The sequence below is a fragment of the Sciurus carolinensis genome, chromosome 1 (assembly GCF_902686445.1).
Source record: "Sciurus carolinensis chromosome 1, mSciCar1.2, whole genome shotgun sequence".
NCBI lineage: Eukaryota > Metazoa > Chordata > Mammalia > Rodentia > Sciuridae > Sciurus > Sciurus carolinensis.
Genome location: NC_062213.1, coordinates 173,008,499 through 173,063,873, shown reverse-complemented (window position 1 = coordinate 173,063,873; position 55,375 = coordinate 173,008,499). Strand labels below are relative to the sequence as shown.

Genomic DNA, 55,375 nt, shown 5'->3' with positions numbered 1-55,375 from the left:
CACTCAAAGGTATTTATTTCATTTTTTCTCTTTCCTTAGCCATCTTACTCTTTCTCCTTACTCTAGGCTGATACTGCACTTTCTTTACTGAGAAAACAAACATTAGGTAGAGCCCCTCTATCATCTTCATACTCTCATCAATCTTCAAACTTTACCACAATTGTACCATTTTTGCAACTATCAGAAGTGAACTTTTTCCCTCTTTAAGAACTTTTATGTCATATGAGAACTTCTTCATGTGCTTTGAAAATCATTTGAATTCACTTTTCAAGATGTTGGTTCTCCAGAGCAAATAGGAGAAATAAAGGGATAGGAATAGGAAAAGAAGAAGTCAAACTATTACTATTTGCCAATGACATGATTCTATATTTATAAGATCCAAAAAATTCCACCAGAAAACTTCTAGAACTAATAAATGAATTCAGCAAAGTAGCAGAATAGAAAATAAACACACATAAATCAAACACATTCCTATACATCAGTGATGAATCTACTGAAAGAGAAATTAGGAAAACTATCCCATTCCCAATAGCCTCAAGAAACAAAACAAAAGAAAACTTGGGAATCAATGTAACAAAAGAGGTGAAATACCCCTACAATGAAAACTACAGAACACTAAAGAAAAATTGAAGAAGACTTAAAAGATGGAAAGACCTCTCATGCTCCCAGATAGGCAGAATTAATATTGTCAAAATGGTCGTACTACCAAAAGCATACTACCAAAAGTTATACAGATTTAATGCAATTCTATAAAAATCCCAATGACACTCGTCATAGAACTAGAAAAAGCAATTGTGAAATTCATTTGGAAAAATGAGACCCAGAATAACTAAAGCCATCCTTAGCAAGAAGAGTGAAGCAGCAAGCATCACAATACCAGACCTTAAACTATATTACAGAGCCATAGTAACAAAAACGGCATGGTATTGGCACCGAAAACAGACATGTAGACCAATGATACAGAACAGAAGACACGGGGACAAACCCACATAAATGTTAACTCATACTAGACAAAGATGCCAAAACATTCACTGGAGAAAAGATAGCCTATTCAACGAATGGTGCTGGGGATATTGGAAGGCCACGTGTAACAAAATGAAGTTAAACCTTTATCTCTCACACTGCACGAAATGCAAAGTGGATCAAAGACTTAGGCACTAGAACAGAGACCCTGTGCCCAATAGAAGAAAAAGTAGGCCCAAATCTTCACCATATCAGCCTAGGATCTGACTTCCTTCACAAGACTCCTAAAGTGCAAGAAGTAAAATCAAGAATAAATGGAATGGAATCAAACTAAAAAGTTTTCTTCTCAGCAAACAATAACATGGAGAGCCTATGGAATGGAAGAAAATCTTCACCACCTGCACCTTAGATACAGCATTAATCTCCAGGATATATAAAGAACTCAAAAAAAACTTAACATCAAAAAAACCAAATAACCCAATCAATAAATGGGCTATGGAACTGAATAGACACTTCACAGAATATAACTGATCAACAAATATATGAATAAATGTTCAACATCTCTAGCAACTAAAGAAATGCAAATTAAAACTAAGATTTCATCTCACTCCAGTCAGAATGGCAATTATCAAGAAAATAAACAATAATAAATATTGGTGAGGATGTGGGAGAAGTGTTGCTGGTGCGAATGGAAATTGGTGCAACCATTATGGAAGATTGCATGGAGATTGTATGTATGGAGATTCCTCAGAAAACTTAGAATGGAACCACATTTGACCCAGCTATCCCACACCTAGGTTTATACCCAAAGGACTTAAAATCTGCATACTACAGTGATGCAGCCATGTCAATGTTTATAGCAACTCAATTCACAATAGCTATGGAACCAACCTAGATGCCTTTCAACAGAAGAATGGATAAAGAAAATGTGGTATGTATACACAATGGAATATTACTCAGTCTTAGAGAAGAATGACATTATGGCATTTGCAGGTAAATGGATGGAGCTGGAGAGTATCATGCTAACCAAAATAAGCCAATCCCAAAGAACCAAAGGTCAAATGTTTTCTCTGATATGTGGATGCACAATAAGGGGGGTGCTAGAGAAGAATAGAGGTACTTTGGATTAGGTAGAGGGGAGTGAAAGGAGGGGAGGGGGTATGGAGACAGGAAGGATAGTAGAATGAATCATACATAATTATACTATGTACATATATGACTACATGACCTGTTTGATTCTACATCATATACAACCATTATAATGAGAAATTATACTCCATTTATGTATAATGTGTAAAAGTGCATTCTGTCATGTATAACTTATTAGAACAAATTAAAAAAAAAAGATGTTGGCTCTGGGGTTAGGGTCAGAGCTCAGTGGTGGAGCACTTGCCCAGCACATGTAAGGCACTGGGTTTGATCCTCAGCACTGCAAAAAAAATAACTAAATAAAGGTATTGTGTCCATCTACAACTAGTAGCTTAAATACAAGCTCTATCGTAGCACTTTTTGTGATGTTTGTAAATTTCTGTATGTGCACTGTCCAATAGGTATCACTAGCCACATGAGATTACTGAGCCCTTGAAATGTGATCAGTGTGCCCAAAGAACTCGATTTTGTTTTATTTAATGTAATTCATTTAAGTAACCACATAATAGTAGTGTCTATCATATTATTACAACATGACTCCTATCTCCTATCCTAAATAAATTTTGCCTTAACTCCTTTTATTTTCATTCCTCATCTCCTATCCATTACTCTTTCAATGTACCTTCACGTTAAATACATTGTGTGACCTTCTTTGGGCAACATCATCAGTGCCTCCTTGTTGCCCAATCCAATTTATCTGTATATCTGCTTTTAATACTTTGTTGGCCACCACACCATCCCAATCTCATTCCAAGTAGTCTCCTGTCTTTGGAGGTACATTCTCCCCGTTTCTCTTCTACCTCTCTGGCTCTTTTCAACGTCCTCCTTCTCTCTCCAACTCTTGAAAGGTTTGTGTTCACCAACCTCAGTTTTGGGGCTCTTACTCTTCTCCGTTAAGATTTCCCCCTACTACAAGGGGCAGTGAAATGGAATTATAGTTAAGGACCTTTCATTTCAATTAATAATATAATCCAAGCTCCTTTCCATAACTAAAAAGCTTGAATGACCTTATCTCTTCTTCCATTCTCCTATCAGTCCACAGGGCCCTGATCTCAGGGCTCCAAATACTTTCCTCCCTTTGTGGGACACGCTATCCCAGGAGTTGTCTGCTCTTGAGTTTTCCTAACCTTTTGTCTTGGGTTAAAGGTCACCTCTTCAGAAGCCCTTTCTCTACCCAAACCAAATCATATCCTTGTTTTTCTTTCGTTTCATTCAAAACCGTACGGTTGTTTGTACTTATTTTTTCCTGCGTTTATTCAACTCGACATCGCCCTATTGGAATTGAAACTCCTTGCGAGCAGAGAGTGGCATTCACGCTGCAGAGTATCACGCGCCAGCCCCGGAACAGATCCAGACACTCGAAGCCTTGCAGGAAATGCCCACAGCCCGAGGGCTCTAACCGCCAGCTCCCGCCCTGGGTAAAGAGAAAAGGGGGCGCGGCCCGGCCGGATGCCACGCAGCGGCACCGCCCCCGCGCCACGCAGGCTCCGCCCCTTCCGGCCGCGAAGGACGCCCGGGCAGCTACCGCGGCCGGGTCGCGGCGCCCACTGGGCCCGCCCCTTTTCCCACCGTCTCCGCCCCGCCCCGCCCCGCCTGGCTTCGCCCCGCCCGCGCCGCGCCGGGCGCTGTCAGAGACGAGGTGTATGCTGAGGTGCTGCTGCCGCCGGTTGCTACACGTATTGGGCCCAAGCTTCCCGCTGCTGACCCGCCGGCCACTTTTCTGCCCTCCCAGTCTCATGAAGCCGCTGGTCGTGTTCGTACTCGGCGGCCCCGGCGCGGGCAAGGGGACCCAGTGCGCCCGCATCGTCGAGGTGAGGCCCGGGCAGCTGCGGGCTCCCGGGAATTTCGGCGGGGCGGTCCGCGCCCCCCGGCCGCGGCCGCGGACTACGCGTCCCGGCGGCCACCGCGCCGCCCGCGTGGCAGCGGCTAGGGGCGCCGGCGCGTGGTCGCCCGCTACGGGGGCTGCCCGGGGCGCTTAGTTTTGCGCCGCCTTTTCCCTGCGTTTTGGGGACCCGATGCGTGTCACGAGTGGGCTGGGAGAAGGCCCGGCGCGGAGGTCAGTGTGCCGCCGGTTGTGTGGAGGGTGAGGATGGAGGAGGGCGGATATGGGCTCGAGGCCGTGCGCCGCTGCTTTTGCTCTCCGCGCTTTGCTGCAGGCCCTCCAAACTTCCAACCCTCACCCTAGAGAGAAACCCCGAGGGGCAGGGGTTACTTCGGGCGCCCTGTCAACTGCAGAGTGCTCTGTGAGCCCCGTCCACACCATGCTTCGGGGCAGTGCCAAGCTGGAGACTGTGTCCAGTGCTGTGGTTGAAAGAGCCGTGGAGCGCTGTAGGGAGCTCAAGATTCAGCCTTTGGCCTTGCTGCCTACCTCACGCTTTGTCCTTGGGCGAGTCACTTCCTTTCCCCGAGCCTCAGTTGTCCCGCCTAATAAATAAGAGGCTGTGCACCCAGATTGACTGAATTTCAAACACTTCCCATCGCAAGCATCCTGTTACAGTTTTCTTTTGCTTTAAGGTGCAATAACTGCCAGTTAAATTTTTCGGTCTTCAGTGACAGATACGTGGTTATCTGCAGTGATATAGTTGGGAAGGATTAATGGACAGTATGGGGAATGTTTGGGAGATACGAAAACAAAATAACTACAAACGGAAGAGGTGACCTGTGTTGGCGTAGAACGCCCAAAAAAATCACTGTGAAACTCATTGGCCAACAAGTTTTTGACCCAGAACTTGTAAAATGATTTCCTCCTTTTCCAGGATATGACCTATATTTGCTTTGTGCTTTTACTTCTCTCCTTTGTTCATAAATCAACTCTCGACCTATATTTTATTCTCTAGAGAACATCCATAAAAAGTAAGATGTGTTCTGAAAGTCATTGTGTTTTACAGCTGTATTTATAATTATCTATAATTATCAACAAAAAATATTATTTTTCTCACTTTAATTTTGTTGGGTTTTCACTTTTTAAAAGACAAGTGAGAAGTGCATTATTTCAAGTTTTGTTTTACATACAAAATGACTCTTACATATAAATAGCATAATAGGGGGAGGGACTAAGACTTGAGTCAAATATGTGTTCAAACCGTGACTGTAGTTACTGTTTCTCTCGCACCAGACAGGTTACTTTTAGCTTGAGTTCCATTGTAAAAACGGAGAAAATAGAAATACCTATCCTGTACGGTATTTGTGAATATTAAATGAGGCAAGATATCTGGCATACAGATGCAAATGATTTTTTTCTGTACTTTAAACTTCGTGATTTCTTATAGTTTTTTTTTTTAAGTTTTGAAGTAGTATTGCCTTTTAAAAATTGGTTGAGTTATATTTATTGTTACATTTGAATACATTTAAGTATTTTCTTTCTGAAACATGAGGTGTCTTTAAATGCCCACACCCAACTAATACTACCCATATTACTGGAATCCAATAATTGGTAATTAAGAGGTTTAAAATATTAGCAGCTATTACTGAACAGAGTAAAGAAGTTAACAGGCTTAAAATATAATCAACTATTACTGAACAAAGAATATTCTTACCAATTATTGGATTCCATGTGAGATATACCTATAATGTATTATATTATTAAAACTTCCTTTTGTGAGTCTTGTATTTTGACTCAGTATTTTTTTGTTGTTGTTTTTTTTTTTTTTTTTTTTTTGGTAGTAGGAATTTAACCTAGGAGTGCTTTATCAGTGGGCCACATCCCTTGTGCTTTTTATTTTTATTTTGAGACAGGGTCTGGTGAAGTTGCCTTGCTAAGTTCCTGAGGCTGGCTTTGAACTTGCGGTCCTCCTACTTCAGCCTCTGGAGTTGCTGCGATTACAGGCATGTGCCATGGCACCCAACACGAAGAAAATTCTAGAAGACTGCATAAAACTACTCAAACTATATGGAGTACCTCTTAAAGTCTACCACTGGACTAGACATTGCATTCTGAGCTTTTTTTTGTGCTCCTCCTACTTCAGCCTCCTGAGTCATTGGGGTTATAGGCATACATCATTGTGTCCAGCTTGGCTCAGTATTTTTTAAATACAGTATTCATAAACTGAATTCCAAAAGATAATACCGTTTGGAACTCAATTATTTTTTCTATAGGGAAAAAGATATCTGCATCAATGTTAAATTCCCAAACTATCATGTCAAAACTAATTTAGTTAATAGGGTACCTGAAATGTGACTGAAATAGAATACTTTCTTGGAGAAAATTATATTGATTTCCAACCCTGGCTACTGTAAGTACTTCTGAGTCCTGGCCACAGAACCTGAGGATCTTTCTGTCTAAGACCCTGGAGCTCTGCAGCTAGGGAAAAGGAGTGTAGTTGGAGGAAAGCTGGTACATTTTTTCCCTCCCTCTGGAGGCTGCATTCTATTCTACTAATTGCTCCATGAGGAGGAAAAGGCAAATTTGATAGGATATTCTGAAAGTGTTCCCAACTGGGAAGAAAAGATTTGAGGAAGTTTGGGGGTTGACCTTGCCTATTTATTCATACTGGGCTTTTTCCAGTTTTTGTTGTTTTCTAACTATTTCTAAATCTGTGTCCTCCTGTACTAAGTTTGTTTTTGAAAATTAGCCATTTTAAAACTCAGTGCAAACCAGGAGTGATGGCACACACTTGTAATTCCAGCAATTTTGGAGGCTAAGGCAGGAGGATCACAAATTTGAGGCCAACCTCAACAACTTAGTGAGGCCCTGTCTCAAAAAATAAAAAGGGCTGGGATGTGGCTCAGTGGTAAAGCACCCTGAGTTCAATCCCTGGTACCAATAAATAAATAAGCAAATAATAAATTGGTGCAAAACTTTACTAGTTAAGTGCCCAGAATGGAATTGTTATTTTGTAATGACTTGTTTATAAAAAAAAATTATGGAATTGCTGTGTTATTTTTGAATTTTTATAATTAAACTTTATTTATACTTGTTGTTATGACCTCAGAGAAACTGGGAATATAACCTAAACTTACTTTTGAAAATAACAACCACAGTTTTATATGTGTTAGTTGAAAGAAATATTTAAACCTGCTCTCTTACAGATTGTGAACATTTTACTTACATAAACAATTTATGACTAAGGTTTATATCCATGCCAAATTGCTTTCTGGCACACCCAAAAAGTATATTTGTCATCTGTGTCGTAACTTCCTCATGACTTCTATGCATAACTCATCCTTTGCATTGCCATCCTACTTACTATACCTAGAAAAAGTTTGGGATGCTATTGATTTTAAGCATATAGAAATCAAAAACTTGGTTTTATTCATTTTTTTGTCTCCATTGCTGAACATTTTGCCTGGCACACAGTATGTACTTAATAAATAATTGTTGGATGAATATTTATAGAAGTTATGAATTTCTCCCAAAAATGTGTGAATTTTAAAAATTTGGTCCCCAGGGGGCGCTCAAGTAGTAGTTAGTGCTTTGAATTTCTGAACCAGAAGTGTGAATGAGACCAAGCTTTGTATTCCTCAGATTTCTCATGTAACACTTCTGTTTATGCTCAGTGAATTAATGGTATGCTGAGCAGATTTTCAAGTTCCTAATTATAAATCCCCCAAACAGATTAGCACTCAAAAAAAAAAAACTAGTTAGAAAAAATATCCATCGGATGTTAATGTTCAGTGTTTAAAAGTAGGACTCTTTCCTCTTATTGGAGTAATAGTTTTTTGTTTTTTACAAAATTTTAAATTATCAGAAAAAGAAATGGTCCATAGAATCCTTGACTCTTTGAAGCAGTTTCTCATGCCTTGGAATCAAATTGGACATTTCCACCTTCTTTTCCTTTTCCACATCAATTTTCATGTAGTACTTGTTCTCATAGCAACTGCCCACTAAAACAAAACAAAAACAGAAACATCACAAAGATATGGTGTCATTGAAAGGAATGTACCATGCTCTAATGTTGAAACTGAGCTACTTGAACTGGTAGTTCACTTGTTATCTTACATATATCAAGTTTTACTATGTTTTCTTTGAAAATTTAAATGCAGGACACTCTTGCAAATTTGCTGTGGTACTCCAGGGCATCTTGGCATACAGTTTGGGAACCATGGACTTAAATGATAGTTCCTCAGTGAAACTTCCCTGACATTTTTAGATTAGGTCAGGTTTCTCATATATCCTCAGGATACCTCGTAATGTTTATTAGTTTGTAATTCATTTTCATTTTTTCTTTTGATTATTTGAGTCCTCCATTATAAGCTCTAAAAACCCTGGATTTTTAAAAAAATATTATTTTTAGTTGTATATGGACACAATATCTTTAATTAATTAATTATTCTTATATAATGCTGAGGATTGAACACAGTGCCTCACACATGCTAGGCAAGTGCTCTACCACTGAGCTACAACCCCAGCCCCAAACCCTGGATTTTAAAACTTACAATTGTATCTTTCATGTCTAGCATGAAGTCTTGGCATAAATTGATGCTCCATAAATATGTGAGTAGGTTTGGAAGTCAGTCAGACCTGGGGCTCATGTTCCTTTGTGAATTTTTAAAATTTTTGGCTTTTTAGTTTCCAACACTGAAAACTGGGAATATTAATCTACTTAAACAGAGATCATAAGGATTACCCAAGAGAACCTACATAACAAAATGACTTCATATATGTTAACATATCTTTCCTTCTTATCTATAAATAGTAAATGAAGGAAAACGTTTTGATCTGTACTTATTCTTTGTTAGGCATTCTAGTCTAACAAAACATTGACAAAACATTAATTGAAGGGATGCAAATTTTCCAAGTGCCATACCTGTGTGTTGTCTATTAAGCAGTTTATGGAGTTCTGATTCCAGAGTCAGATTGCCTGTGTTGAAAGTTCACCCCACCATCTACTATGTGTGTTATCTTAACAAAATAATCTAACTTTTCTGCTTCAATTTTCTCATCTGTAAAATGGTAACAATACATAGCATTTATGTCATTGGGTCTTTGTGGGCATTAAATGAACTAATATATAAAGGGCTTAGAACAAAGTCTGGTATATGCCAAGTCCTATATAAATGTTAGCTGTTATTGGTATTATCATCATTTTGGCTGTTCTGTTTCTTTTACCTGTCATTACAATCTCCCTGTCTTTTGATTTGGCCTTCAGATTTATTCCTTCCTACTTTGGAAGCTGTGAGCATATTCCTTTTATTTTATTGATTACCCTAGAAATTTTGCGCACACATTTAAAGTCTAACAATTAATATCTTTACTTTTCTTCAAACAATGCAAACACCTTAGGACACTTAGGTCTATTTTCTATTCTGTTTTTCAGAATTTTAATTTTATGTTATCTATTTGTTCCTTACACACGATATGATAATGTTTTGTAGCAAAGATGTAAAAGTTTGTTTAAAATGGCTCCCATGCATACATACTATTTTTCTTTTTTCATTCACCATTTCTTTTTGTGCCTCACATCCCTCTTCTGAGATTGTTTTTCTTCTTAAAATATATCCTTTGGAGTTTCTTTAGTATAAATTTGTGGCTGGGAATTTTAGCTATTTTCTCTGTGGTGAATTCTTTTTTCCTAATTCAACCGCTAAGAATATCATTCTTCAGGGGTCCTGACATTATGTGGAACGCTGATTTGACCTCCATCCTCTACCCTATTTAGGCCTCAAGTCTTTGTTGTGGTGGTGGTATATATCCTCCCTCCCTCATTAAATCTGAGACTCTAAGCCATCAGTGTTTTAGGGATGGGGAGATCTCAGGGCAGCCACAAATCTAGCACTCACTCCACATTTGTGCTTTCTTGTCTTATCTATATCTGAGTTATTTCTTTACTTTTCTGCCAGCTCAGTCATGCATTAAAAGAAAAATTGTCTCCAACTATATGAGCGTGTTGTGATGGGCCCAGGAGGGGTTTCTCTGGAAAAAAAAATACATGTGTAATTTTTTAACCCCAATCATAATTAGATATCATCACCCCATTTCAATATTACTTTTTTTTCCATTATCTATATTGCTTTTGAAGAATACCTGATTTACACCCTTTAGATTAAAGTTTCATTGACAATAATTGGTTAATCTAAACACCAAGTTCTAGTTAAGATGCTCGTGAAAGAGATTTCTAGTCACTGAAGATCCTCAAAAGACACACAGGAGTATAGTCATTTAACAGTTGGCCTTCTGTTTTTTAAATTTTTTTAAAATTATTTTTTCATACATGTATATAAGGTAATAATGTCCATCTCATTCTACTGCCCTTCCCATCACTACCACCCCACCCTTCCCTTACTCTCCTCTGAATAATCCAAAGTTCCTTCATTCTTCCCTACCCACCCCACAACAGTTGGCCTTCTGAATTCAAATTCAAAGCATTTCAGAGAAGTTTCTCTAGTAGGAAAGACTTTTTGACCAGATATGAGAATAAGGATGGGAACAGAGTACTGTCTTACTCTTTGGGTCATGTTGTCCTGGTCATACTTACTCTGGTTACCTTAAAGCTAGTACTTTTAACCCAATTGCCATATGAAAGTGTATTTGCTTTGACATTTCGGTTGCTTTAACTGGCAAATCAAGAACATTTTTTGCAGACTAAACATGTGATAAGAACATTTTGAACTTAATAGAGAACAGGTGTGATTGACATTGTGCTTGCTGACAGTTTTATCCTGCCTGGTGAGTAAAGTTAACAAAACATCACTTGAGTAAAGAAAAAAATACCTTTTTTTTTTTTTTTTAAACTTATTACTCAGAAATTTTTACTTTGAGGAAACTGGGTCCCCTGAAACAAATTTCATGCTTGGTTTTCATCAGTCTTTTCAAAAAGACCTGAAAGTTGGTTCCATTTACCACTGGGATATAGCCCATACCAACAAGTACTTAAATATGCCTAATTTAGGACTACACAAAAGATTGCTTCCCTTCCCATTCTGTATAGAGTTCCCAGAATGTATTAGTCATTGATATTTGCTATTGAAGAGTATTATGTGTTTAATTTAAGTCATGGGATTTACCTTTTAATTATGTATTATTTATATAGATAACATGAATTTTCATTTTCTTGGTGTCTACTGAGAATATAGAGAAAGCCTAGTAGATGTTTTGATTATGTAATTGAAACTGACTTGATGACTAATTTAAGTTTTCAAATAGTGGAAAATTTTCTTGGTCTGTTAGAATGAAGCAAATGAAGCAAGGATAGTCAAAATTGGACTGAATCAAGGTGGGTCAAATATACTTGGATTTTTATGTGTGGATGAAGTAAGTTCCTGATCACTTCTTCATGCCAGGATTCAGTAGAAGCCCAGCAACTTTGAGTTTCTCTTTTTTTTAACATTCACCAGTGGACTTGACTCTGGTATTCAACTACTATGGTAGCTTAAAGGCAGAAGACTATCATTTCTACATGGGTCACGGAGGGGTTACCTCACAGGCCTACTGAAGAATAATAGTCACTAAGAGTCAGGAGACCTGGGTTCAAGTGCCAGCTTTCCACTACTGACGAGCCAGCATATCTGTTTCCTCTCTTGTAAAATGGAGCCTTTTACAAAATGGGGTAGGTGGTGTTGCCAGTCCTAAAACAGATTTGTATCTCAAGACTTCAGTGTTAGCATGTAACCCAGTCTAGCCAAAAGACAAATTACCCAGTTACCATGAGTATAAGTGCCTTTGCTGTTCTATACTATACGAATGGGAGTACCAGTAAATTTGATATTCCCTTCTGTATTTTGTGTTTTTATATAACTTCAGAGTGGTACCAAGGATCCTCTAACATTGAAAAAAGAAATAGTTTTTGAAATGTAACAATTTTTTGTGTGTAGCTTTACAATAAAAATATTTAAGAAATAGTATATTAGGGCCAACTTTCTTATAGTATAGCAAAGTTTTGGAAAGAATGTAGACTTTGAAGTCAGATATTTGAATCTTTGTGAAGCATCTATGACTATATTGCTTTTTTTGGCAGGGAGGGTATTGGGAATTGAACTCGAGGCACTCCACCACTGAGCCACATCCCCAGCTCTATTTTTTATTTTATTTAGAGACAGGGTCTCACGAGCCACTGGGATTACAGGTGTGTGCCACTGTGCCTGGCTGTATGGCTTTTTTTGATTCTGTATCTTCATTTGGAAATGATGCCAACTAGGTTGTTATAAAGGTTAAATGAGGTAATGCTTATTATAGTGTTTAGTACAATACATAGCACTCAGTGTGTAAATGGTGAACTTTATTTTAGAAAAGACATATATGAAAGAGAGATCAAAAAGTAACTTGTACAAAAGTTGTTATGGGGGATCATGATATTCTCACTGTTTACTACAGCATAAGGCAATGATATGCTAATCAGTTAGCAGATTTAAAAAATCTGTGTGGTATTTTAGAATCTATTGAATAAGAAAAAAGTCTTTCTACTTAGTGTTTCAAATTAGATTTTTGCATTTTAGAAAGGACAAATGGATTTAAGGAAAAACTTAAGGTGTAAATGCTATTTATATTCATAGTGGGTAACGAATGGAACTAATGACCTCATAGTCATATAAGTATCACAAGTTAATACTGTGTATCTTAATTATCCTGTTAGTTTTTTAAATTGTAAAATATAACATGAAATTTTGCTATTTTAACCATTTTAAGTGTACAGTTCAGCCTTTGCAATATGAATGTATTAACTGTTGCCACTGTTATATTTCTAATAAAATTTTATCACCCAAACAAAAGCTAACCTTTAGCAGAGACTTTGTATTCCTTTTTCCCAGCCCCTGTTAATTTATAATCTATTTTTTTTCTCTGTAAACTTGCTTATTCTAAATACCTCATATAAGTGTAATCATACTTGTCATTTTGTGTCTGCCTTATTTCACTCAATATTATCAATGTTCATCTGGATTGGCATGAGTCAGAACTTGATTTCTTTTAGTGACTGAGTACTGTTCCATTGTATGTATGTACCATATTTTGCTTATTCATTCAACTGTTGATAGACACTTGAGTTGTTTCCTTTTTCGGCTGTTGTGAATAATGCTGCAGTACACATTGATGTACAAACATCTATTTCTCTGAAATATATACCTAGGAGTGGAATTTTTTGAGTTGATATGGTAATTTTGTGTTTAGCTTATTGAGGAACCATGAAATTGTTTTCCATGGCAGTTATACTATTTTACATTCTAAGGAGCAATGTACAAGGATTCTCCTCTCCTTCACTAGCACTTACTTTTTGTTTTCTTGTGATTGTTTTTTAAATTATGACCATCTAGGAGGTGTAAAGTAGTATTGTTTTTAGAATACTGTATCTTAAAAATTATCTTTGTTCATTTTTTAATCATGTTACATATCTTTTTATTATTGAATTGTGGAAGTTTATGTATTTTAGATACAGTTCCTTATCCAGATACATGATTTGCAGAAATTTTCTCCCAACCTGTTGATTATTTTATTTTCTTGCAAGTGTCCATGAAATAAAAAAGTTAATAATAATAAGGTCTTACATCTTGCATGTTAGAATTTACAGTTCTCTTTTGTGTATGTATGTACCATATTATGTACCATATGTATGTACCAGAGATGAAAAGACTAATAAATTAGTCCAAAACTGCAAAAGAAGTATAACTGATAAATGTGTATATTGTGCTTGGGACATGGGAGTGGAAAAGAGAGGGGAGAGTGATGGATAGAAAGTTAGAAGGTGGGATAGAAACAGTCTCTCATTTCTTTGGTTGCAGTGTATAGTGGGTATAGTAGTTAATTAAATCAGACTAGTAGCATAGGAGGTGTTCATTTGCAAATGGTTTTCAGATCTCTTTCTATTGTGTTGTCATGGCAGGAAAGAAAATGTTATAGAAAATTTTTCTATGAAGCTTCCCACTTTGGAGTGCATTTTACTTGATAAAGTTAAGTTCTAATCAAGAACCAGGAGCCCCTTATATTCTACTCTACCATACAAAAATAACACAGTTTTATATGATCAACATTACATTCTAGGCTGGACCAAGATTTGATTGCTGTGTCATCCAAAAATAAATTCCTACACTGACTTTAATTTTAGATTGAACAAAATGCATGCTTAAAGGTAAATTTTATACTAAATTTTTTAAAATATGTACTATTTTTCAAAGCCAAATGATTTTGTTTTTCTCACGCTTTCTTCTATTAACACAGGTTGTTAAACTAAAAATGAAAGTGATTCTTTATTGTCTAAGCAGTGACACATTTTCTCTAAAGTGAATGAGAAAATTGTTTGGCATAGTAAACTTATGAAAGTGCACCAACAGGTTATTCTGGAGTCCAATAGCGTGGGTATATTGTCTGTGCCATGGAAATGGCATTTCCAGAACATCCTGTTTATAATTTTGAACTCTAGTGTCTAGAGTAGGGCTTCATCAAATACATTTTCTTTTCCTAACCTTTTCTGCTGTACCTTTTGGATCCTGTCAACTGAGTATGTCTCCAAATTTCCATCTGTTTCTAGTCTATGAAACTGGACTGTTTTTTGTCTCCTCCTACAACTCTTGACTTCATGCCCGTGCAGTGTTTCTATGTTGCTATATTATACTTTTGTTTTTCCTTTGTTTGAGGGGTGGATCACTTTCCAGAGAAATTTTTATCTAAACATTTGAATTGATTTTTGGTTTTAGAGCAATTCACCAAAAGCTTATCTCTAAAGCTGCTATTATCTTTGTATGTGAGGGGGGAGGTTACTGGGGGTGGAACCCAGAGGTGCTCTACCATGAGCTACATCCTTGGCCCTTTTCTAGTTTTGAGATAGGACCTCACTAAATTCCCGAAACTGCAAAAACTTGAAATTCTCATGTCTTGGTTTCCTAAGTAGCAGGGATTACAGGCATATATAAAGGCTATTTTCTAAAATGACTTAGTTTTAGAGTTTAAATAAATTTTTAATTGTGCAAGTTTTTCTTTTTTTATTTCCTTGAGATTAGATGGTGGTTTTTTTAATGTTGGAGATTCTTTGTAACAGGGATGGGGACACCTAGGCATGAACTGTACCACTGAGCTACCTGCTCAGCCCCCTTATATTGAGATTCTTATCTTCACTTGAAGTGAGGCTATGTTTAATTTAATTTTGCTGTGCTGTTGGGATTCAATATTAATAAAACATTTAAATCTTGCTTTGTTGTATTTTTTAAAGATGTGTAGAACAAATAAAAAGTTAATTAAAAGAGATGTGCATGGGTTTTAAAAGTTAAAACTTAAAAAGTTTGTATGTATATAAATCTATCTTATAAAACTACAGAGTTTGAAAGTGCATAAATTAAAAAGTGGACACATTACTTATTGTTTTATGTCTTGCATTTTTAAAACAATGTATCTTGGTGAGCTTTCCATGGGAGAACACATTGTCCAATTCATAACATGTGCAATAGTTTTACCATTCATATGTTGGTGGGCATTTAGATTTTCTGTCTTTTACCAATAATGTTACCATGAACATGCACATTCACCTACAAGTGTCTCTGAACATGTGCTACCAAAGTGGAATTACTTAGTCAAGGGGAAACTTAAATTTTGATAGACTTTGACAGATTCTCCCTAAAAATGCTGAGCACTTGCCTAAAGTATGAGCGTACTGGTCTCCCTGTATCCATGCCATTGTCATTTTAATAGCCTTTTTTACTTTAACCAATCTGATTGGTGGAAAATGGAATCACATTTTTTAAATTTGCATTTTCATTATTACCAATGAGGTTGAACCTCTCTCCCCAAACTGCCATGAGTTGTTTGTTCTTGTCTTTTGTCCTCCGCTACTTTCTATTTTTTTTTTTTTTTTTTTTTTTTTTGGTACTGGGTATTGAACCCAGGGGTGCTACTCCCTTATCTTTGATAGAGTCTTGCTCTGTTGCCCAGACTAGTCTCCCAACACCTACACTCCAGTGATCTTCCAACCTTAGCCTCCAGAGTAGCTGGGACTATAAGTGGTGCCACTGTCCTGCTTTCCCCTTTTTATATTGAGTTTTTATGAATTGATTAGTAGGATCTCTTTATATACAATATATATCATGCATGTGTTGTGAAAATATTGTAGTGAAAATGTATTCTTCCAGGTTCTTGCTTGTTGTTTGATTCTATTTATGATGCCTGTCTTTGTTCAAAAAGGATTTTTTTTCTTTTTTTTGGTACCAGGGATTGAACCCCGGGCATTTAACCACTGAGCCACATCCCTAGCCCTTTTTTTAAAAGATATTTTTTAGTTTTCAATGGACATTTATTTATTTATTATTTATTTGTTTATTTTTATGTGGTGGTGAGGATTCAACCAGTGCCTCACACGTGCTAGGCAAGCGCTCTCCCACTGAGCCACAATCCTGACCCTCCCTAACCCCTTTTGTATTTTACTTAGAGACAGTGTCTCCGTGATTTGCTTAGGGCCTTGCTAAATTGCTGAGATTGTCCTGGAACTCTTGATCTTCCTGCCTCAGCCTCCCAAACTGCTGGGATTACGGGCGTGCACCACTGCGCCTGGCCAAAAAAGTTTTTATTTATGTGGTCCAACATAGACCTTAGCTGTTTTATATTTTGTTTAGTAACACCTTTCTCTATCTCAAGATTATTTTTCTTTTGTACTATCAAAGGGTTTTTGCTTGTTTGTGTTTTAAAGCTTTAATTTATCTGGAATTTAAAATTTAGTTTTGTATATATAGTATGCTGCAGGGATCTAATTTTACTTTTTTGCAGATGGATAGCCAGTTGCATGAGTATCCTTTATTAATTAGTTCATCTTTTCCCCATTGACTTATTTTTTTGTTTTTGCAGGGCAGGGGATCAAACCCAGACATATGTTACTAGGCAAGCACTCTACCACTGAGCCATGCTTTTCCCTGAGTCCCCACTGATTTTAGATGTTGGCTGTAACTTACTGAATTCCTAGTTTTATTTGGGACTGTTTCTGGATTCTGTGTCAGAGTTGCATTGTTCTGTTTGTCTGTTTTTGTATCAAAACCAAACTGGTTTCTATTAAATTAAATTAAATTAATTAATTTATTTATTGCAGGACTGGGGATTGAACTCGGGACTGCTCTACTGAACTATACGCCTAGCCCTTTTTATTTTTTATTTTGAGATAGGGTTTCATTAAGTTGCTGAGGCTGGCCTTGAACTTGGGATCCTCCCATTTCAGCCTCCCAAGTAGGTGGAATTTCAGGTGTGTGCTGCCATGCCAGTAATATAGTTTTGTTGTTATAGTATTTTATGCCAGGTTGTAGTAGAAGTCCTCATTTGTTGTTGTTAATATTATTTTCAATTTTGGCCATTTACTCACATTTATTCTTTCTAAGAAACTTGAGAATCAGTTCATCAAGTTTCATTTAAAAACAGATTTGGAGGTATAGCTCAGTGGCAGAGTGTTCGCCTAGCATTCAAGAGGCCCTGTTCCGTCTCAAGCACTGAAACACAAATGAACAAAAACAAATTGCAATCGAATTTTTATTGAGGTAGTAATAATTTATAGATTAATTTGTGGAAATTTAAGTATTTTCAGCAGGAATATTTCTATCCAAGAATGCAGAGTGCCTTCCTTTTATGATGTTGGTTTTATTTAGTTCCTATAGTAAAGTGTTTTTAGTTTCTTAATATTATTCTTACACATTTAATTTTAGGTTTATTCCTAAATTTAAGTTTTTATTGACATTTTGAATAGAATCTTTTAAATGTGTTTTTTCTAGTCACTGCTAGTTGGTTGAAAAGCTGTTGATGTGTTTGCTTAAAAAAAGATAGTAAGCAGAGCTGGGTGTGGTGGCTTACACCTGTAATCCAAGCAACTAGGGAAGCTGAGGTAGGAGGATAGCAGTTTGAGGCTAGCCTCAGCAATTTAGCAAGACCCTGCCTCAAAATTAAAAAAAAAAAAAAAAAAAAAAAGGAGTAGGAGTATAGTTCAGTGGTAGAGCACCTGTAGGTTCAATACCCAGTACTAGGATTGGGTGGGGGATGATGTAAGCAGAAAATACAAACAAAAAAGAAGTAAACAAGGTAAATTTTTGTTGGTTCTCAGAAGCTTTTTAATATCCTCAAATATATCCCTGATGCTGATTTTTAGAGCCTCTGTGTTTAAGGCTATTTGCATAATGAATTGGATTTTCATAGTTTGCAATATTTATTGTATCATTATTCTTCTAAGTTTGCTCCTTTTTTAAAAAATATTTTTTAGTTGTAGATGGACATAATACCTTTATTTTATTTATTTATTTTTATGTGGTGCTGAGGATTGAACCAGTGCCTCACACATACTAGGAAAGCGCTTTTACCACTGACCTACAACCCCAGTCCAGGTTTGCTCCTTCTTTGAACACATTTCATTTGATGTTAAGCTGGTTTGATAGTTCTGTTCCTTTATTGGTGTGTAACTTGTGGTTTATTTACCAGTTATTGTAGACTTTGCTCCAAAATAAACTGATTATGAGTAAAAGGTATGTTTGTCTAACTCCTCTCTGATCTGAGTGCTCTTATAGTAGGTCTTGAATCTAATAGTGTATAGTTCGTGATTTTAGGACTATGTGTTTCAGGAGATTCTTCTAGTTGTTAGAGCTAGTAATAGTATTTTGTTGTGGCTGGTAGGGTAGTGTTCATGTTATTTCTGGTAGTATAGATAGTATTTCTGTTTAAAAAATACTGAGAAGCTAGGCTTATTGATATATACTCATAATCCCAGCTACTTGGGGAGGCTGAAGTGGGAGGATCATAACCTAGAGACCAACCTGAGCAATGTAAGTAACATGCTGCCTGCGCATGCGCCCTACCCCACCAAAAAAAAAAAAAAAAAGGACCAAGAAAGGTTAAATTAATTTCCCAGTGTTACACTGCGATGTGGCAGAGTTAGTTATAAAGCCTTTAGTTTTAGTTATAAAACCATGAGCCACACTATTTTTACTTTATTTGCCATTCTTGTGTTCTTTGATGAATTCTGTTTCTTTTAATTGCATTTCCCCATTAGTTTGCTAATTTTGCCAGTGCTCAGATGTTTTGTTTGCCTGCTATTATTGTCACTCAGAGTTTTGCCTTTGTACATTTTTATCAAGTGTTGATTCTTAAATCTAATTTTTTTTCTTAAAGAGTACTTGAGCTATTAAAATGCAGTCATTTTGTGATGAGGCTCTTTATAATCTGCATTCTCAAGGAATTGCATCTCTTAAGATGACTTTTTTGCTTTTGATTTTCCCAGGGTAAAATCCATTCTCATTTTAATTTTATTAGCCCTTTTAAAATAAGAAACAAGTACAATTTGACCTGCTTAATGGTTGTTAAGAAACCTCTAAATTTCAGTATTACCATTGCTGTTAGCCCTTCTTGAAGTGTTTTCACAGGAGTGGAATTAACTGAATTCTAACCTATGCCACCTGCGTATTTGGGTCATAGTGATATAGTAGGAACTTCCTAAGATACTGTTTTTGCCCGGAAATAAGATGAGTATGTAGATTTTAGGCTCTTCAGTGACAATAAAAATTGATTATTTAATTAACAAAACTGTCGGTGTTTTCTAAGAGTGATAAGACCTCTGTGCCTATTCATTCATTGATGCTGAAAGTTTTCACATGATCGTCTATGAGCACTTGATTTCCCTGGTGATTTCTGGGCCGGGTCATCTTTTTTTTTTTTTTATTTTTTGGTGCTAGGGATTGAACTCAGGGGTGCTTTATAAATGAGCTATATCCCCAGCTCTTTTGATTTTTTATTTTAAAATAAAGTCTTGCTAAATTGCTGGAACTGGCCTTAAATTTGGGATTCTCCTCCCTTAGCCTCCTTAGTCCCTGGGTTTCCAGGTTATGTGCCGCCACTCCCTGCTTGGTCTTCCTCTTTGATCCATTTTCCATCTGCTTCCAATGTAGGAAATGCAGATTAATCAGAATGATGGAGATGAGTTAAAAGAAATATAAGTACTGGGGAATTGACCAACTGTGAATGAAAAGGAGTGTGAAAATTTCAATTCACAGTTGCTATGGGGGTCATTTAGTATGTAATCCATACCATAATCCTCAATTATCTGAGAAGCTTTCTGCAAAATATTGGAGGGATAGCCAGGTCTTACAAATCTAGTAGCTTCTAACTCACTTTTTCTCCAAGTTTACTTATTGTTCTGCCTTCTTGTCACTGCTTCTGAAGAATCAACTTCTTCCCCAAGCAGACACAGTTGATATAGGCTGGTAAAGTTGTGGAAAAAATTTTCTTTGTTATTAGTAGTAGAATTCAAGTCACTTTAGAAATACAAGTCTCTATTATATCTTTTGTAAATATAAACTGTTTACGTCCTCTGAATCAGCACACTGCTCAGCACTTTGTAGACATTTAATGAATATTTGTAGATTTAAAATAAGTTCAAAACATTGTTTGAATTAAGATTTTCTTACATGAAGGGCAAAACATTGTCTGCATTTGAATAGACTATATCCTTCCTCTTTTCTCCTTTATATCCTCCTTCTTTTCTCCTTTACAGGATTATAAGCTGTAAATATCATTCTCTAATCATATGAAAGTATACTACATGTTAATTTGAAATCTGTCTGCTAATGCTTCTTGCTTAAAAGATTTAACTTCATTTATAAATTCTATACCTTATAGTTAATGTGGATTCACAATTAAATAGGTATTGTTAAATGCAATGCACATATTTAGAAATACAGTGAACACCAACTGAAAATGAGATTGGAAATCAACTAGCAATTTAAGTCAGATATTACACTTATCTTTTCTTTACTGGATCTAGGCTTTTTCTATTTTTAATTTTTCCCCCCATGGTGCTGAGGCTTAAACTTTGAGCCTTGCACATGCTAGGCAAGCAGTCTGTCACTGAGCTACATCCCCAGCCCCTAAACTTTTTCTTAAGGATGCTTTTTATTAATGGTAATTATGGTAGGAAAAACTGTTTTCAATCCTCTATAAATGGGACTGGAAGGAACCCCAAAATATTAGCAATAAGTACCTGGGCACTGTTATGATTATTATTAATATTTTTGACACTATCAGCCACCTTTACTTTGTTGACATTTATAGAATGCTACATACCATAATACAATGATATACATTATTTTTAAAAATTGGTGCATTATAATTGTACATAATAGTGGGATTTATTTTGCTGTATTTGTACATGTACATAATATAAATTGATCAGTCTCATTTTCCAGTTCTTTTCCTCCCCTTCACCCTCCCCCTGGTCCCCTTGCTCTACTCTTATTGGTCTTCATTTATTATTATTATTATTATTATTATTTTTATTATTATTTGTAATGTGTTACAACTATATGTAAAAGCAGGATTCATTGTGTATATTCTTTCATACTTGGACATAGCATAATTTGGTAGATTTCATTCCTCATTACTTTTCCAGGTACTGTGATCTTATAGTCAAAGAAAAGTAAATTTCCCAGGACTGGCAGATATTATTCATGGAATGTCTTTATGACATTGTTTAGATTGATTGGGAAAATTCTATTAGCATTGCCTTTGAAACAAATGATACCCTCATAAAAGTGTTTCTGGCATGTTGTAGGCTGTAAAACTATTGTTTGCAACAGGTACCAGACTGGTAGGTGTAGATTACTCCACATAGCACCCACAGTATTTCTGAGTGTTCTTTGGAACATGAATTGTTGACAGTATATAACTAGCATGTCAATTTTTTTTTAATACTGATGTTTTATTTTGGAGGTACAAACCCAAGGCATTAGTGACAGAATGGACGTGAGGCAGGGATGAATGGGATATGCAGTGATTATTTCCAAGCTGGGCGCTGCTTCATGACAAGCCTTGAAGAGACCCAGCATGCTTGTGCACTGGCTACTCAGGAATCTCCCCAAAGGCTACACTGTTTGGGAGAAACAATGTCTTATAGTAACTTATGGAAGAGAGAGAAGGCAGAATTCATCTGCATGGCTTTCTCCTGTCTGCCATTTCCCATTAGTCAAAATTTCCCCTTGTGAGCATTAATTGCCCTATACTTCAAGGTTGCTGTAGCTACATGTCCCATGTCCTGTGGTGGTACATTCCATGAGTCTGGAAGAGACAAATGCTGAACAAGTAGATAGTAGATGACAAACAGATTCTGATGCAGCAGGGTGTGGTGGCACATGCCTATAAATCTTGGTGGTTTGGGAGGCTGAGGCAGGAGGATCACAAGCTCAAGGCTAGCCTCAGCAACTTAGTGAGGCCCTACGCAACTTAGTGAGATCTGTCTCAAAATTTAAAAAATAAAATAAATAGGGCTAGGGATGTGGCTGAGTGGTTAAGCATCCATGGGGTCAAACCCTGGTTAAAAAAACAAAACAAAAGAGGCCAGGGAGATAGCTCAGTCAGTAGAGTGCTTGCCTCGCAAGCACTAGGCCCTGGGTTCAATACCTGGCTCCGCAAAAAACAAAACAAAACACCACCAAAAAAAAGCAAAGAATCTGATGCAACACATATGTCATGTCCAATTCGGGCCAGTACTATCTTTCCTATTTTGCAGAAGGGGAAATAAGGTGATCACAGATCCTTCCTGAGGTCATATGGCTAGTAAGTGGAAAGTTCAAGACTTAAAGATAGTCTGGCCCTGGAAACTGGAAGACCATACCTTAGATTTTATGTAGCAGCAAAGGAGAGTCACTAAAAGGTTTCCAGCCTGGGAGTGACATGATAAAGAACTTTTAAATAAATCTCTCAGTCTCCACTGTGCTCATCTTTCTGTCTGGCAAAACTTCAAAGTAGGTGTCCCCAGAGAGGTGAGGGTATTGCAGACAACCTTTGAGCATTTTGAGGAAACTCTGATGGCGTCCAGAACTTCATCTGGGCTTTGACATTGCCTCTTAAACTTTGTCTTCATCTGGGCCTGCTCCTACCAAGAGATGAGCTGGTTGGAGGCAGGCAGCATCTGGGTAGAAAAGCAAAAATGAGAGGAAGAGATGAACCTAAGGGCCAGATCAAGAGGACCATCTGTCCACTGCTGGCCTGTGGGTCTGGGGATTCTGGCAGCCCCAGCATGTAGATTTTAAGGTTCACTAATCTTATAGAGAGTGCAAAGTAAACTTAGTCTCAAATACTTCATAGATGTGCATTTAAAAGACACATAGATGTGTTTTGATTTGCTGTGTCCACAATATCTCAAACCCATGGAGCTCCACTGAGTGCTAATGGAAAAACCCCTGCTGAGTGAGCATAACCTGGCTTGGTATGACTTGACATTGAACTACATGAACCTGCTAGCATGATCATTGGCATGTGAGACCTCATGCTTAAGCTGAAGTGATACACTTGGGTCACTGTCTGCTGTTCATTCATTTGACTTTTCTAGTTCCCTAAGGGAATGCCCTGGATCTGACTCTATCCCACTTGCCATTGGAGGAATGTGGTTCATATTTTTAGGTGTATTCACTTGTTTTCTTGTTGAAACTAGTTAATAAAGTCTTTAAATCTGGTTGTAAAACAAAATAGTTCACTCAGTTGCTTTAAAAATATATTTGTATCTAGTATTTCTGCTTGCTTCTTTCTGTGTAATGCAAGAGGTTCAGTGGCACTGTCCAGCAGTCCTTTGTAATTGCTACATTAATGGGAGGTGCCTGGCATCTGGATCTTTTTCTACCTTTAGGGACTTGCTATTTGTGCATCGTTTATATGTTGAATATTTTTGTTTTTGTTGTACACGTAGAACTACATTATCTAATTTTATATATGTGATGCTGAGGATCAAACCCTGGGCCCTGTGCATGCTCAGGAAATGCTCTACTACTGAGCTATATATTCTTGGTCTCTAAATTAATCAAGTGGTTTGAGCTGGGCATGGTGGTATATATGCCTGCAATCCCAGTGACTTGGGAGGCTGAGGCAGAAGGAATGCACGTTCAAAGACAGCCTCTGCAATTTAGGGAGGCCCTAAGCAACTTAGTGAGACTCTGTCTCAAAATTAATAAATATAAAAGGGACTATGAATGTGGCTCAGTGGGTTCAGTGCCCCTGAGTCCAATCCCTAGTACCAAAAAAAAAAAAAGATCATTTGATATTGGATGCTATAAAATTGTAAGCCTTTGCTTAGTTGCTGTAGAGTGACATTTTGTAGTTGTTAAGAATATGGTACCTTTTGCTCACTCCAAATTTTAATGTGAAATTCATGAAAGTTGTTGAGTTTTTCAGTTTTTTAAAGGAGAAAATGAAAATAAAAAATATAGACACTCTAAATAAATTGTTTATGCATTTGTCACTAGAAAACTACTGTTTTTAGTTGAATTGTAGCTGGTAGTTGTAGTTATTGTCCTTTGTAGTATTTATAAGTTGCTGTGGCTGTGAATGTTACCCTTCAGAGCTAGTGACCCACTAGGTTTTAATTGCTCGGAATTCTCAGGATGTGAAAAAGTTTTGGTAAAGGCTGGAAAATGTCGATTCTTGCTTTCCTCAAAATTGGTATCAATGACTACTTAATGACAACAGAATGTTTTGAAAATATGCCTGTTGTTATTAAAATGTCATAATAACTGGTATGTAAAGGGATCATTACTTTTTTGTTGTTGTTGCAACTCTGTGGTAAGAGGATAGCTTCAGTAAGATCCTTAAGAAAAATATAGTATGAAAAGGTATCAAAGAGAATTTTTAAAAAATGGAATGTGGATGAGAAGTTGAAAGACATGTGTATGAGTTTGATATATTTATTTAAATTGCTCATTTCCCTGCACTTTGCAGGTAAGTTTGTTTTCTCTTTGATAAACTATAAAATTATCTTTTAAAATATCTTTATATATATCTATAATTTACTAATTTCTCTTTTTTAAAAAATAGTGTTATAATGCCAAACCTCATTTTAATGCAATATAAAGCTTGCACATTTGAGCTCTCCTATGTCAGGAAACAAACAGTGAGTGTAGTAATTTCTAAATTACTAGCTAGCCTTCTAAATGTATATGTTGTTCATACAGCAGAGCATTGCAGAGCAATCTGTATCATTGGTGTTTTCACTGAGTGTTTGCCATTGTTTAGTACTATTTGTCTCTGCATTTATTCAATATTACCAAATGCTATAATCACTAGACCAGAGTAGAGTATCAGCAAGTAGAGATTGCCAAGTAGTAACCCAAAATAAACAGTGGGAAATGAAGCTGCTACAAAATTTTGTGGACAGTAGTTACACAATGCTCTTTGAAAATTGTATATAGTAGTGGGAAAGTAGGTCATGCCTCATTTTTTTATAAAGTCCTCTTTTTAAATTTTTTTTTAGATGTTGATGGACCTTCATTTTATTCATTTATTTTTATGTGGTGCTGAGAATTGAACCCAGTGCCCCACACATGCTTGGCAAGCACTCTACCACTGAGCCACAACCCAGCCCTATAAAGTCATATTCTTTACCCAACTTTCAGAAGTTTGCCTATACTCAGTGATCAAAGTAGGTATTTATAAATGATGTGGAAATAATTTTAGAATAAGTTCAAATAAATAAACTATTTTTATATTACTATTTTATGTAAATGGGGTTTTTCAATAAAAAACTAATTGCTGTAATTAAATAACACTTTTTTTTTCGGTCATTTCTTCTAGTGGAAAGACCTATATCACTAAGAGACATGGATCATACTATGGTTTTTGTTTGTTCTCATTTAGTTCTGTACCCAAGTTAAGTCAGCAAATAATCTATTCAGAGTTTGTTTTCCTTTGCTGACCCCCTTACTGCTATTTAGTAAGCAAGAACAGGCTTAACCAAGAATTTTGGGAAATAGGAGAGAGATAAACAACATGGCCTCTGTCATCCAAAATATAAATAAATAAAATAAAATAACCCTTGGTCTGGGGATGTAGCTCAGTGGTAAAGCAACTGCTTAGTGTTCACAAGTCCCTGTGTTTGATCTCCAGAACTGTTAAAAAAAAAATTTAAAAATATCTCAATCTAAACAAAACTTACCAGACCCTGGGTAATTGAAAGAGCTGTTTTTTATAAAATGAGAAATTAAACACTTTACTTTAAAAGACAGGTGGTAGCGTGGGCTATCTCAAATCATAACATGGAAATTTAATATAACATTTAAGTTATCAATATTTATCATATACTTAGATTAGATAAAAACCTATAGAGGAAATCTTAAGAATTTGGGATGTTGGTTGCTGTAACTGACATTGAATGTAGTTCTGAATGTCTACTAATATTTGAGAGAAAAAACATTTTTAAAGTGGATTGTATAGTTCTTTTGATTTATTGAAATTGAACATGTAAGTTCATGTTGAGGAAGAAGTTTTTTGTATTACTCGGAATTATCTCTCAGACTGTATTGCTTTCTCCTTTTACCCAAGGGGAATTGGCAGTACAATACCATAGCATCTTAAGTGACTTAGCTTAACTGTCATCCTCTACCCTGACCTAATATATTATTTCTGAGTCCTTAATAATAATTATCAATGCCATAATAATAATACTGTACTGTTGACCTTTTATAAGATATTCATATCTGTTTTGTCACTTAAGCTCCTTTGGTTTTTTCTGTCAAAACCATTAAAGTCTTTCTCTCTCTCTGTGTCTCTCTCTTTGTCTCTCTCTCTGTCTCTCTCTCTGTCTCTCTCTCTCTGTCTCTCTCTCTCTCTCTCTCTCTCCTCTCTCTCTCTCTCTCTCTCTCTCTCTCTGTGTGTATAACATTTGTGGATTACATAAAAACACTTCAGTCAACCACAGGCTACATGTATGACTTGGTGCCATAAGATATATCACCAAACTAAGATATTATAACTGTCTTAGTTTGTGTAAGTATTTTGTGTGATATTCACACAAAATCACCTGATGACACAAAAGTATCTTTGTCATTGAGTCATACATTCCTTAGTGATAAGAATAAAGTCTGAGAAATTCACCATTAGGCAGTTTTGTTGTTGGAGCACCACTGAGTGCACTTTCACATACCCACATGGTTTGGGTTGGTTACTCAATGTGGCCTCTTGATGCAATCAATAGACAGAGTAAGCATGAGATGTTTGAGGCGATGTTGGGAACATAGCATTAACAGTTTTACAGTGAAATTTGTCCTACAAATAGAAGGAGTACACCCTAATAATAAAAGTATAGTAAATACATAAACCAGTAATATTGTTTATTATTACCAATATACTTTTATATGACTGGCAACACTATGGGTTATATTTACACCAGCATTGCCACAAATATGTGAGTAATACATTGTGCTAAAACATGTCAGCTATGATGTCACTAAGCAGTAAAAGTTTTTGACTCCATTATAACCCTGTGCACTGTCATATATGGTGGTTGGTCATTGACAGAAACATTGTTTTGCAGTGCATGACTGTATAATAGAAAAAGATTCAAGATTAAGGGAAGTATCTTCATGATAACAAGAAGATAATTGAATGGTCCTTATGTCCTAATACTATTAGGCAATTTATATGCATTATCTCATTTAGTCATAACCACAAACTTACAAAGTAGGTATCCGTATTCCCACTTTACAAATGAGACTTCTTATCACAAGTAGAAAGGTGGAAAATGGACTTTGGGGCATGGTAAGGGTGGTCTAGGTGGAGAGACATTGATACTTTAAGGCATATTTGATTATGTGAGCACTCTCCAGAGTGGTCATGAAAGGTGATTTCATGGGAAGGTAGATCTTATGCTGTTTACTGTTAAAGGAAAGAAAAACAGAATGAGGTTTATAAATGGTGATAAGTTCAATTTAAGACATTTTTGTTGTGTACTAGGGATGGAACCCAAGGACTTTATATATGCCACTCAGTGGCAAGTGCTCTACCACTGAGCTACATTTACCCCCTCAATTTAGACATTTCAAGTTTAAGAAAGCAGAAATTTTTATAGAAGGTAGGTACAGCCAACTGTGTTTTGTCTTGAGTCATATAAACTTTGTTAGACTTTTCTTTGAACAGTAGTTATAGATTTAAACTAAGGTCATGTTTATGCAGGAGTATAATAAGGTGCTAATGCCTTGAATATTTAAGATAAATTTGGGAATGATTTTATGTTTACAAACATTATGTTTATTAAGGGTAAGGATACTTATTAGTAATCAAACTGGAGTATATGAAATTTCAAATTTTTTATTAATATTCAAGCAAAACTTGTTTATTGTAGGAAGTTTGAATATAGAAATTAACATAAAGGTAAAATTGTATTGTCCTACCACTGGGTTTGAGTTAATTTTGATTTTTTTCTTTGTGTTATTCCTTTTAGAAATATGGCTACACACACCTCTCTGCGGGAGAACTTCTCCGTGATGAAAGGAAGAACCCAGATTCACAGTATGGTGAACTCATTGAAAAGTACATTAAAGATGGAAAGATTGTACCAGTTGAAATAACCATCAGTTTATTAAAGAGGGTAAGGAGCACGAATGCCAACTAGTTCAAAGCAGCAGTGAAGCAAATTAAATCCACCTTTTGTGTTGAAATCCTTGCATGTGGAAGGTGGTCATGATGTTTGAGAATGGCAGAACTGGAAACTGCTTTCACCTGGGAAGAAATTCACAGTAGCAAGAATTCTCTGCCTTGGTCTAGAATCAGCTGTATACCTCAAGTTAACAATCCATATGTACATACTTGAACCCTTCCTTCCCAACATTTAAACATTTTTCTCTTTTCCATTTCTTTTTCTTCATTTCCCTCTCCTCTTTTCTTATCCCCTGCCACTTATTTTAAACCTTTATTGCACTTTTTCCCTTTTTATTCACTCAGTGCCCCTCTTATTGTTGATATTCTCTCAGTCTTTATATATGCTTTTCTTTTGCATGCATTGCAATCTTCAACATGAGATGCCAAGACTTAATAGCTATCAAAGTTGTCCCATCTAAAAAATAGACACCTTGCATTTACTTGATAATTTCATTGTAGACCCCTAAGACCTTAGCCATTAACAGGTGTGACATATTTGAACAGTGAAGGAGAAAAGTAATTTTGGGAAAACAAGAAATAGCTGAAGCCTGATGGAAAAAAGATATATAAGCATCTGGATGGAACCAGAATAAGGACACTTTAAGGATAAGTCCATATATACTCTCTTGTTTCAGAAATTAAAATAACCTACTTCCATTTCAGAATAAATAAATCCTGTTTCCTTATTCTTTGAATTGAATGCCCTTCCTCTGTTTTATAGCTAAGCATTATGAAAAAGTAGTCTACTCTTTACTTTTTCACTCTCTGCTTTTCAACCCCTTGCAGCCAGATTCTTTTCTGTCTCCACTGAAACTATATTTTGCATGTTACTGCTCATCTTCTCTACCAAGTCCAGGGAGTATTTTAGTCATTGTTTTTCTTGTAGCACTTTAACTTTAATTAAATTTGAAACTCATACCTCTTTTGTACTTTGTGATACCATTTTTTTGTAAATTTATTCTTTTTAATATACATGACAGTAGGGTGTACTGTGACATATTATACATACATGTAGTATAACTTATTCTAATCAGGAGCCCATTTTTGTGTTGTACATGATGTGGAGTTTCACTGGTGGTATATTTATATATGAACATAGGAAAGTTATGTCTGATTCCTTCTACTGTCTTTCCTATTCCCATCCCCTGTCCCATCCCTTCATTCCTTTTTGTCTAACCTAGTGAACTTCTTTTGGTTTTTTGGGGGGATTGGCTTATTTCACTTAGTTTGATAGTCTCCAGCTCCATCTGTTTACCAGGAAATTATCAGAAAGTCATTCTTCATCAGAAAGTCATTCTTTTTTATGCCTGAGTAATATCCATTGTGTATATGTACCACATTTTCTTTATCCATTCATCTGTTGAAGGGCATCTAGGTTGGTTCCATAGCTTAGCTATTGTGAATTGAGTTGCTATAAACATTGATGTGGCTATGTCATTGTAGTATGCCGATTTTGTCTTTTGGGTATATACTGAGGAGTGGGATAACTAGGTCAAATGGGGTTCCATTCTAAGTTTTCTGAGGAATTTTCATACTGCTTTCTAGAGTGATTGCATCTACTTTTAGTCCCACCAGCAACATATGACTGTACCTTTTTCCCCATATTCTCGCCAACATTTATTATTACTTACATTCTTGATAATTGCCATTCTGACTGGAATGAGATGGAATCTCAGTGTAGTTTTAATTTGCATTTGTCTAATTGCTTTATTTGTTGACCATCGATATTTCTTCTTCTGTTCCTTTGCTTATTTATTGATTAGATTATTTGTGTTTTTTGGTGTTAGGTTTTTTGAGTTCTTTATGTATCCTGGAGATTAATGCTCTACCTGAGGTACAGATGGTAAGATTTTCTCCCATTCTATAGGATCTGTTCATATTCTTGATTGTTTCCTTTGCTGTGAAGAAGCTTTTTAGTTTTGATACCATCCCATTTATTGATGCTTGATTTTACTTCTCCAGATTTAGGAGTCTTCTTGAGGAAGTCAGTTGCTAAGCTGACATGATATGGATAGTTGGGCCTGCTTTTTCTTCTAATAGGCACAGGGTATCTGATCTAATGCATAGGTCTTTGATCCACTTTGAGTTGAGTTTCGTCTAGGGTGAGAGATAGGGGTTCAGTTTCATTCTACTACATATAGATTTCCAGTTTTCCCAGCACCATTTGTTGAAGATGTTATCTTTTTTCCAATGTATGTTCATGGCACCTTTGTCTAGTATGAGATAACTGTATTTCTGTGGGTATGTCTCTGTGTCTTTTATTCTGTTCCACTGGTCTTCATGTCTATTTTTCTGCCAACACTCTGTTGTATAATTTAAGGTCTGGTATTGTGATGCTTCCTGAATCATTTTTCTTGCTAAGGATTGCTTTGCCTATTCTGGGCCACTTATTTTTCCAAATGAATTTTATGAGTGCTTTTTCTATTTCTATGAAGAATATCAATGGACTTTTAATAGGAATTGCATTAAATCTGCATAGCACTTTTGGTACTATGGCTATTTCGACAATGTTCTGCCGATCCACAAACATGGGAGATCATTCCATCTTTTAACATCTTCTTCAATTTCTTTCATTTGTGTTCTGTAGTTTTCATTGTATAAGTCTTTCACCTCTTTTGTTAGATTGATTCCCAAGTATTTTTTTTTTGAGGCTATTATGAATGGGATGGTTTTCCTAATTTCTCTTGCAACTGATTCATCATCCGTGTATAGTAACATAATTGACTTGTGGGTGTTAATTTTATATCCCGTTACTTTGTTGAATTTGTTTATGTGTTCTAGAAGTTTTCTGGTGAAGTTTTTGGGTCTTCTAAATGTAGAACCATGTTGTTGGCAAATAGGGAAAGCTCTTCTTTTCCTATTTATATCCCTTTAATTTCTTTCTTTTGCCTAATTGCTCTGACTAGGGTTTCAAGAACTATGTTGAATAGAAGTGGTAACAGAGGGCTTCTCTATCTTGTTCCAGTTTTTAGAGGGCATGCTTTCAATTTTTCTCTGTTTAGAATGTTGGCCTTGGGTTTAACACATATAGGTCTTACAATTTTGAGGTATATTCCCTAGCTTTTCTAATGTTTTGAACATCAGTGGATGCTGTATTTTGTCAAATGCTTTTTCTGCATCTATTGAGATAATCTTGGATTCTTATCTTTGAGTCTATTGATGTGTTAAATTATGTTTATTGATTTCTGTATGTTGAACTAACCTTGTATCCCTGGGATGAACCCCACTTGATCATGGTGCACTATCTTTTTAACATGTTTTTGTATGCAGTTTGCCTATATTTTATTAAGTTTTTTTGCATCTATGTTCTTCAGGAGAATTGGTCAGAAGTTTTCTTTCCTTGATGTATCTTTGCCTGATTTGGGAATCAGAGTCAAACTAGTTTCATAGAATGAGTTTGGAAGGGTTCCCTCCTTTTCTATTTCATGGAATAATTTAAGGAGTATTGGTATTAATCCTTCTTTGAAGGTCTTATAGAACTCCCTCTGGTGATGGACATTTCTTTGTTGGTAGGCTTTTGATTTTGTCTTCAATTTCTGAAATTGATCTGTTTAAATTTTCTATGTCCTCCTAATTCAGTTTGGATAGGTCATAGTTCTCTAGAAATTTGTCAATGTCTTCAAGATTTTCTATTTTATTGGAGTATAAATTTTTCAGAATAGTTTCTCATTATCATTTGTATTTCAATAGCGTCTGTGGTAATATTTCCTTTTTCATCATGAATTTCAGTAATTTGAATTTTTCCCTCTTGATTAGCTTTTGTTTTGTTTTTGTTCTTTTGCTTTTTTTTTTTTTTTTGAATTTTTTGTTGTTTCATTGATTTCAACTCTGATTTTTTTTTTAATTACTTTCTCTTTTCTACTGCTTTTGGTGTTGATTTGTTCTTTATCTAGGGTTTTGAGATGCAATGTTAGGTTATTTATTTGGTGACTTTCTATTCTTTCAGTGAATGAGCTAATGCAGTGCACTTTCCTCTGAGAATCACTTTCATAGTGTCCCAGAGATTTTGATATGTTATGTTGCTATTCTCATTTACCTCTAAGTATTTTTTCATTTCATCCCTGATTTCTTCTGCTATCCATTTGTCATTAAATAATGTATTGTTTAATTTCCAGGTGTTAGAGTAGCTCCTATTTTTTATTTTATCATTGATTTCTAATTTCATTCCATTATTGTTGGGACTAATGACACGTTAACTAACTCAGGCTGACTCCTTACTCCCTGGCGAGTGAGCAAGATCAAGGCTCAAAGGCAGTTTCAAAGGTTCATAACGATAAACCGGACCATCGTCAGGGATTGGTTAACAACAGTTCCGCGAACGTGATCAGCTCGTGCTTGCCATATAGTCCAATGGGACTCTCGCCTGCGTGAACCCCCCTGCCTTGCTGACCTTTAAGCTGATTGGTTCCCGCCTAGCCCCCACCCTACATAAAAGCTGTGTGACTTCCTCAATAAACGAGTTCCTGCTGTGACGGGTGTCACTGACGCGTCTGATTGTCCTACGCCTGGAGGGCTGGGAGCAGGCGGTCAGTCGGCCTTACCTATCCTAATCTGACCTTGTTGGGGAGTGTCCCCTTCCCTTGCCGCTGGTCGAGAAGGGCAAGGGGGCTTAAGACCCCGACACATTATGATCTGATAGAATGCAAAGTATTATCTCTCTTTGTATTTACTAAGAGTTGCTTTGTGACCTTTGATATAGTCTAGTTTAGAGAAAGATTCATGTGCTGCTGAGATGAATGTGTATTCAGTCATTGATGGATGAAGTAGTATATATATATATATATATATATATCTGTTAAGTCAAAATTATTTGTATTTTTTAGTTGTATAGCTTCTTTAGTTTTCGTTTAGAGGATCTATCTAGTGGTGAGAGAGGCATGTTAAAGTCACCCAGTATTATTGTATTGTGGTCTATTTGCTTCTTGAGATTGAGAACTGTTTGTTTGATGTACATCGATGCTCCATTGTTTGGGGCATAAATATTTACAACTGTTACATCTTGTTGATGTATAATTTCCTTAAGTAGTATGAAGTGATTTTCTTGGTTTCTTCTGATTAGCTTTGGTTTGAAGTCCACTTTCTCTGATATGAGGCTAGAAACCACTGCTTTTTTACAAGATTCATGTGAATGATATGTTTGTTCCCATCCTTTTGCCTTCAGTCTGTGGATAACTTTGCCTATGAAATGAGTCTCTTGGAGACAGCATATTGTTGAGTTTTGTGTTTTAATCCAATCTCCCAGTCTATGTTCTTTGGTTGATGAGTTTAAACTATTTACATTCAATGTTATTATTGAAATAATTTTTATTCCCTGTCATTTTGATTTATTTCTGTTTTTTTTTTTTAATTTGAATTAGTTTCTCTTTTGATTGACTATTCTTCTATGGTAGTTCCTCCCTTTGCTGGTTTTCACTTTTATTTTTCATTTTTTTCTTTGAAATATTTTTTGAATATGTTTTGTACAATAGGTTTTCTAGTTGTGAATTTTTTAACTTTTGTTTATCATGGAAGGTTTTTATTTCATTGTCAAATCTGAAGCTTAATTTTGCTGGGTATAGTATTCTCGGCCGCCATCCACTTTCTCTCAGAGCTTGGTATAGATTATTCCAAGTTATCCTATCTTTGAGGGTCTGGGTTGAGAAATCAGCTGAGATCCAGATTGGTTTCTCTCTAAATGTGACCTGTCATTTTTCTCTGGCAGCCTTTGCAATGCTATCCTTATTCTCTATGTTAGGTATTTTCATAGTAATGTGCCTTGATATAGATCTGTTCTAAGCCTCCTTTGGTTTTCCATTTTATTCTTACAGTGTGTGAATTTTTCTGATTTATTTCACTGAAAAGATTGTTTTCCTTTGGTTTGTATTTCTGAGCCTTCATCTATCCTAATAAATCTCATATTTTGTCTTTTCATATTATTCCATAGTTCTTACACGTTTTGTTCATGGTCTCTTAATATCTTTTCTGCATGATCAACTTTAATTTCAAGATTTTATCTTTTGTCTGCATTGTCTGAAACTGTCTTCCAAGTGGTCCAGTATGCTGGTGATGCTTTCTGTTGAAGTTTTAGTTTGGTTTATTGATTCTTTCATTTTGAGGATTTCTTCTTGATTTTTTTCAAAAATCTCTTTATTGAAATGATCTTTCACTTCTTGTATTTTCTCACTGATTGTACTCCTTACTTTATCCTTTACCTCACAGATCAGTTTAACTATGAACATTCTAAACTTCTTCTCTGGCATTCTTCCACTGTGGTGTGGATAGATTCTGTTATTGAATTGAGTATTTTGAGTATTTTGGTTTGTTTGGGGCAGTTTTGTCCCTTGCTTTTTCATGCTGTTTGTGTGTCCGCCCATATAATTGTATGGATTGCAGTAGAGTTTCCTCCCTGTGGACTTATAGTGTCCCTAAAGGTTTCTAGTATCTTACCATTTAGAGCGAGACAAATAATAATGACAACCAATGCAAACAATATACAGCATTCATCAAATATTCCTGCTATGACATCTACAATGTTGTCACAATAAACAGAGATTATGTGATCAGTCATTGCCCACAGTAAAAACAGTAAGTTTGCAAAAGGGTTTACATTTTTAAATGGTGAGCAGGGAGAGAACAGAAATGATATAGGATGTGACAATTATGAGGCAGGAGGAGAAAAGATAGAAGTAAAAACTTAAAGGAAGAGTGAAGGAACAATAGAGATTGTGTATTAGAAGAAAAAAGGAAGAGAATCAAGGAAAATAAATAAGTGAGAGAAAAAATATATAAAGAAAAATTTTGAAAATATAAAAATAAATGAACTCATCTGTTTTTACACATAAAGAATCCACCTTAAAAAATGAATATAAAACACAACTGAAATATACTAAGCAAAGATCTTAGTCCTCAAAATACTGATCATTGAGGAACAACTGAATTCAAAAATGCTTCAGATGAGGAAATATGAATATGTATAAGCGTTTATGAACCATTCAGGTCACAATAGAACAGAAGAAAAAAATTAAAAAGATCTTGATGAAAAGTTAAAGAATTCTTTTCGTTGGAGTTCAGAAGATTCTCAGCTTCTGCAGGGCATGACTGTACCCACCTGTAATCCCAGCAGTTTGGGAGGTTGAGGCAGGAGGATACCAAGTTCAAGACCAGCCTCAGCAACTTAGTAAGGCCCTAAGAAACTCAGTGAGATCCTCTCTCTAAATAAAATATTTTAAAAGGTAGGGAGCTGGGGAAGGGGCTCAGCGGTTAAACAACCTTGGCTTCAATTCCCAGTACCAAAAAAAAAATTCTCATCTTTCCTTCTTAGCAGTGTTATGGGAGTTGGGCTACAGCGTGATGCCTGCTGCTCCTCCCTCAAGGTAGTGTAGCTGGAATGTGAGAAGAAATCCCATAGGTAGGGCTCCTGAAGGTGGGGTTTAGGCTTAGGTAGGCTTTAGGTTCTTCACTGAATGGCTGTTGGTCTAAAGATTTCAAATTAGCACACCTCTAGGACCCAGAAGTTGCCAGTTCATCCTGGAAGACTGCATCCCAGGGAGCCAATTCTTAGTTCCTACTGTCACCTGTGGCCCCTGCATTCCCTAGTCTCTCAGATTCAGTTTCCAAATTCAATCACTCCAGCCTTGCCCTTTTGAGCCCTGGCCAGGCTCATCTCTCCCAGCCGGTCCTGCAAGCAGCCAGAATGGAGTGTTTTGCGGGGGGAGCCAAGTGGGTTTCTAGGACCTGTATTCCCTTCTGTAAACCCCTCTCTCTTGGTACTTAGGCACACTATATGTCATGCAGTGTGGGTTTGCCAGTCCTGTATTTAGGGCCAAACTCAGGTTTGTCAGAAATTGGGTCCCCCAGCTGTGGGCCCCCATGCTATAACTGCAAAATGGTTCCTTCCTCTCTCCTCCATGGGCAGCTGGGAGAAATGTGGCTTCTTTCCTGCCCAAGGATATTGTGCAGCTTGCCTTTCAGTTTAGTTGGGCAGTGTCTTTGATCTCTGATCTCTTTGTACCTAGACATGCCCCAGGTCTCCTAAAAATGTGTGTTTCTTTAATTCAGTTATTCCCCCACTTTGTTTGTGGAGGGTCTGGTAGTGACAGCAGCAGTGGCACTGGGGATTTCTTCATATTTTATTATATCCAACCTCCTGAGTCCCTGATCTGCTTTGAATGTCCAGCATTAATTTCCAATAAAGTCCCCCCTGCCCCGCTTTATCCCACCCACTCTTCTGAGAAGCTGCCTATCTGCTTTCTCAGTTTCATGCCACAGAGCAGCCAGTGGAGCAACCTTTCCTATTCTGCCACCCTGAAAAACCTCCAGACATATTTCTAACCAACTACCAGGAATCTATCTGAATGTCTTAGAAATGTCTCAAAATTAACATGTCAGAGGTTCATCTAAAATATGATCTTTTATTTCCTGTCTTGATTATTGATTCCATCTACTAACTGAAATCTGGAATTAGAAATCTGGGAGCCATCCTACATTCTCTGCCTCCCTCACTTTTCCAAATCTATTCATTGAGCAATCTTTCTTTTGATCCTCTTCTGTTCATCTCTTTATTACCATTGTCACTTTAACCTGCTTTTAACCCACCTTCTTTCCAGTCATATCTCCTGCCACGGTCTATATATTTCCTATGATTGACTTGAACAGCTTACCTCAGATTCATCCAAGCTGTTATGCTTTCTCATTTTTGAACCTTTATAATCCACTATCCACCATCAAGAGTACACTAAACCCTGTCTGTTTGCCATTTCCATATTTAGCATGCAGTTCCCCTGCCAACTCTTTGTAAAGCTTTCTCAGGCAGTTTGTGCTTACTTCTTTTTCATAGCATCTTTTGCATACCTTATAGAATTTATCCCATTTTGGATACATATTTGTCACCCACTAGACTGTGAGCCCTCCAAGGGCAAGAGCATTAACCTTGTTCTTCATGTTCTTTGATAGTAGTCTCCCAATAAATGTATGTTGAGTGAATATAACTGGTGTGCATTCTTAAGATGTCTTTACTACCATAATTGGAGTAGAAATGCTATAGCAGAAGACCAAAATTGTAATGTAGAAGCTTTACAAATATTGGTAAAGAAGGTAGATGCTAAGATAAAGCCAACCCTTAGATGAAGTAATCAGGGGTCCTGGCAGCCATTGTTTTTCTTGAGCAACTCAGGAAGTTTGAGCATGAGTAATGGCAGTTTGTTTTGGACTAGAGGCTCCCCTGAGATTTGTCAAAGTCAGGCATCTCTTCTTTTCCTATAGTGATTGGAAGTGGCAAGTAGTTCTACTTCATCTCCCATTCACACATTCCCACATCCTACCTAAATTAAAGCTTTGGGGAAGGATAAGGAAATATCGTCTTGCCATTTTTCTGAATGTATCATTTCATTTGCTATCTGTGTTTTGCAGCAATCAGAGGCATTTTAAGATTTAATTAGCTTCAGGTTTTTTTTTAAGTGGTGGGTGAGTCACTTATAATTAATGTTAATCATCTTTATATTTGGCCAAAGTTTATTGCTATTGGACTTGAATTATTGCAGAGTTGAATGCCTGTAGTAGTAGTATACTCACTACCACAACAGAAAGACTTGGGAAGAACTCTGCTGGAGCAGAGTTTGATAAATGCTTATTTTCCTCTTATTACTGCTCTTATTATTTATTTATAACTTTGTGAATTTATATGTGAACATGATGTATGCTGTATTTGCTTTCTGTCCCTATCACAAAATATCTGAGACAATTCACTTATAAACAGAAAATGTTTATTTAGGCTCACAGTGTTACAGTTACAGTCTAAGATTGGGCAGATCTGTTGTTTGCGCCCTGGTGGGTATGCTAGATGGCAATGATAGATGGAGAAACTACTTACGACTAGGAGGCAGAAGAGAAAAAACAAAGGGGCCAGGGTCCCATAGTCTCCTTCAGGAATATGAACCAGTGACCTAGGGACCTACCACAAGGGCCCCTCACCTAAGGTCCATAGGACTCCCTGGTAATGCCACCCTGAGGACCAAGCCTGTGGAAGACATTCAACATTCAAACTATGGCATATGCTTACTCTATAAATTCAGAAATGACAGGAAAAAATGTGTGTGTGTGTGTGTGTGTGTGTGTATGAGAGAGAGAAAGAGAGAGAGGGAGGAGAAAGGGAGCACATATACATAACCCCACCAGCTTGAGGCAACCATGTTAATACATTTGCTCATTTCTGACTACTGTATTTCTTCTATGCCCCCTCTGCATAGAAATAACAAAACACTAACCATAAGGTGAGAAGCTTTCCTTCATTCTGCCCTCCTGCCATGATGCTCTGCCTCCCCTTAAGCCCAGAGAGATGAAGTCAATTGACCATGGACCTCTGAAGTCATGAACCTCTGAAGTCATGAAAATAAACTTGAGATCTGGAGAACTTTGAGTCTTTAGTCCCCAATACATCCTTGTTTCCTGGTATATTCCATCTTCCTTAAAATTCTGCCAGTTCCTTTGACGTGTCAATTTCTGATTCATTTCATCCCACTCTTAATTTTCTAGTTGAGACTGAAAACAGGATTCTTCTTTCCCCAGTATGCACTTCACTTGGATCAAGCATTTACAGCTGGTGTCTGCATCAGTGCACAGAAGAAAATTAAATAGAGAAGAGGAGAGTAGAGAAACAAAGAAGAATTGAAAAGACAATACTGAAGATAAAGATTTAGCTGCCACTCTTGCTCAATCCTGATAAAGAAGCAGGGCTTCTGGCACTCACAGAGTTCCTGCTATAGGAAGGCAGGATAGCCTTAACTAACCCATTTTGTCCCATTGTCCCAGATGTGGAACACCTATAAAAACTTAAATATAGTATATAACATGAAATATGTAATGTAATTATGTACCATATAATAAATAATTAGGTAATAGATTATTATAATATGACTATAATATTAATAAACATAATAATATATAAGCTCTAGTGATTATTTCCAACCGATTTTAATGCATTCATGTCAGTTTCATTGGAATATCTGCAAAATTGAAAACCTGGGACTTGAGCAGCAACACCTACTTAGAGTTTTCTCTCCTGTATAAAAGTTCTGAGGATCTAAAACTGGAAAATTAAAACACACACACACACACACACACACACACACACACACACAAAGCACAAAGCTTAAGAAATTTGTTAATGTAGTACTGAATCTAAATCTTTTTTCTTTAGGAAATGGATCAAACAATGGCTGCCAATGCTGAGAAGAATAAGTTCTTGATTGATGGGTTTCCAAGAAATCAAGACAATCTTCAAGGTTGGAACAAGACCATGGATGGGAAGGCAGATGTATCTTTTGTTCTGTTTTTTGACTGTAATAATGAGGTAATGAAAATCTTCATCTGCCCACATGGGCTTTAAGCAGCTGACTGTCAGCTGTTAAGAGAAAAACTAAGTGATTACATCTATTTGCATTTTCTATTATCAGCAGTATTTTTTAAATTAGTAGATGGGGTGGACAGAACAGTATCATCTTGCTTTTGGGGTACTAACAGCTGCTTGGCATCAGCTTGGTGAACCTAAAATTTGCTTTAATTTCACAATTAACAAGCATCAATTCTTGTTAATAATAAGCCTAAATAAAACATAACAATTGCCGTGCATGGCTGGGTACACACTTGTAATTCCTGCTATGGAAGCATCAGGATAGCAAGTTCAAGACCAGCCTGGACAATTGAGACCCTGTCTCAAAATAAAACTTAAACAAAAATAAAAAAAGCTAGGGGTGTAACTCAGTAGTAGAGTGCCCCTACCTGGAGTGCTCAATCCCTAGTATTGCAAAAGAAAAGAAAAAACAAACAAACAAAAAGGAATTGACATGCACTGTAATGTCAGGTAATGAAATTGAACTGCTTTCTTAAATATGCACTGTTTGCAGAGAATGTATTGTTTACTAGAAAAGAAACATACTTTTCTGGAAAGTTAGGCTTTCTTTTTTTTAAATTTTTTTTTACTTTTATAGAATGCATTTTGATTCATTGTACACAAATGGGGTACATCTTTTCATTTCTATGGTTGTGCACAATACAGAATAGTTTAGTTTCACTTCTAAGAATGAAATGGTCCTGAAAAAAGCAGGAAAGTTATTTTTCCTCCCCCAGCACTTCTGATAACATACCCAGACGTACCTTTGAATAACAAAATAAATTTCTCAGTTAATTAAAAGGCCTGTTTGAGGGACTGGGGCTGTAGCTCAGTGGTAGAGCACTTGCCTAGCACATGTGAGGTACTGGGTTTGATCCTCAGCATCACATAAAAATAATAAAAAAAAATAAAACAGAGGTATTGTGTCCACCTACAACTAAAAAAAATTTTTTTTAAAAAAGGCCTGTTTGACTGCTGCTTTGATATAAATTTCATTAAATTAATGTCAACAGCCTGAAAGAATAAGAATCTAAAGTACTGCCTTGAAGGAAGTTGGCTATTCTTAGGTTGAGTTACAAATGTGCCTTTGGTAGAGAGTCTTACTGCAGCCTCTGAGTTGTTTTAAAATGTAACTCTCTTCTTCCAACCCCCAAAAATATGTTTTCACTTACTCTTCAAAGTTAACTTTAGAATGTTACCACAGCTTTATAACTAAGGAATGTTTTTTCACGATTAACAAGAGATGCTTTATTCAAATATGTTGACTCTAAAATATTTGGATATTTATAGAATTATTGTAAAGAAAGCAAAAATGAAACAAAGTTTGAGGCATGTAATTCATACCTAATAAGTTAATGATATATCTCAGATAGAACCATACACATACAGATCTTCTTTTTATTGCGGTTTGAAAAAAATATACACAGGAAAAACTGAGTCATGAATGAATTCTTACTATGCTCTGTACTTATTTAACCTAGTTTATGTAAATTGAACCACATGTTTAATTTTAAAAAGAGTTTGCATGTTGATTAATAAATTAGACACATTGGGTTTAATGCAAACTCTTTGGGGTAGTTTCTTCAAACTTTTCTTTTCAGGCTAAAAGAATGGCAAGATCTTATCTTTCAGTTTTTTAAATAACTTTTTAACTTAAATATCTCTTTTTAGATCTGTATCGAACGATGTCTTGAGAGGGGAAAGAGTAGTGGTAGGAGTGATGACAACAGAGAGAGCTTGGAAAAGAGGTACTTTTCAGTTTTTATATTTAACCACCTCAATCCTAGTGCGGAGCTTGAGTGACAAATTAAATTCCTGTCCTGTTTCAGTCCAGAAAAATCATATGTTCTGCTTACATAGGTGCAGTGGCTTGTGTAAGGAGAGGATGCTGAGGCAGTAGGGTTGGGCCTAATGTTCTCTGAGCCATTCTGTAACATGGAGGAAGATACCCAGAACCTTGTGATATTTGCTTCTTTTGCAGAATTCAGACTTACCTTCAGTCAACAAAGCCGATTATTGACTTATATGAAGAGATGGGGAAAGTCAAGAAAATAGATGCTTCTAAATCTGTTGATGAAGTGAGTGTCACTGGCCTGTCTTTGAAAAATAGTCAAGTGAAAATGTGATTATTTCTTTAGGAGTAGGCTAGAGTAAAAGAAATACTAAGGGCAGATTAATTTGTTTGTTTTTCAAGACACTTGAGAATCAGTGAGAAAGTAGGTTTTTCTCTCTTGAATATCAGGTCTAAAATGGGTTTTACAACTTCAGATTTGTTCTTCATGAGAAGTGGGTGGTTTATTAATTCCAAAGCTCTTTTCCCAAACACAGTGATTTGGATCATTTCATATTTTAAAAAATCTGCAATGTGACTGGCATATCATTTAGCTCAAGAGCTCCAGAGTGGGACCTGGGGCTGTAGCTCAGTGGTAGAGCACTTGCCTAGCATATTTGAGGTACTGGGTTCCATCCTTAGCACCACATAAAAAAAAATAAATAAATACAGTAAAGGCATACTGTCCATCTACAACTGCCAAAAATAATTAAAAAAAAAAAAAAAAGCTCCAGAGCACTTTTTCTCCTTTCATCACAGAACATGTAGCTCTAAAGGTGCAGGGTTTCCACGACTCATTTCTTCTCTTCCTTCGTAAATCAGTGATCTCTAAATTGTGGTTTGAGCCTACAGTGCCTGCACATTTTCTAGTGTTTCTTAGTTCTCCTAATCGTCCTCTCCCTTATTCTCTGAATCTCTTTTCTTTTCTATTCATAAGATAGAAAGGTCCTGAAGAAGAGGATTCGGTGAATCTTTTTTTAATCCATTACCACTTCCTGTAGAGGCAAGGTGATATATAAGACAACTTCATATTTTAGAATTAGAACTAAGGAAATAACACAGTTTACATTTTATTGATGTATTGATAGTCTATCAAGAAGTATGTTTTGAGTTGGGTGGGGTGGTGCATAATCTTAGTGACCCTGGAGACTAAGGCAGGAGGATCACAAATTCAAGGCTAGCCTGGGCAACTTAGACCCTGTCTCAAAAAGAAAACAAAAAAGAAAAATGTCTGGGGATGTAGCTTACTGGTGGAGTGCCCTGAGTTCTACCCTTGGTATGGCAAAAACAAAAAAGTATGTGATTTTTAAAAACAATGATCCATTTCTTAAATTAATATAAAATTGGTTTTAAAAGGAACTTATCTATATGGTAGGTTTTTTGTTGTTGTTGTTTGTTTGTTTGTTTTGTTTAATTACTGTTTCACCTATTCTCCACCCCATACCATCCCCAGGCTGCGAATTGAAACCATGGCCTTGCACATGCAATATGGTGTTTCACTGTCTGCTTTTAAAATACTATCTTTTTTCTTCACAGGTTTTTGATGAAGTTGTGAAGATCTTTGACAAAGAAGGCTAACTCTAAACCTGAAAGCATCCTTGAAATCATGCTTGAATATTGCTTTGATAGCTGCTATTACAACCCCTTTCAAAGGCAATTTTAATCTTCAAAATTACATCTCAATTAATGACTAGAAAATATAGTAAGACAAAGTAAATTTTTATGGTTTTTTTTTTTTGTCACAGAAGTAGTGAATTCAGGTTTAATTACATCTTAGTTATTATGGTGCTCACAAAACAAAGAAGGGTATCAGCTGGTTCTTTGTTTTTATTAAAGACTATCCCTTTTATAGTTTGTGCCTTCTGTGAGCAAAATTTTTTAGTATGCATGTATATCCCTTTAGTAATTACAACATATTAGAATTAGGGATTCCCACTTCCTCTTTTTCTTGCAGGTTTTAAATTTCTAACCTCTTAATTGAATTTGTGGACCAAATTTCAAAGGAACTTTTTTGTGTAGTCACTTCTTACACAAGGTGTTGGTAAACAAACTCATAAAGTGGATTCTTAACAATGTTTTAGTATTTACCAAACAACTGACCATTTCCTATAGTAAGATGAGAAAACTTAGGCTTTGATTTACTTCAGCTTACAGAGTGTATGTCAGGGGTTCCAGGGTTTTAGGTTGGGGGCACAAGGGGTTCAGAGCCTGATGGAATTATCAGTTTTATTCTGACAACATCCTAGGGTATGTGGCAAGGATCACATCTAATGACTTGTGTTCCTTATGCTCTATTATATAGTGCTATCCATTAGTAAATTGATCTTAACACAATTCGTAGCAGTGGAACCTTGAAATGCATGTGTTAGATTTATACGAAAATGATTCATTTCTCATTTTAACAACACTTCCAAGTCTTTTGTTTTTCAGACTAAATATAGGGTTAGGATAAATTTAAAAACAACCTAATGATTAAAATTCCCATTTGCATTTATTTTCTGAAATATTTTTTCATAGTTATTTGTTTTAAATAATTTTAAAAATCATTGCACTTTGGTCAGAAAAATAATAAATTTATCTTACAAATGTTTGATTACCTTCCTGGCTAATTTTGTTAGTAAATTTGGGGGGTAGGGTGCAGGGCATCACATTGAAGCCCTGAAAGGCACAAAATTTTAAAAAGGCTGTGGAGTTCATTCTTCCCTTAACATCTCCGAGAAATTTGTTTTCTCCTTCTATCACTAATACTAAGTAGTATTCATGGTCTTTTTGGTGGTGGTACTTGGGATTAAACCCAGGGGCCCTCTACCACTGAGGTACATCCTAGCCCTTTTTATTTGTTAGTTTGAGACACAGTCTTGCTAGATTGCCCTGGCTGGCCTTGAATTTGCAATCCTCCTACCACATCCTCCAGAGTAGCTGGGATTATAGGTATGGGGCACCGTGCCTGGCTCCTAGGTTATTAACAGAGAGTTCTTAAATGTTTTTAATTTCCAACACAAACTACTTGGTATACAGGGTTAATAAGGCGTGGAACTTTTTTAACAATTAAATTTTATATTTAAAGTTATTGGGAATAGTGAGAACAAATTAATGGCTGTTCTTATAATAGAATCATTTATTTCTATGCACATTACAAAACTGACTAATGAGAAATTTTTCAATATATTTGCCATTAGAGAATAAAGCATCCTTTAGCACTGTAATATATTGACCACCAAAATGTGTATTGAGATTATCTTGGTTTCTTGGAAGAGATTATGGTAAGTTTTTTCCTAACACTTTAATTCATCCAATACAGAGGACTTTTATTAATAGTTTAATCATACCATTATAGTGTGAAGTAAAGGTAAAGACTAAAGGTTTTGAAAGCATTCCTATTCACACAAGTACATCTGTCAGGTGGGAATCTTAAGTATTTTTACCAGTAAATGTGAGAACAACCTTATATTTCTGAATACTGCTGAGACTAGGTGTTTTTGCCTCCTTTCATCAGATATCTTTCTGTGGCATTTGAGGATTGAAACCAAGAAACATGGTAATTACTAAGTTATGAAGCTTTGATTTTTTCCTTTGCTTTTAAATAGAAAAATATGTTGGCAAGATTGAATTTTGTAGTTCATTGAGATATATCTGACTTCACTAGTTTGGTCATTCCATTTGTTAAAGATGCAGTCACTAAGACATTCTTTAGTTTCTGGAAAGTCCCTAATTTGAGCCTTACTGTGTTGCTGTGTTTCTTTAAATTATTTCCATTCAATGATGTTGAATATGTATAAATTATTTAGTAATATAATTCCAATAAATTTTGTGCTGTGGCCTTTGCTATTTGCTGGTTCAGATTTCTGTTCTCTTAAACATATTGAAGATCAAGAAGTATCATATTTAACATGTGGGTTCTCAAAAGGCAAAAACAATTCAGATCCAGGAGAATCTTCTGCTCTTTGTATTATGTTTGGGCATCTTGACTTAGGCAGGAAACGTGACTATCCCATTTCTTCAAGAAATAATCTGGGATTGGCCTAGTGGTACATGCCTGGAATCCCAGCAAGCTGGAGACTAAGGCAGGATGATTGAATATTTAAGGCCAACCTCAGTAACTTAATGAGACCAAGTCTCAAAATTAAAAGAGGACTGGGAATAAACTCAGTGGTAATGTACCCTTGATTTCAATTCCTAGTATTAAAAAAAAAAAAAAAAAAAGGCATAGTAGTAATCTGGACTGAATCACTTGTAGCCTGTTTTATCACTCATGGGAAGCATCATTTGTTTGTCTTTGAGAGGGAAATTGACAGCAGTGTGTCTCAGAATAAGGACTTTTGTGGACTTAATGGCTTTGTCCTTGTAATTATAGTGGTTGCCAGATATTACAAGTGCTCCTTGGAGATAATAGCAGTTGAAGGAAGAGGGCAAATGGCCAGACCTAACTTTTTGACCCCCTGCCCATCAGGCCACTGGCCTGGGACTTTAGTAACACAACCACACTTAGTGTGATTACAGATACACTGTACACATTGTCTTCTACACAGAATCAAGCCATTAAGCAATATAATTTGCATATGTGTCCTTATTTGGGTGAATAACCACATTTAGAAAGAAAGTAAAAAAATAAAGTCATGTATGCAAGCTTTGGAAATGTTCTTGTACTACTTTCTTTTAAAAATTTTAAAATTTTTACAGACTGCATTTTGATTCATTGTACACAAATGGGGTACAACTTTTCATTTCTATGGTTGTACACAATGTAGATTCACGCCATTCATGTACTCATACATATACATAGGGTAATACTGTCTGTCTCATTCTACTATCTTTCTTTCCCCCACCCCCTCCCACCCCCATTTTCCTCTACACCATCCAAAGTCTTCCTGGAAGGATTATGCTCAGTAGCATACTCTTTCTATAAAATTAGAAATGATTTATGGACTCAAGATGAACTTCCAAGAAAACCTCTGCACTGAGTTAAATTTTTCATTGTAAATTTCTAAGCTCTTGACGTTTTCTGAGGATTCTGGGTTGAACTAGCCTTCTCACACCCTGGCTCCAAGTGCTTCCAATGCTGGGAGAAAGACATTGAATAGGTTCAGCAATCGGTACTTAAAAGTGCAAAGTTGTGTGTTTGGCTTACTCTGACTTGTTTATTGATTTTAAAAAGAAGCATTTTTTTAAGAAGCTTTAAAGCAGGTGTCAAAACTTGGCCAGCTGAGTATCTGATCATGATGAGACTATCAAAATTACCTCATAATGCATGCTTTTCCTTTTTAATTACTTGGTGCTCAATAGGCACTATGTCCTGTCCTCAACTGGGATAATGGTCAAGATGGACAGATTTGGAGGGGGAAAATGCTAAAGTTTAATTGGCTAACTTTTAGATTGGATGAAATTATTCCCACATTAAAACAATCAATTTAAAACACCTGTATCAGCTGGGTATGGTGTTACATGCCTGTAGTCAGCTACTTGGGAATTTGAGTCAGGAGGATTGCTTGACCCTGAGTTAAATGGCAGCCTGGGCAACATAGTGAGACCTTCTCAAAAGAAAAGAAAACAAACTCGGCTATATCAAAATCCCTCTGGTCTCAAAACAACTGTATCAATAGGCATATCATAAATAGTATCAAATATGACTGAGCAGAACTGTATTTATATCCCTTCCTCTGTTTATTTAGGGCCTTTCTTCTTTTTTAAACTTGAGCTAGGCAGGCACTCAACTTCTGAGCTACATCTCCAGTCCCTTAAAAAAATTTTTTTGAGAGAGGGTCTCACTAAGTTGCTAAGGCTGGCCTTGAACTTATTGTCATCCTGCCTTAGTCTCCCAAGTAGATGGGATTGGGCATACACCACCATGCCCAATCAAACACATTTCTTAATCTGTCCAAAAGTTTTCACAATCCCATTTCCACTCCTCACTTATGACTGTTTTGTTGAAGAAAATGGGTTTTAGGAATGTGACTTCCCTTAATACTACCTGTCTTCATTTATCTTTAGTTTGTGTTTTCAGTAATTTTTATGGATATTTCTGAGTTTAGTTTGTATATTTGATTTAAGAAAGTAGTTATTTAATTATAGTCAGCAAGCTTGTTTTATGGACCTTACAGATTATGGCTAATTGGTGAAATAACGGCAAAATACATATAGAGGTATTATCTCAGTCTGTAATCACTTTCATGCAGGGGTCTGTCATCTTAATTTTAGCTAGGTTTTCACTAGTACATCAGTTTCAGAGATACTGACCCCTGTGACTGGGATCAGACTTGGTTACAGGTAGGTTCCGTCTTTGGACATTGTGTCTGTCAGCAGCCAAAGAATGACAATAACAAAATAATAACTATTGTAACAAAATAGTTACAAAAATTGACCATTGTTACAAAATATGTTTGAGATATTAGGGATATAACAATCAATTAATATATGACCATTGCTCTTGGCAAACTCACTAGATAAATCCAGGTTTCTTAACTATTGTGTTTCAGTGAAGTGCTTTTAATACTGGCAGTTTTTTACCTCTGTGTTCTCATTTTGTTTTCCCAACAATTCTGAGGCAGGTTGGAATAGTGATTTTCCTCTTCCATGAATGAATGATTTGAGACCCAAAGAGTCTCAAATGAGTTAAATGTCCATAACCTTTAGATAGTCATGGGATTTGGAACTAGAATCCAGACCTCTGAGCCTTACCCAATCTTCCTACCTATAATCAGGCAGTGTGTCCTCTACCAGCCTTTCTTGGGCACTAGCCTAAGACCCTTCTTTATTTTCTTTATTGTATCTATCACCTTGTGAAGTTACTTTCTTTGCTTGTTGTTGATCTTCCTTCTAGAAGGGAGATGCAAGGAGAGGAAAAACACCAGTTTTGTTCATCTCTACTTCCCAGGGCTTAAACCAGTGCCTGAACATAGTAGGCACTCAGTGTCTATAGAAAGAATAAATTGAAAAAAGTATTTTTGGCAGTTGCCATAATTACATCACTGAACTTTGGGTCCCAGTAGGGTTTGCTTATGCTACCCTTAGGATTCTGTTTTCATTACTTTTGAAGATTGGGAACCGATAGTTATAAAGTACTAGGGGTAGAAGGGGAGGTGGACTTTGGACATTATTAGCATCCCTCTCAACACAAAACTCAGAATGACTTAAAATGTACATCCTGGAAAAAAAGGAGGGCCATGACCAGAAAACAATGGTTTGGTAAAAACCTTACCCACCCACCAATCTGTATTCAATCTATGTTGGTAGATCTTTTTCACACAGAACTGGGGGTTGAATCCAGGTCTGCTTTACCAGTGAACTAGATCCCTAGCCCTGCTTTTATATTTTATTTTGAGACAGGGTCTTGCTGAGTTGCTGAGACTGACTTCAAACTTGCAATCCTCCTGCCTCAGCTTCCTGAGTAGCTGGGATTACAGGTGTGCACCACCATGCTTGACCCAATCTCTTAATGACAGCACAGAGTAGATCCTTAATAAACTTTTTTATAGTGGAAAAAGGAAAGTGACTTCCTAATGCCCTCCAGACAGCTTGGGACAGAAGTGGGCCTAGAACCCGCTGTCCTTTCTCCCTCCTCTGACTGCAGCATGAGCATGGTTTCACTGTTAGCATTCCCATTAAGGACTTGGACAGGTAAAGTAGAATCTTGTGATGCTGCAGAATCAGTGACAGTGCAACAGGACTTCATTCAGTGGCTGAGCATTTATTGAATTTATGTATGTTGAACCATATTTAAGACAAAAAACAATGCCTCGGACCTCACCCCCATAAATTCTAATGAAAGAGTCCTGGGGGAAGGTGATCTATACTAGTGGTCTCAGATATTGGAGTGTATCAGAATCATTCAGAGGGCTTGTTAAACCCACACTACTGGGCCCACTGCCTAGTAAATCTACAGAATTCGCATTTCTTACAAAGTTTCAGATGACACTAATGTTGATACTTTGAACCACTATACTATACAAACTGAACAGAACAGATATTGAAAACTCAACCTTGCAGCTTTGTGGGCAAGGGACCAAGTCTTTTTGGTCTTTGTATCCACAGTGCCTGGTACAGAGTAGGTACTTAGCATTGGATGAATTGACAACCTTAATGAAAGTTTATATATTAATCAGTTGCCTCATCTGCCATCCCTGAAGTTCATGGATTGAGGGGGTGAATACTGTGAGAGGGCCCCAGATGTTCTCTTACTAAGGGAGTTTGTCAAGTGGATACTGACTTGTTAGTTGCCATTCTCTGAAAAGGTGCAGAGAGCTCAGGGGACCACCCTCATTGTCCCTCTAACCTCTGAAAGGCCATGGGAACTGTGTGTTCAGTGTGGCTTGAGGGTAGAGTCGTGGAGGCAATGTCAGCAAGGCCTTCTGTAAAAGCTTCCCAGGAGTCAATGGGGCTGCTTGATGAATTTCCAAGAACTGGAAATGTGCAAGGAGAGCCTGGATGCTACAGCTTTCTAATCCTGAGGCTCAGGGACCATCCTATTCAAGTCGTAGCTATCTAAGTCCCCCTAGAACTCGAGTAACATTCTTCTGGCCCTTTTGAAACCCAGGACACAGAGGAAGGAGTTTACCCTTGTTTTAGCTTTTTTGCTGTTGTAACTAAAAGATCTACCCAGAAAATTGTAGAGGAAGAAAAGTTTGAGGGCTCACAGTTTCAGAGGTCTCAGTTCATGGACAGCCAGTTCCATTTCTTAGGGCTCTAGGTGAGGCTGAGTTATGGCAGAGGGAAGTGGCTCATGTGATGATCAGGAAGCAGAGAGAAATTAAGCTCAGCTCACTAAATGTATGCCCCAAAGGTACGCCCCCAGTGACCCACCTCTTCCAGCCACACTACCTGCTGTCAATTACCACTCAGTTAATCCCCATCAGGGGATTAATTCACTGATTGAGTTAAGGCTCTTAGAATCCAATCATTTCTCCTTCAAACTTCCTTGCATTGTTTCACACATGAGCATTTGGGGGGCACATATCCAAACCCATAACACCCCTCCACAATAGTGGGGAGGAAAGAAGGAAGGGCATCATGAGGGCCTGTGTCTTCTTGTTGCCAAAAACGTGGTCCTTGTCCCTGATGTCAATCCAATAATGAGGACATGGTTTTGAGAAAAAGGGAAAAGATGGTTTATTGCTTTGCCAGCAAAGGAGAAAGAGGACTCTTGTCCCAAAGGTTGTGATTCTGCCCATCAACAGGAATAGGGGGCTTTTATAGAGGTGATTCAGAGAGAATAAGATTAGAGAGGAGAAATCAGAAAGGAGAAGATGAGTAAAAAGAAGATCAGGTAGAAGAAGGTTAGGGAAAAGAAGATCAGGGAGAAAGGGGAAAGACTGGGAAAAAGAAAAATCATGTGAGTTTCAAAGTGACAAGGGATACAGTCAAAGCATCAAGTGTACCCATGTTACACTCTCAGAACCCAAATGCTGAAAAATTCCCTAAGCCTCTTTCTACCTCCCAGGTGCCTTTCTTAGTGCTTGGGGCAACTGCTCAATCAAGTTTGCTGGTGGAAGTACTGCTGGTGGCCAGGAGGTGCCTGGTTTGTATTGAAGGAGAAGCAGCACTAGCAAAGAGAGCAGCAAGGGATGGAGGAGACCCACCTAGGTGGAGGTGGTGAGGGTCCCTGTACCATCTAATGGGAAATAGGAGTGTGCAAAGATGAGGGGGTATGTACAAAGGAAAGACTTTAGTAACAGGTAAAGGAGTGTGGATTTTGTTTTGTGGTTGATTGGATGAGTCCAGACTGGACGGCTGGGTAACTTAAGCCGGAAGACAGTTCCACGAAGGGATTTCAGATTGTGGAGGCTGCTCTCCTGCTTTTCTCCTTCCTCCTCACTGTAAGCTCCCTTGAGTTCTATTCTGAAACCTTTAATGGTTTTTCCATCTCACTAGGGACAGTTTGCAAACCCTCTCTGGGTTGGGGCTGGGCCCAGGGCAAACCTGGGAGAGAAGGTGGGTCCCAGCAATAAATAACCCACAGAATTGTGTCTGTTATTTAAGAAAAGTTTCTGGGTTTTCGGCTAATTGCAAAAATACATAATGGATACTTTTTGCATCTGCTAGTTATTCTGGAACAGGCTTGCATCCAAGAGCAAACTTTAAACAAACAATAAGATTATGAAGCTTAACTATTTCAATGTGTAACAGAAAAGAAAGCCAAGCTCCAAGAAGTTACATTAACGCATGCACTAAGACACAAGCACACAAGTGATCCTACCAACAGATACAAGTATGTACAAACATATAGCCCCATGTTTTGGCACTGGTGCACAAAAGGAATGCTTGCATACTAGCGTCTAGTACATGAATGCACACACAACTCACACATGAGCCCAATTACCAGCACAAATACACAGACTTCCAAGGCACATACAAAATGGCACATGCATATACACAAACACATGTATACACCTATACATTTAGGCAACATGAGCACACAGATACACAACCCTAGATGCAGATACATTCACACAACTCATTTCTACTACAATGAGTGATTCTCCTGGGTTAGTGAGTGGGTCCTCCTAGTCTACAAATAAGCACTCAATCAGCTGGGCACTGGCTGAGTCCGGGTGGTATTAGATGTAATTGTCAGTGTGGCCACCAAGGGGCGCCCAGGATCCATCTTTCATTCGCCTTTCTCTGGTCCTGTCAGCTGGTCAATAGTTCTGCACGCAGAAGTCTGTGTGTCCCTGTTCCGGTTGCCTGCATAGAGTTCCATGCTTCCAGCCACTGTACTCATTCTCATCTTCTCCCTGCCTCACACCACTGAAATAAGTCCCTGCTATTCTAGCAGACTGCATGCTTGGAGCTCCCTGCTGCTCCTGTGACTGGGGCTCCTTGGATAACTGGATCTGTCAGGTCTTGATCATCCCATGATTCCTACTTGGAGCTTTTTTTCCCAGGAGCATCTGTCAAAATCCTACCTGTTTTCAGTCCATTTCAGTGTCTCCCAGTGGAGGATATCAGCTTCAACAATACACGTTAAAGTCATTGAGTGAATGAGTTAATGCCCAGCCCAAATACTGACTTTGCCTTCCCTATTCCCCACAGCTGGAGTGGTTTCTCACCCTTCAACGCTTACCTCCTGGCTTTTTGTGCTTCATCAATAAAAAATGTCAACTTTGAAACACAAGGTAGCAGCAAAAAGACATGAAGTCCATCCTTTTCTGCATCCCTGACAGGTAGCTATTCTAGTATGAAAAAACATTCCTCCCTGAGCAGCCTGCCTCACTGGACAGCTCAACTTCTTCCTCAAGCTCCCCCTCCATGAACATCCTCAGAGTCCTCCATAACAGAGTCTAGGGCAAGCTTTGAAAAAACAAGGTTTCTGCCTTCCAATGAGTTAATGCTCTGCTGAGGGCATGTAGCCAGCAGAGTGAAGCATGTACTAGTTGAGTAAGTGCAAAGTACAGAAGAGGCTTGTGATGAACTTTCCAGAGGAGTGGGAAAGCTTACAGAGAGAGCACTGATCAGAGACTCACAGAATGAATACAGACAAGCATTACTGTTGCTGTCTAGTGAATGTCTACTGCGCTCACAACTGCTAATCCTCATGGAGAAAAATTCCAACCAGGTCTGCCTGTCTGCAGTTTGAGAGCTTAACTACTGGTCCAGAATGCCTTTCATGACATAAACAAGAGTTTGGGACAGACAGGTAAAGGGGATGCCAGTGTGTGTTTTCTGTCACTGCATAAAAAAAAAAAAACACCACAAACTTGGTGCCTTAAAACAACAATGCTTACTACCTTATGGTTCTGTAGGTCATAAGTCTGGGCAAAATTAACTAGATTCACAGACCACAGTACCACAAGCCTGAAATTAAGATGTTAGCTGGACTGGACTCTTATCTGGAGGCTCTGAGAAACAGTCCACCTCCAACCTCATTCATGTTGTTGGCCGAATTCAGTTCCTTGTGATCATAAGACTGAGATCCCTTTTTTCTTGCTGACTGGTAGCTATGGGATACTCTTGGCACTGGAGGCTGCTCTCAGGTCCTTTGCATGTGCCCTTCCATTTTCAAGAGAGCAAAAGCAGACAGAATTTCATGTACTGAATTTTTGACTTCTGTCACCAACTGGACAAGGCTCTGCTTTAATTTAAAGGGCTTATGTAATAATATTAGGCCCACTTGAACAATCTCCCTATCTTAAGTCAACTGGTTAGTACCTTAATTGCATCTGCAAAATCCCTTTTGCATGTAATGTAATGTAACATATTCATAGAGGAAGAAGTTATCCAAAGTTGAGGGTCTTTGGGGGCCATGATAGAACTCTGCCCAGTGACCTTCACCCTTGTAATGTTCCTTTCCCTTTGTGGATTGAACATGTGATTATGTTATATAGCAAAAGGTGGGTTATCAGGGTAGATTCAGTCAAGTCACATGAGTCGTAAAAAGTGAGTTTTCTCTGGCGGGTAGGTGAGAAGAAATTCAGAGATTTGAAGCACAGGAATAATTGCTTTGCAATTGCTTGCTTTGCAAATGGAGAGGGCCATGTGCTAGAAAATGAGAAAGACTTGTTGGAACTGAGAATGGCCACCAGCAGATAGTCAGCAAGGAAATGGGGACCTCAGTTCTACAAGTAACTGAATTCTGTGAACAATTGAATGAGTTTGGAGGTGGACCCTTAGCCTGAGCCTCCAGATAAAAGCTGTGTCCAGCTAGCATATTGGTTCTAGCCTTGTGATACCATGAGCAAAGGACCCAGTTGAGCCCACAGAACTTTTGACCTGCAGAATTGAGATAATAAACAGGCATTGTTTTAAGCTGCCAAGTTTGTGGTAATTTTTAATAAAGAAATAGAAAACTAACATGCCAGTCAAATAGCACCACATTCACCAGACCAGGGTGAGTTCTGATGATCTACCTATATCTTTCTCCTTTACTACTACTCCTACTCCTCTATTTAAGTTAGTTTTGCTGGGTGCAGTGGTGCACACCTGTAATTCCAATGACTTGGGAGGCTGAGGCAGGAGAATCACAAGTTCAAGACCAGCCTAGGAAACTTGGCAAGACCCTGTCTCAAAATAAAATTTTAGAAAAGGGCTGCAGATGAAGCTCAGTGGTAGGGTGCGTGCTTAGCACTGGATTCAATCCTCAGCACTGCAAACAAAGCAAACAATAAAAGCAAAAGGTTGATTCTGATACACACTACAACATAGATAAACCTGGAAGAAATTATGTTGAGTAAAATAAACCAGTCACAAAAAGACAGGTATGGGATGACTCTGCTTAGAGGAGTAATTAAATCCATAGAGACAGAAAGTAGATGGTGCTTGCTGGGCAGTGGGAAGTTGCTGTTTAATGGGTGCTGAGTTCAACTGATGAAGATGTGATTGTTCTGGAAGTGGAAGGTGGTGGTGGTAGTTGCACAGAGAGTGAATGTACATACTGCCACTGAACTGCATATTTAAAAATAGTTAAAATAGTGAATTTCGGGTTATATATTTTACCACCATAAAACAGTTGCAAAGTTCCATCAAAAAATGCTCAATGTGGTTAAAAGCAGCAACCGCCACCCCCTGCCCCACCTTCTGTGAAGTGAAAGATTTGAGACTCTTAATTGTTTCTTCTAGACTTTCCTCTATATATTAATATAATAAGCTTTGCTCTTTTTTCTTATTTTTAAATTTTATTTTATTTTGTGGTACTGGGAGTTTACACCCAGAGGTTCTCTACCATTGAGCTACATCTCCAGCCCTTTTTATCTTTATCTTGAGACAGGGTCTTGCTAAGTTGGCCTGGCTGATTTTGAACTTGCAATCCTTTCTCAGCCTTCCAAACCATTGGGATCACAGGTATGTGCCACTATGACTCATACTTTTT

General features: G+C 37.1%; 1 protein-coding gene across 1 annotated transcript; it reads left to right on the top strand.

Annotated features, from left to right (window-relative positions):
- Positions 1-3,635: 3,635 nt before the first annotated feature.
- On the top strand, positions 3,636-45,405 carry Cmpk1 (cytidine/uridine monophosphate kinase 1). Its single transcript, XM_047519731.1, has 6 exons — positions 3,636-3,923; positions 28,185-28,331; positions 39,555-39,707; positions 41,418-41,494; positions 41,728-41,824; positions 43,114-45,405. Exons 1-6 carry the CDS (start codon positions 3,756-3,758, stop codon positions 43,153-43,155), a joined length of 684 nt encoding a protein of 227 aa, XP_047375687.1. The 5' UTR covers positions 3,636-3,755; the 3' UTR covers positions 43,156-45,405.
- The last annotated feature ends 9,970 nt before the right edge of the window (positions 45,406-55,375 follow it).

What these genes read in the sequence shown, in the direction of transcription:
- Cmpk1 (XM_047519731.1), top strand. Translation starts at nt 3,756, where the DNA reads ATGCTGAGGTGCTGCTGCCGCCGGTTGCTACACGTATTGGGCCCAAGC. An exon ending in TTTTTGACTGTAATAATGAG is followed by an intron (nt 39,708 to 41,417) that starts GTAATGAAAATC and finishes ATCTCTTTTTAG; the next exon opens with ATCTGTATCGAACGATGTCT. An exon ending in CTTCTAAATCTGTTGATGAA is followed by an intron (nt 41,825 to 43,113) that starts GTGAGTGTCACT and finishes TTTTCTTCACAG; the next exon opens with GTTTTTGATGAAGTTGTGAA.